We start from the raw sequence: 60,870 nt of genomic DNA, 5'->3' as shown, positions 1-60,870 counted from the left end.
AAGATGACATGTTCCATCCTACACGCCATAGATTTGGCCCATTTGTGGTGGGCATTATTAAATGACCTGTTCCAACCATCCTACATGCCACATGCATAACAGAGATATTGGTCAGCCACCAGTACCAGCTTGGATGGTTTGAGGAGTACCCTGCCCACTGAAAGAATTGTGAAAATAACTTCTACAAGAGATAGTACCAATCCAATTGTTTTATCTACATTCTTCCCTCACATGGCTGATTATCATCTTATTTTATCAGAGTATTTTTCATCATTTTTCATTGGGTTTTCTGCATTTTTTTTTTTCCTGTTGCTTTATGTCCTCTTTGGATACTTCTAAAAAATCATTTGCACATAACCTCAGATGCAAATGGGTTATCATTATTTGCAAACAATGGTTACAACAGCATCATGAATTATACAGACAATGGCTTCTAAAGAAACCTTAATGCCCCATTTGCAAATAAGACTAAATATGTAATCTTAGGGCATGTTTGGCAACCATGAAAAAGGTAATATACGCAAAATTGTGTTCTATTTGGAAATGACATGTGAATGGCACAGTTATTTGATTTCATGTCTGTATGGAGTCGTACACTCCAAAAGACCAAAATGCCATCTACTTCTTCTTTATTTATTTTTTTGGTTTTCATTTCCTCCACTAACGACCATCGCTGCAACTCAAAAGATGAAGAAGAGGAAGAGGAAGAGTATGAAGAAGAGGAAGAGTATGAAGAAGAGGAAGAGGAAGAAAAGTGGAGGAAGAAGGGCAAAAAAGAATGGATGATAGGAAAAAAATGGAAGGCACCGAAAAAATAGAAAAGAACAGAAAGAAAGAAGAACGAAAAAAAAAAAATATTTGTCGCCGGAAAAATGGAAGATGAAAGAAAAAATGGAAGGCACCGGAAAAATGCATGAGGAGAAGGAGAACTTGGGGTCTAGGGTCAACTTGATAAGAGTTGGGATCACTCGGAAAAATTGCAGTCGTCTTGGAAAAAAGTTGCCCCCCCCCCCCCCCCCCACACACACACAAATCCACCGTCCGAACTACACACCCAAACCCAATTGATGTTGAAGAATTGAACATAATTTCACTTTGCTTTAGTTTGTGTTTCTCAATGTCTCTTCTCTTGTTTTGTCTGTATTCGGGAAAAATACGGGCTACTCATTGGGGTCAACGCCAGAAAAATGGAAGACAAAGGAAAAATGTAAGGCGCCAGAAAAATGGAAAAGGAGAACAACTTGGGGTTTGAGGTCAACTCGGTAAGAGTTGGGTCACTCGGAAAAATTGCGGTCGACTCGGGAAAAGTTAGGGCCGACTCGGAAAAGTTGGGGATGTTGACACATGAAAAGTTGGCGTCAACCCCTACCCTACCCACAAAAACACTCACCACCCATGCCTCTACACACACAAACCTATTTTATGTTGAAGAACATAATTTCACTTCACTCTGCTTCAGTTTGTCCCTCTCTGTCTCTTGTTCTGTCTGAATCTGTACTTTTAATGCTGAGATTTTGGACTTTTTTTTTTTTTTTTTTTAACCCGGAAAGGAATGCGACCCCGGGGCGGGCCTCTGCATATTATTTATTGAAGGCACAATACAAGAGGAGGGCAAACAACCAGCCCTCTAGACCGCGACAAACAAAGGGGTACCAAAGACCCTACACAACACCACCTGCTTCGATCATTTGCTTGGGCGAATATTTGGAAAACCATTAGTGTCGCATCTTGCAGCCCCCCGGGCTATGCGAGGCATTTCTGACCATCCATGAAAAATTTGATGAGATCTAGATTTGCAAGCTTCATTTGCAAGAGCATCTGCCACTGAGATTTTGCACTTCCATTGCTGATTGCTGCATAAAAGCTCAGAATGGTGAGCCATTGTCTGAGACCCTGAGTTTGATATCTTCAGTTCACATTTGTTACATGGACTTGCATAGATTAAAAATTTTGTTTTGGTTCTTTACAAACACATGTCTAGCAAAACTTGTTTATTGATAAGAGCTCAAGGTGCATTTGTTCAACAACACGGTTGTCTATGTCAATCTGCATGGGATGAGGTTATCGGAACAAGGTGGATTTGGGGAAATTTAATTAAGGGAGATTTGTTGCAACAGTACTTATTATTAAAGAAGAACATCCCTCACATGCTCATAAATTATTCAAAATACTGCTCCCATCTGTAATATCAAAGCACTCCTGATAAAATGAGAATGCTTTTTCTTAACCATTGCTTCTCTTTATGAAAAGCAAAAGGATCTATCATGAATTTTGGCTTCCTGCTTGTGATTTTACTTCAACAATCATTTCCAAGCCCACATTGATGAAACCTTGTACTAAATCACTTCACAAGGAAATAAATAAATAAAAAAACCAATGTTGCTGCCTCTCATAAATATTATCCAAACAGCGATGGATAGCACAATACAAAGTTATAACTATCAAGACCCACTTGCATTCCTTTATTATTATTATTATTTTTTGAATAGTCACTTGTATTCCTTTATTACAATGGTAAAATCCCAATCAGGGAAGAAGAATACAACATGAAATTATAAAATAACCAAAATCTATCTGTTGTTTAATACAATGAGTTCCTGCTATGAAATGAAAAATGGTCCTGCAATTTAGCTATCTTTCACATATAGCAAGCAGGTAAATAAATAATCATTAGTTGGATTCGTGTTGCCATCTTAGATAACTTATCACAGTCAGCTTTGATAACTTATCACAGTCTTGGATGGGGCCTTTGCTTTCAACATCATCTCCTCATACTCATCTTCTGGGCTCGATAACGCAACAATTGCCCCTCCAGCTCCTATTGAAGCTTCTCCATTGTGTATAACAATGGTTCTAATCACTATATTCAAATCAAATGTCTGATTGTATGAGAAAAACCCGATCGAGCCCGAGTAGACTCCCCGAGAACAGTTTTCAAGAGAATCAAGCAGTTCCATTGATCGCAACTTTGGAGCACCAGTCATTGAACCTCCGGGGAATGCAGCTTTGATGCAATCAATAGAGCTCAAATTCGATCTTTTCTTTCCTTGGATTGTACTAACCAAAGTGTGAACAGTTGCATACGATTCTACCTTCATTAGACCAGGTACATGCACTGAACCAGGTTCACAAACGCGGCCGAGGTCATTCCTCAGGAGATCGACAATCATTAGGTTTTCTGCTTGGTCCTTTTCACTGGAAAGAAAGGATCAAACAATGTCCAAAGAAAGCAAATGAACGAAGTAAGTATAAGTAGAGTTATCTAAATAATAAATAGAGGCAAGATTAAGCATTGGTTCAGTTTAGAATTAATCATTTCTTTGTTATGTGGACTAAAAACCTTGGATGCTAGACAAAAAATGAATAATCAAAATTCTTTAATTTATACTAGATGAAATACAAAACAAATGTCACCTTTGTAGTAGCTAGAAGCATGAGTTTCACTAAAAAGGAGGTATGAGCATCAGACACTTCAAGAAGAAATTTTTTGACAAATCTGCCCCCTTTTTTTTGGTAAAACAAATGATTATCTTGATGATCTCAAAAAAAAAAAAATTTGATTATTTCGATCATCCTCTACTGAAAAGTTAAAAAAGAAAAGTTACGATGAATCCTCCCTTTTTTTAATGAAACAAATGAAATGCACGGATATCTACTACACGCACCTCGTCTAGAATTTCTTCGTTGGCTCTCATAATCTTTGATGATTCATGTGAGCCTGAATTATTCAATTAAAGGGGCGTATGATACCAAAACAAGAGGGTATGAATATCAGTTTCTTCTGGTAAAACTAAAATGCCATTCCGGCAGCATTGAAAAACAGAGGTATTGAATTTGACCAATTTTGCATAGTAGACCATTCAAAAGTATTGATATTGGGTCACCTTGGGAAACAAGGGTATTTCCATCATTTTTAAAAAATCCAGAGCCAGTTCATTTCTGTTAACAAAACTAGCAATTTTCATTTTACCTGTGCTGAAGTTGCAATCTAAGCCGTTCATCTTCCTCCTGTGTTGTACCACGAGCAATGGTACCCTTAATGGGCTTTGCTTCCAATACGCCATTGCGATCTAATCGGAGGAATCTTTCAGGGGAAGAACAGCAGATGGATAAATTTTCGTTGGAAAAATTAAGCCACGCAGCATATGGGGCTGGATTTTTGCCCCTTAAATTTAGGTAAAGTCCCATAGGATCCATATCCTCAATTATCTTTCTCATCTGTGTCGTCAGACACAATTCATAGCTCTCTCCATCTTTGATGAACTTAAGGCACTTCTCAACATCTTTCATGTATTGCTCTCTTGATTTCTCAACAACAAATCCTGACTTGCATGGGGTTGACGTCACTGGAGATAGGTTATGCTCCTTTAACTTTTTAGAAGCTGCCGCTTTTAATTGAAGAAGCTTTTTCTCGGTTTCATCCAACCATGACTTCACATTCAAGTTTTCGTGTAGTCCCACTTCAGTATTTCCACATCGATGGATATCATGTATTGATAGAATATACACATCATTGTTACTATGATCAACCACTACAAGATTATCAGCAAAGAAGAAACAAGCATCCGGCGCCTTTGATTTGTGGCGGTTAGAAGCCGCACCACATTCAACTTTAAGGTTATACCTGCTTGATGGGAAGATCAGAATTAGCAGCTGTCCAATATAACCTCAGGTCTGTTAAAAGTAAGGTATGAAAATGAATAACCTTAGGTCCGTTAAGAGTAAGATATGGATAACCTCAGGTCCGTTAAGAGTAAGATATGAAAATGGAAAGAGTCTACCAGAAAAAGATGGCCTGCCAGAAAAAATATTTGTACAAGTTTTTTATCCTACCAAATGTTGTTTTCGTAGCCTTTGATGTTTGCTATTATGTAGCACATGGCAGATTAAAACAACAGGACTTAAAGCATTTTGAAGTAACTGTGCAGCATAGTTGATTCCTTTTCTTCCTTTCACTAATGAAGCTCACTTATCATGAACAAAAGAATCATCCAAAAATTTCGAACCAAAAGAGTGACACTACAGAAGCTCACGTTTATACAATGTCTCTTAACCAGGAAAGAATGGTTCAAGTGAACATACTCTCAGAAAAGGAAGACACCATAAACTCCAAAGTTATAGGAGGTACAGAGAGTCACAGACTGATGGGGATCAGCCTTCACAGAAAAGGGGCTAAATCTGATAGTGGGACCCCTTAGGAGTGCCATAGGATTTTATTTTATTTGTAAGGGTATAGTTGATCTTTATTTTCATAGGGGTACAATTGTCGTATTGGTGTTTTTAATTTTACTGTAGTTTGATGAGTTAGTACTTTGTTTTTCTGAGGGTTTCACCATTCAAGTCACTATTCATATCACTATTCATGTCAATATTCACAAACATGAAGTCGGAGGTTCTTTGACCTTGAGGTCCAAGGTTCAATCCCAGCTTACCTACCAAAAATAAATAAAATTCACAAACATGTTAGTGTTTTGCTATTAGCTTTTTATTGTTGTGAGTTTTAAGTATGAAGCTTCTAGAAGTTCAGGTTTCGCTAGTCTAAGTTAAAGAGAGTCTACATGTTGGGGCTTTTAAGTTGTCTAGGAGTCTTCTATAAGTTGTGGGCAAGTTCCATATAAAGAAAGGCTTCATGGTCATTGACTATTATGAAGGAATTGATAAATAAAATTTTGAGAGTTTCTTTTGAAGCCCTTCTTCCACTGTGTGAATTCATGGTGTTGATCAATGGTGGATTTCGTTGATAAAGGAGCAGACCCTCTAGGTGGATTCCTATGGATCGGAGGTGGATTCCTTTGATATCAGTTTGTTCTTCTCTAGGTGGATTCTTAGAGGGCCAAAAGTGGATTCTTTTGGTAAGCCTAACCCTTTATTCTCTTAATATTCTGGTCGTTTTATGTTCTTTCAGTTACTACAGGTTTCCCTTCCCAATCTCCATTCTACATCTTGTTTTAATCCTTTTATCATTACTTTTCATCTGTTATCAGTTTTGTCCATTTAATTTATTTTCAAGCCTGTTTTGTCTTTCTCTTTTGCTGCTTGAATATGGAGTACTGTTTATGGATTTAATTATTATCAGAAGTTTTAACTCATAGGCCTGTTATAAAACTCAATTAAAAAAGAACTTTATTATGTAATTGTAGAATTAGTACCCCTGAATTAAGATTTTTCTCAATTCCTTGAAGCTTTTAACTTCTATTCCATTCTCTAATTTTTTTTATTCTTATTTCCTGATCTTTCTCACAAATTTAGCCTGAATCTTGTTTCTCTTCCTATATTACTCAGTAACTTGTTTTTTTTTTTTTTTGAAAAGAAAAATATAAACAAGCAGGGAAAGGGTTCTGTAACTTGTTTTTATTAACCGGAAATTGTTTATTAATCCAATTCCTCTTTTCCTTCCTTGGTATTCTCAATTTTCTATTGTCTGACAAACAACCCCACTGATTGATGGCTTACACAGAACATGGAATTCATTTTTATAGGAAAGAGTAATTTGGATGCTCTCCATATTCTTGAACAGCTTAATTGATTGGCTAATACATAGACAGTTTTAGTTTCATACAGTTTTACGTGCAAAGCTACATCCACGTTACAAATTGAGACAAATCAACATCCAAATCGATGAAGTTCAATTACATTGCTTAACAATTGGAGCATATCTGTTACTACAGAATGGAAATCATGTACAAGAAAACATACATTAGTTGAGAGGTTGCCAATTGGAGCATATTTGTCACTACATAATGGAAATCATGTACAAGAAAATACACATTAGTTAAAAGGTTGCGGTGGCTTTTTTATCATTTACTTACAATTAGTTCTAGAGTGTAGCACATAAATCCTTGTATAATTCGAAGGAATCAACTTGTGAATGGATGTGCCAAAAAAAAACATTAAATGAACAAGGTAAGATACTAGAGTTCTCTAAGAGAAACTTGAATTACAAAAGTAACTATTTGAGATAATATTATTTGAGAAATGCATATAGAAGCAAACTGAACAACATACCCAATGAAACCAATATATCCTCCATGGAAGTCAAATGGCAACCCTTCATAATCTTCTTTTTCATAACGAAATGACTGAAGTTCCTGATACAAAATCACATAATAAGATATGTTGAATAAAACATGACCATCAACTCTCACATAACCTCATTGGAAATATTCACTTTATGACACTGTAAAAAAATAACATAAATAATTTTATATACATAGAAGATCTCCCTCAGACCCACACATATCAGGTGCGGAAGTGCCCATGAACAGATGTGTGCATGGCATATTATATGATCCTGAGGAGAAGTAATGAATTGTTGAAGTCAAAATTTCATGACTTAGGTAGGCCCACATTATACTCTTCTCATGAATGAATGGAAAAGGGAATTGGGTTGAGTTGTACCCAATTTAAACCTTTTGTGCAACCAAATATAGGAAGCAGTTGGGTTGATTGGCATTCGAATTTTGAAGCCATTGTGTGTGTGTGTGTGTGTGGGGGGGGGGGGGGGGGGGGGGGTTGCTTATTTTAACCTCGCTTAAAGAATGTCTTTCAACATATTAAGATAAGAGAATTAGTGGGCTCTCGGCTCACTGACAACCAACTATCAAAGTTGAGAAAGTATAGAGCTAAAATTTAGCCCCATTCCACATAACTAAATTAAAATTCCCACTCTAGTCCTCTCTTAAAAACCGATGGGAAATAAGTATGGGACAGAAGCAGACACCTAGACTCTCACCCAATTCAAATCCCATCATGGGATTCCACAAAGTAGTTTGAAGGAAAGCCTTTCATAGATGGAACACACCCATAAGGGGAGAAAAGTGATAGTTCTCGTATCAACCCAATAGCTTCATATAAAAGCTAAGGATGGAATTCCACAAGAGATGTACATGTACACAGCCTTGGAAAATGAATTACACAAAAAAAAAAGGAAAAAGAAAAAAAAACCAGCTCAATGAAAATTTGAAGAAGACTACGAGTTACTTGGACTAGAGAAGTTGCAAAAGAATAATACAAGGTAAAAGGGTCTTCTCATTACATTTTTTCTTCTTCTTGAGATCAAGAACATGACTTATCCTCCACAAGAAGAAGAAGATCTTCCCTCTGCGAGAAGAAGAAGAAATCTCCTTCGAGACAAGATCTCTCCTCAAGGACAAGTCCTCTTGTAGAAGTCTTCTCCAGATGAACAAGATCTTCCCTCTAGGAGGAAGAGAGGAAGAAGACATCTCCTATGAGAAAAGATCTCTCCTCTAGGAAAAGAGGAAGAAGACATCTTCAAAAAAAAAAAAAAGATCTCTCCTCTAGGAAAAGAAGATGTACCCTCTGAGAGAAGAAGAAGAAGAAGAAGAGCTCTCCTCTAAGAGAAACAATAATGAACATTTTGTAGAGAAATTATATGGCGGCCGACCGTGTGGAAACAATGGTGGAGAGAGAGAAAACTCTCCACCCTTGATTTTCGATCCAGCAAAAAGTAAAAAAGGGAGGTTGGATCAGAAATCAAGGTTGGGGGGGGGGGGGGTGTTCTCTCTCTCTCTCCGCCCTTGTTTCCACACGGTCGGGCACCATATAAAATCTCCCTTTTGTAATAGGGGTATATACTGTAATTCATAAGGAATTGTCTACATATATACCTTAATTGTATATAATGTAACATGAGTTTACCTTGATAGCCCTCATCTCTTACACATTGTAACAGAGGTAAATTGTCATGTATTTGGCTTATCATTTATAACATACAAGAGATAAGTCACGAGACTTGAATCTCTCATTTTCTCAAATTTGTGCGGTTCCACACATCTAGATTTGTCACCTTTTCTCTTTAAAATCCTAGATCTAAAACCTCTCCTCCATCCCAACCCTAGATCTAGACCTTAGCACCTTCGGATCCCTTGATCTACCCAACCCTATACATTCGACATCCTAGATCTCCTAAGGCACGTTTGGAGGCTCAAGGTTATAAGCAAGAATATGGGTCTGATTATGAAAAAAACCTTTGCTCTAGTAGCAAAACTTGCTAGAGTAGCAAAAATGACACTTTGGCGATCTTCAACTTTCTTCCTCCCTAAGAGATTACATTTGTGGATGTTCGTTGTCTCTCTTCTTTGATATTATGTCGTTCTTTTGCTAGTTATATATTTGTAATTGTTAAAGTATAAAAGATAAATAACGCCTTTCTCCAACAGCTTAAGCTTTTGGAGAAGTTGGTAAGTTAACATGGTATCAGAGCCAAAGGTCTCGAGTTCAAACCTCCTGGATAGCAAAAATCCACATGCGATGGTCGGCCCAAAGTGGGACCACATGTGCTACGTGTTTGCCAAGTGAGCCACACGTGCAGGGAGAGTGTTAAAGTATAAAAGATATATAACACCTTTCTCCAACAGCTTAAGCTTTTGAAGAAGTTGGTAATTTAACAGTAATGGCCATCTCGGTCGCGTTTTTTGCTTTAATGAATCGATCTATCATTTAAAAAAATGACGGCAATTTGAACCTTGATTGCTATTCCTTCTAAAACACAATGGCCTCTCAATCAAATGGGTGTTAATGATACCTTCTTACATGGCGATCTTCCCCCCCCCCCCCCCCCCGCTTCTCGTGGGCTATTGGTCCCTATATCTCTTCTTATTTGTAAACAAATGGAATCTCTATATGTTCTCAAAGAAGCACCACCTGCATGGTTTGGAAATTTTCACACAACAGTAGTTACCCATGGCATTGAGCAGAGTGCCCCAGATTATTCCTTATTTATACGTCATAGACTCATAGCAAATCGGGGATTCCTATACTTCTCATCTATATTGATAATATCATTATTTCTAGCGATGATCAGTATGGCATCACTTGGCAGAAATAATTTTTGCAGTCGTCTTTTTGAATGAACGATTAGGGGCTTCACATACTTGCTACACATAGAAGTACATCACTTTGAATGAGATATTCTTGTCATTCAAACCAAATATACCAAGTATTTACTTCATCTCCAAGGTCATTGAAACTCCACTTGATCTTAATGTCAAGTATCGTGAAGGGTGAGGCTAATGATGTACTTCTTGGTGATCCGACACCATATGTCCGACTTGTGGGAGTTCAACTACTTGACGATGACCAGGCCAGATATTGCGTGCATTGTTCAGATAGTGAGTCAGTTTGTTTCTGCTCCTAGTGATCCCCATCACACTGTTGTTCATCGGATCATAAGACACATGCATGGAACTGAAGGCCAAAATCTCCCTCTTTCCGTCCTCATCCTCCCTGGAGTTAACTGCCTATTAGGATGGATGTCCAGACACACGTTCTCCAACTGATTGGTTTTTTTTTTTTTTTTTTTGAAAATTAACTTTTATTAATTGAGAATCACCATACTGCCAGAGGCGGGGGACAAGATGTCCCCAAATGAAAAGATAAAGAAAAAACAGCCAAAAAAAGCCCCAAGGGGCCCGACTCAATCTGAGTGATGAATCGAATCTAAGGTAAGTTAACCCCCTCTTTAGCCAGATGATCTACTTCAGGGTTCGATGATCTCCGTCGATGCTGAATCATAGGGTGGAGTTCCCGCACAAGGTCCCTAATCTCATCAACTGGTTGGTTTATGTTCCAAGAAGATTCTTTGATTTCATGGAAATGTAAGAAACATAATGTTGTTTCTAAATCTTTGGATATCAATCCATGTCATGTTCATCTAGCGTGGTGGTATGGCTTCGTGCTATTATCTCGGACGTTAGCATTACATTCCCTCCAAATCCTCGTTATGCCGACAATAAATATGATATTCAGATTGCCGACAATAAATATGATATTCAGATTGTCGTGAATTGTCATTATATCCAACAGTGCTATTCAATAGGATGGATCGCGTTATCATATGTGCCTTTAGCACATTAACTTCTAGACTTATTCACAAATGAAATGACATGCGCCGGATATGAATTTCTGATTCGCAAATTGATGCTTCATGACCATGTGCATATTGATTTATATAATATATATCTATTAGGGAACTGTCTCTCTCTCTCTCTCTCTCTCTCTATATATATATATATATATATATATATATATATCTTAAGAATATAATATAACACAAGCTTACTTTAATTCCCCTCATTTCTTATACATTGTAAATGTGTGATAGAGGTACACTTTTAATAGTCATGCATTTGACTTTATCATTTTCTATATATATATTATATAATAGATAAGTTGTGAGGATTGAATTTCTCATTTTCTCCAATTCATGTGGTTTGCTTCTATTCCTTATAAAAAAAGTGTTGAACTTATCACCTTTTAGTGATATCAAACAATCTCTGAATAATCCCACCTATCAGACTCTAGATTTTGAAGCCCATTAGTCTCCGGAAATTCTTTCCAAGATGTGGACAATGAGGAGTCTTATTTTTATGAGAACTCTTTCCAAAAGTCCTACAATCATAAAGCCCTCTTCTGAGAGGAAGCTACCCCAAAATTCTATAATAAGAAGGATCCTATTCCAAGAATGTCTTTGCAATAAAAAAACCTTCATTCTAGGCTATACTTCATTAAGATTCTAAAAGGATCTTATTCAGAACAACTTCTTCCAAAAATTACGCAACCAACTAGTCCTATTTCAAAAGGTCTCTCAGCGAAGATAAAAATCGGGAGTCTTCGGATCCTATTCCAAGAATGTCTTTGCAATAAAAAAAACATTCATTCTAGGCTATACTTCATTAAGATTCTAAAAGGATCTTATTCAGAACAACTTCTTCCAAAAATTACGCAACCAACTAGTCCTATTTCAGAAGGTCTCTTAGCGAAGATAAAAATCGGGAGTCTTCCTCTCAAGAGAAGAAAAGTGAAGTTCTGAAAGGATTGAAGGGAAGTCTTCTGAAAGGATTGGAAACCTAGGTGGAGACAACAAGGACTACGCAACAAAGATTCATTTTCTAAAAGAATGCTTCATAGAAGATCCTTTTGATATTTTCTTTGCAGACTGATTAATGCATAGATAGTTGAGAACCTATAGGTGGATATTCAAGAGTCTTTCTTTTCTTTCTTTTGTTCTATTTTCTTTTTTCGTTGAAAGATGTAATTAATGGAAAAAGCTAGAAGTGCCAGGTGCTACCAATTAAAAATTACCTCTCTTTAACAAAAGGGAAATTTGATTCCAACAACCTTGTGTGTTTTATTCACGCATAAATTTGTGGTAACAATGATTGTCTTATCAAGTATGGAATATATACCTTATTCAAAAAATCAAGGATACCATCTTCTAAAAAACTGCTTTTTATGGAACCTTCTGCATCTTCAATTGCCAAGTAACCCCCACCTTTAGCAGTCATATTACTGAAAAAGTGATCACAAAATCTATATCAGTTTCTATCACCCAGATGAAAACTTATGTGAAGACAAAAACACACTGTCCAATTAAGACAGAAATGCATTAATTGTAATGTTTGACATGAGAAATATTTCTTCAAACCTTTGATCTGATATCCGATATGTGATCTGTTTCCATAGAGATCCACCCTTACCTCCCATGAATGAAAAGCGTGCCCTCCTCTGTATATGGATAGTTGGATACAAAGGATGTTAGAAGATGAATCCCCTACAGTTATCGTCATTGATAAAAGAAAACAAGGACTTCATTAAAGCCGTGCTTATCGCAATAGATGAGTGCGTTAGAGGTACAAGTTAACACTGATAAACTGTTTCAAATACTGCAGTCAGCTTCTTAGTTATTTATATCACATTGTTATGTGGTAGGAAGTTGGGTGCTTACACCAAAATGGTCTATTACATTCGTGGGGCATAATTCTATTTTACATAGCATGCCATGGTCGGAATAATTTTTTGCTTCAGTTGGGAAATTTCTGCGAGTTAACCTACTTATTCACAAAAAAAAATCTCAATTACGCTCCTCCAAGGGTTATTATTATTTTTTACTTTGAAAATAATGAGGCAAAGTGGAAAGTCACAATATGACTCTAAATCAGTGGCTTGCATTTTGATTTATCTCTGATTGTTCCCTTAACAAGAAAGACTTCGTTAAGAGGAAAAGAGGTTAAAAAAGATAAATCAAAATTAATCAGACCATGGTAAATATATAAAGAGAACTGTTGTAAAACCTGTCTATAGAGATAGCATGGGACCAACCATTTGCTATCACTATAGACAGGTTACATTGTTACAACCATCCCTGGGGGGCTAACACTAGACTCCATGAAGTATGTAGTTCTTACCCTTTCTTTTTCTTCACCCTTTTTCATTTCTTTGTCTTATCGATTGAGAGGTGTACAAATCCCACCTTTCTTCTCCGAATTTGCCCTGTCCACTATTTTAGGGTTTTCAATATCTCATTGAGTGATTGTCACTCAGACAATGAGAGAAGTACGGGCAATAACAATGAGGAAAATGATGAAGAGAGGATAGCAGTATAGCATAGAGTTGGCGATTCCTAATGCATAAGACCGTTTTGGTGGGCTAATCCCAGTTTAGCAGTTTTAGGTATTGTCTTTCTGAGTGTAGTCTTTTTAATTTTTTAATGAATAAAATCCATTTATCAGAAAGTTCCAATGGAAAATGTATCTGCATGCTTCAAACGCTGGAGGGATTTGGTTGCTCCAAAAAAAAGATCATACAAAGGGCATAGGTGTGATAGAAACAATAAGGGATATTACACATAGAATTATGTTCCACTGCTTCGACATCATAGGAGTTCTTTTCACAGATGGCTGAAGTTTGAATCTTTAATTTCTCCTATTTTAATATCACTTCATTCCCTATAGACATTAGATTTACTATGTAGGTATACTCAGTAGATATGAGACCAATAGGGAATTCGGTTATACCACAATAAAGTAGTCGTCACAATTGAAAATAAGTCCTGATTCGAGACAAAAATTTCACCGTAATAAAGGGGTCATCACACTAAATGGGGTCAGTGTAGGCATGTTTGACTGTATATTATTATTAACATTAATAACCAAGAGAAAGATATGATAAAACTTTACCTGATCTACTGAGGAACTGTCTAACCAAAAAGTGTCATTGCCCTTCTGATGTCCAAACAAATGACAAAATATATTTTCCGACCCACCAACTTTATTAGCCAAGCTTTCAAATTTCTTCCACTGCAACTTTAGAAACATAGCTTCCATGTCTTTACATGCACTTGCTACTTTTTCACGTGTATTTAAATGGTGCCCCATTGCTGCATTAGCAACTAATGACCTACTCCCAGGAAGTTTTCTTAATAGTCCACTCAATTCAGACGCCTGTATCATACTAAGAAAAGTTATTTCACACAAAGAGGTGGAGGAAATAACAGGCTATGCCATAAATTTGCATAATGAGATGCTGGAATTTCCTCGCTTGATATTTAACCAAACATATATGCAGTGGAAAAAGTCAGAGCAAGCAGACATAAACTAGCACTAAGGTAGGGGTGCAACTCAGGTCGGGTTCAACCTAAAAAAAGTCAGGTCTGGTTGGGTTGAGTTCGGGTTGGGTTGGGTTGGGTTTGGGTTTGGGTTCGGGTTGAGTTTGGGTCAGGTTCGGGTTGAGGGCTTGGGCAACCCGGCCCGAGTGAAACTCGACATTTTTTATCATTTTTTTTGTAAGCTTAAAAACTCGGGTTGGGTTGGGCTGACTCGGATCGGGTCTGGTTCAGATTGGAAAAAAATGTTCCTCAGGTTGGGTTGGCCTCAACCATCCGACCCGAGTTGCACCCCTACACAAAGGCAAAGAATCAAGGTTTCATCCTACACGCTCAACGAGAGTATATATGACATTCACTAAAACCAAGTACAGTTTACCACCACTGTGAACCTTTCTGTCATGAAATTGGGATGATCTCAACCAATAGTCTGCTGTCATCTTTCTGAAATTTTCGAGTATTTGCCTCCCATGATGAGTAGCAACACTCTCAGGATGAAACTGATGGTCAAGGAAATAGTCAGTCATGTAATGCAACAACAAACCCAGATGAAGAAAATAATAGAACAAATATAAAACATACCTGAACACCGTAATGAGGTCTAGTAGAATGCATGATTCCCATGAGAACTTTTGCACTCTCCATGTCTTGACAATTCTTAGGGCTTTGAAAATTTGCATTTTTTATATTAGATGCAAAATAACCAACAGGCTGGTGTTGATTAGTTAGACTCCCCAAAACACCAGGGATCACATCAGATTCTAGAATACAAGAAAAAGGAAGGGTATGCATAGAAGAGGCCCACGCAATAGGAATGAGTTCATCTGGAAGTGAATTCGCATCTATTACAAGTGAATGATACCGAACAACCTGCAAGTCATAATTAACAGCAGTTTAAATGAAGATGAGACATATATTCACCAATATGTTTACATGCTGGTTGAAGCTCATAATCACAGGTTGAAACTCATAATCGCAGATAAACTAGCTTAGTTGGAAATGCAATGACTAGAAAACATGGATGGGAAAATGAATTTCCAAAAAAAGGTAATGTGGGTTCATGGTTTACTCTAACACATCTTTGTTTGAATAGAACTCTAATTTGTTTCCAAAACAATTACTTGACCACTAATATGTTAGCTCACTTATGAGTTTCCAAATTCCACGAGGATTCCACCAAATAGGAAACTTACTCCAAGTCAAAGTCTCTCTTCCTTTTTCCAATTTCCACCAATAGGAAATTAGAGATTTTCAACCAGTAGGATTCCACTTAACTCCCAACCAATAGGAATTAAGCATCTAATTAGCAGGTGTCAATTAACACATGTACACACCATATTATGGTGTATCTCCTCTTCTAACCAAAGTGTACACATCCTATGTGTGGTGGGTCTCCTCCCCGGTATCACATACAGTGGATCCAATCCATACCACACGTATGATTAAATCCGGAACCCGGATTATAAAATGTGCTTTATATTCATTAGTTTTATGTAGTAGTACAATAGGGCCCACATATTTTTTGGTAGAGTGTTGGTAACTTAAGTGATGCCAATTACTGACTGGGGCCCATCTACATTTTTTTGGGTTTCTCCCACTCATATATTGATATAATGCGTAGGTAGGGTTCCAAGCTACCACACTAAGACTTTTCTCTTTCTCTGTTCTCCTTTCTTCTCTCCTCTTATCTTCCTCCTTTTCTGGTTTTTCTTTCCTTCATTCCAGCCTTGTGTTCTCTTTGAATTATCTGCCTTCACTTCAACAGTGGGAAGACATGAGAGTAATGTGGAAGGGAAAATGATTATCTAAAACATATCGAAGAATTTACTATAAATTTTCACCTGCACAGCCTCAGTATAAAAAATTTGAACATTTTCATGAATCTAAAATCTGACTCACTTTGAATCCTGAGTTCCTGCCAGAAGGAATATCACGGAACAGGTTGCATCCAGTGTGTTCAATTTCACTGAAGATAAAATTCATAAGTTAGACACTATATATCTAACCTTCTGAAAAAAATAAGGTTTCAGTATTAGCAAAGTGTAACCAAGTCCTATATCATGAACTGATTGATGCAGAACATGATAAGATCTAAAAGAGTAGAAAATTGCCCAACTAGTTTACTTGTAAACATCTGTGCACGATTTTCTGTGGAAATACATTAGGACTCTATAGATACAAGGCTTCTTACACATGTTCTGATAAAAAGGCACCGACTAACCATCGGGTGAGATTTTTGCTATACCTTAAACGTCCATGAACTGGTGACGGTGCATGGATAATTCGAGCACCATGCACATATCCTAATGCCTGTTACAATTGAAAAATTCAGCAGAACAAATCTCAAAAAATAGATAATAAATTATGGCTATAAAATCAGTCGATCCTTGTAGTCATGCATCAGTCCATAATAGAGCTAAAGTTCCCCTCAATTTTAATTTTATAAGAGAGTTCCTATTATCAGTAGAATATACTATATTCTTATTCTAGCAAGGCCTATTATGGAAAAGTTACGTATGATAGAATCAAAGACATCGTAAGGAGCATTTACTGGAAAATGATGAGTTAGGATACAAAACATAAAAGAAGAGCTGAATAACAACCAAAAGCCTAATCATTGCACAAATACATTCAGAGGTGAGGGGAATATGTTTCCTTTTGGAGTAGGGAGCCTTAAGATACATTTTGAATCAATGCTTCTACTTGCTTCTGATTTGGTCATCAAATATTTGAGGCTTTAACTGGGTTCCAATTTTGGATGCAAGGGACACTTCTAGGACATCCACATTTAGTGAGTAATTTGCATGTTGAATTTGGGATTTTTTTATTTTTTTTGAAAATGATAGCAAATTTTATTGATAAACGACCGAGGTGGTCAAGAAACAGAGAGAAGAACAAAGAGAGAAATAAGATACATAAGTATCAAAACAAGACTAAGGTGGGAGAGAATCAAAGAGAGCTAGCACATCCTTTGAAACTCCTCTCGCCAAACGATCGGCCACTTGGTTAGCAGAACGGCGAACATGAGAAAAGGACCACGAAAACGATCCAATCATACATTTCACCAAAGAGAGGATCAAACCGCCAAGGTGGAGTACAGGATTTCTTAAGCCACCTTATGACATTCATTGAGTCTCCTTCTACTATCACATTTTCCACCCTGTCTCTGGCTAACAATTTCATGTGCATATAAACCTTGAATTTGGGACTTGTTATTGATAGAAGTATTGTTTCTCGTGTTTATTCTTCTTCTCATTGTGATATTTGTTCACTCAACAAAAGTACTCAGTAATCCTTTCCCATAAGCACCACCGCACCACCTAGACATCGTTTGAATTAGTAGTTCAGTTGATGTAGGACAGAGAAGAGAAATAGAAGAAAGGGGAGAAAAGAGAAGAAGAAGAGATGAGATGAGAAAAGAAGAGAATAAGAGAAGATGAAGAGACGAAATTAGGGAGAAGAAGAAGAAGAAGAATTCTGTAGGGAGAGAATCTCAATAATCAATAATCATCAAAGTTAACAAGAGCTGTAAATTGGCCTATAAATAGGCTTTTAAGAATCCCTAAACGACTAAACTTCCTAATTCTAAATAAAATGGAAAATAAAATCCCAGAAACTAATAACATGGAAATAAAAATCCTAAATAACATGGAAATAAAAATCCTAAATAACATGGAAATAAATATCCTAAATAACATGGAAATAAAGTCCTAATGGGCAAATATGCCTCTTATTGGGCCTATTATCTGCATCATCAGTACATAGTGATGTCTAGTAACCCGCAACAATGTCACCACTCCAAGGGTATCATTATTTTGTTATGTTTATCAATGATCATACAAGGTTTATGTGCACATACCTACTATGAAAGAAATCAAACGTCATATATGCATTATGCATATTAGTAAAAATGATAAAAAATGGAATTTCAATCGGCATAAAGATTCTATGGTCAGATTCAGGGGGATAATATCTTTCTCATGGCTTTCAACAATTATTACAAGACAAGGGCATCCTCTCTCACAAAAGTTTTCCTCATACACCTTAACAGAATAGAGTTCCTAAAGGAAGAAAGCTAGAAACAACATCTTAATCTTATCTCCACCATCCATTCTCTTCTCATTGAATCTCAAGGTCCACATTAGATTGGGATGAGGCAGCTCTTACTGTTACACACCTGATAAATTGCACATATATTATGTCCTGGCCAACAAATCGCCTTGCTACTATCTCTATGGGAGACCCCTAAACTACTCTTTACTCTATGTTTTTTGTTATGCTTTTTTTTTTGGTTCATGTACCTCCTCATGAGAGAGAAAAACTCTCCTCTTGTTTCCAAGTGTTTTTTTTTCGGATGCAAAAATAGTCAAAAGTGTATTCATTGTCATGACCCTTTCTAGCATCATATGTGTGTCTCACATCATGCAGTTTCCTTGGATGTGTTTGCTTTTATCACCTTCGCAGGAACCATTTCCATCCATTATCTCACAATTACCTTCCTTTGTCGATGAAGATACCTTATTTGGTTCTGATGCTGATGGGAACCATCCTAGTGCCCATATTCTAATTTTTTATGTGTTCTTTATGTGTCTTTTAGGTCTCTTAAGGTAAAGGAGGGGTACCATGGTATTTTCCTACCAATATCACTTGGTTACTTTAAGTTGTAGGTGCTTAAAATGGGATTCACATTTTTATTACGAAAATCTTAAGTGATGGGGGCATTTAAGTCATTTGTAATTAATCATGTAATTTGTTAAGTGACCACAAGGGCCCACATTGCAACACAAGAGTCCTTATATACATACATACATACATATATGCGTGTGTGTGTGTGCGCGCGCGCGCCCATATTGAAAGAGTCTCGTTTTAAACATCATGTTTTGCTTATTTTCCACAAAGAATAAGGAATATTTATGTTCCTTTCAGAATAAGGTATGCTTGTAGTGATCATAAAACTGATTTAGTTTTAACAACAAGAAACTAGCCAATATGCTAGTCATAGAACTTGAACATCCAACCAAAAGAAAAATGAAAGATAAATAGAAGATTGCAAGAGCATACATTAATACCTGGTGCCCAAGACAAACACCTAGAATTGGAATATCTTTGCACTCAAGTAGTACTCGCAAACAAATTCCTGTAAAATCGGAGGAAACTTCCATCCAATCAGAACAAACTTAAACCAACTCCATGATTCCATCTACAGTTGAAAGAAAGGAATGATCCTCTACATTTATGTCGATGAGTTTTACATCACTGAAAGCAACAATAATCAAAAGAATAATTAAAAAAAGGGCGATGATTTTTCAACCCCCCTGTAGGATTATGCGCCCCCCTTATCACGTGATTTGACGTCAAAAAGCTTTAAAGTCTGCCACATTCACGTGACAAGAGGGGCGCATAATCCGCAGGGGGGGAATCATCTCCATTAAAAAAATCAGATAGTAAAATCATTTAAAACTTAGTTGGCTAACCTATGTCTGAAGGACATGTCGGAGATCCAGGCCCAGGTGATATGACAATATTATCAAAAGCCTTTTCTTCATACAAGCAATGGTGAATGTACTCCCATGTCCATTCATCATTGTGCACCACCACAGGAGGCACTGTAGGTAGATTCACAATAAACAGAATAGGATGTTAGCACGTCATGTCAAGCAACAAATAATTTATCTACTTGAGAAAATATTTGTACATGTTTTAAATATAAGAAAGGAAAAGGTAGAAACATGGATTTTGGAGAAGATGATGGCTAAACCACTTTGGCAACGCATTAGAGCATGATGATCAAAGATTCAAGAAAGAAGATTAACCTTTAATTTTCGTCTTCTTCTATCTTGCCATCTCTGCTATCGGAGTCGTGCACAAAGGATCTTACCTTCTCCACTTACAAAGTAATTGGGACCTTAACTCCACATCCTAACCCTCTGGAAATCCTAACTCTACATATTACCCCATTTGAAACCTTAGTCCCACATCAGACACAATTCAACACCCTAACCCCTTTCTTTTCTTCTTTAAAACACTAATCCCCCACATCCTACACCATTTCCAACCATAACCACTTCCTTTATACCCTAATTCTTTCACCCTACCCATTCAAAATCATAAAACCCTTCATCCCTCCCAAGCCCACTTCCCATCTCATGGCAACCTAAGACCCTAACCTCATCATTTGAGAAACCTAAAACTCCAAACCCCAAGTTCGAAAACCCACAACGCCAAACCCCACCTTAGCACACCCTAATTTCTAAATTACACCTACGAAAACCATAAACCTCAGTTTTCTCCAATTTGAACACAATCTTCACCAATATGTAGCCCTAATCCTCGCCATTAATATCTCGAAACCCCAATATTCCTTCCCCATTTCAAACCCTAATCCTCGCCAGGGTCAAGCATAAATTTCTAATTGAAAATGGACCTGCAACAACTGATCCAAATTTTGAGCATTGGATACAAGAGGACTATCAGCTAATGACTAAGGTTTGGATCTGGATCACCACATACCAGTGCCAAAGTTATATTCCTGGATACTACCAAGGAGATTTGGGATACTATACGAGAAATATATTCTTCTGATGCAAATATCTCACAAGTCTATAAGATATTTTGAGAACATTGTCTCGTTCCAACAGGGAATGAAAAGCTTGAAAGATTACTATAATACCCACCATAGTATGTGGGAGGAGTTGAATGTTTATCAACACCTCATATCTGATCTGGAAGCCCTAAACAGACAACGGGAGGAGTTCAACGTGGCAAAGTTTCTCTTTGGACTTGAACCATAGTACAGTTCTGTCCGTGGACAAATATTAGCCAGTAAAGAACTTCCCATCTTAAATAGCGTGCAACACACGCCTCCAAGATATTAGTCTTTCTTCCTCTGCGCCTTCCCAACCAAGTATTGATATGAAGATTGTCTTGACATCTTCCACTGGTCGAGGGTGATTGTGACAAGGGCCATGGTGGTTTTGGCCGCAGTTGTGGTCATGAGTCAGGACCCAGGAGGAGGATGCAGAAGTGGTCGCAGTTGTGGTCATTGCAAATGCATTCATTCTGGGTGATCTAATAACAAACTCTAACAAGCATTGGGATAAGTTTTGTAAACCATCATAGGCAAATCAGGCCAATCACCCACTTGTCCATATTCCTCCTCTGTTACTTTAGCTCATACAAGTAATTAGGGTGCATCTGACCACATGACAAAAGTTGAGTCATCAGTTTTCACAATCTTTGACAACTCGTTTGTTAATTTTAAAAGTTACTATGGTTGATGGATCCATCGCACCTGTGGTAATTGGACTGTGTGGCCCATAAAGTCTATTTCCTTATTCTCAGTCTTAGATGGCCCCAAATTTCTGTTGAATTTGTTATATGTAAGGAAACTTACTAAGCATCTTTGTTTTTAGTAACATTATATCCTTCATGTGTTTCAAGATCTAAAGACCACGAAGACGACTGGTGGAAGGGTTGAGACTAGTTGACTCCACTATTTGGATCGTAGGCTTGTTAGTGTTTTGTGAACACTATTGCCTCACCTCAGCTCTGGTACCATCAGCTTGTCCATCCATCAATTCGCAATTTACAATTAGGACTTCCTATTATTGAGTATGGCACTAGTTTTCACAATGAAGTTTGTCATTTTGGTAAACATATTAGAGTTCCATTTTCTTACACATGAGAAAAGGCAGTTAGTTCCTTTTCCCCAGAATTCATTCTGATATTTGGGGTCCAGCAAGAGCCCCTATTGCTTGTGATCAAAGTTATCTTTATAGATGATCATTCACGCTGATATTTGATGATTATTTGTGATGTGGCTCACATAGCTTGTGAGTTAATTTGGCCAAAGACATTATGGAAGAGTTAGGTTTTGATTATTGCAAACCAATGAAGATGTTCGATGATAATCAAGCAGCTACTCACATTGTCAATAATCTGGAGTTTCAAGATAGGACTGAGCATATTGAAATAGATTGCCACTTCATTCGTGAAAAGCGTGTTGACATCTACTCCATGTGCGAAGGCCAAAGATCATATAGCAGATATATTTACGAAGGCACTTTCATGCAGACAGGTTAGAAGCATTTGTTCAAAGCTAAGGATGGATGGTATCTAAGGATCAGTTTGAGGGGAAGTGTTTAAGAGTTTACACACACACACACACACATTGTTTTGTGTGTGTGTGGTGGTGGTGGTGGTGTGTGTGTGTGTGTGTGTGTGTGTGTGGTGGTGGTGGTGGTGGTGGGTGCGTGGGTGGGGGGGGGGGGGGGTTGTAAGTTCTGTTTAAGTAGAGTACTCATTGAATAACATAAGGCCCATCATGGATGGCCCTAAAGGCAAATCTTCTAATTATTCATAGGTGGTATTATATAAAGGCATCAATTTGTGGGGTTGTGGATTCAACCCACACACACACACACAAAATATTCTTCTCTCTTCTTTCTTTGCAATTTCTTTACCTACTTCCGTATTGATCTATTTCTCTTACATGTAGGAGATGATGATGACTTACTGACTTTGATCTCTCAAGGATTCTAAGTTTTGTTTCCTAGTCATTCCAAGCATAAGAACTCAATCCTTAGCAACAAGCAGTGGAAAAAAATGCATCAAGGAGGGCTAGGAGAGGCGTTCAGAACTGTTTATGACCCAAGTGTCACAATGAAGTTATTTGGATTTCCTACCAAAAAGGAACAAAAAGGGTGCTCTCTTGTTGTGGATCATCGCCATTTCAACTGCGACCATAAAGTTGCCTAAGAAAATGCCATGATCACGAGTGGCAGCTCACAAGCAAATAATGTGAATAATGGCACATAAAATGGCAAATAGTGGAATGTGCAACAACTACAATCACACTGGAGTCAAGAAATTCATGTGAAAGTATCAAATGATCTTAAAATTTTTATTACTCTATGGTACCATGATCGTCATTAACCAATGTCATTTAAATTCGTCAAGACTTTGATTACAGTCCCGAGTTAGAGGAATTGGACGCATGTGTGATTTAGTACAAAATAATATCAGAGGTTTTGGAGCTCAACATGTTAGTTGTTGCTACTGTTCTGCATTATCTTCCCTGCTTCTTAAGCAAATTAGGGGTACCATAGTGATTGATCACATCAATGTGGAATATCTGATTCTTATGCAAAATAATGTTGGGAAGCTTCAACATGTTTGCAAGCATATGTCAATAAGATTGAGATAAGAGAGCTCCAAGGCTCTAGCACTTCCTGGGCAGGGATGTGGTAAAGTGTCTGAAAGGTCTCTTTATGTACCAAAAGGAACATATCATATATTTATTGACACAATTTGGTGCATGACGACAAGGACAATGAAACAAAGATGGATTTTGATGGGTGATCAGGTTGGGAAAACTACAGAGTGCAAATTTGTTCTGACAAAGATTGAGTGTAGAAGTACTGATAGTTTATTAGGTCAAATTGTGTAGCAAAAAATTGCAAGTTATTTATGCAGATTCCGGTAAAGGTTCAATAGGGTTCAAAGCGGCAGATACTGCAACATATAAAGGGTATATGGGAAGAAGAGGCCTTGTAAGAAAAATGTGTTCCTTTTGTAAGACTTTGGGTGCCCTTATATATAAACACACAGAAAAGGTGCTAGTTCCAATTCACTTCTCACCGAGCGTTGACCTCCTTGACATGTGGAGAGCTTAGGATGAGATTCTTAGATGAATAGTCACCATCTTATGTGTGTGACTAGAATGGGATCTCACCTGGATTTACCTTGATCTTTGGTGAAACCTGAATTAATTGTAGTCTCATGCCTGCCAGTCAGGGAAATAAGTGATGATCCACTTAGTAATTTGGGGTGACTAAGGATCATTTGCATGATGTGGAAGATCTAACGAAGTTCCTAGGTTGTAGTGTTTACTAGATCCCTCTTGAAACCACAGTGTTTGATCCATAACTTATGTGCTCCAGACCATATTTACCTATTAGCATATTTGGTCCAGGTATGATCCCAATTCCAGTTCAGGAGAGAGACTGATGTATCTTTACATTGTATCAGAGCAGCCCAGATGTGATGTAAAGAATAATGAAGGATGCACTACATTAATCTTGTTATAAGACCAATGTGAATTTAGTGATGCATTGTCTATCACATTGTTTTATGTGTGTGTGTGTGTGTGTGAAGCTACACACTCGTGTAGCTAACTTAGCTACACTGACTGCTTAAAATACAGTGGGCCCACTTTGTTTGGGTGATCCAAACCATTCATTTGATAGGCCCTCACATTGATAGGGTGTGCCCAAAAAATAAGCTCCATAGGATCATCCCAACCCTTCAAACTGTGGAGGCAGAAATGGACAGATTTGTGAAGGTTTTTACACATCCATTTTTGCCTCCACAAATCGTAGGGTTGGGATGATCCTATGGAGGTGATTTTTTGGGCACAGCCTATCTATGTGAGGGCCCCTCAAATGAATGGTTTGCATCACCCAAACAATGTGGGGCCCACTGTATTTTAAGCCGTCGGTGTAGCTAAGTTAGCTACACGAGTGTGTAGCTACACCTCTCTCTCTCTCTCTCTCTCTCTCTCTCTCTATATATATATATATATATATATATATAGAAATTATATGACGCCCGACCGTCAAAATGTAAAGGGCGGAAGGAGACAAAAACTGCTGCCTTGGTTTTTTAACCAAGGAAAAGTAAAAAACGCTGCTTTCCCTTGGATTAAAAATCAAGGGAGAGAGATTTTGTCTCTCACTGCCCTTTATTTTGACGGTCGGGCATCATATAATTTCTCATATATATATATATATATATATATATATATATATATATATATATATATATATATATATAGAGAGAGAGAGAGAGAGAGAGAGAGAGAGTAGAGTTCCTGAGGGTATCCGAAGCATTCATTTGAAAGGCCCCATCATATAATTTCTACTCGGTCCCCTAGATAAGCTTATCTACTCCTCCCTTTAAAAAAATACAGTGGGCCCACGCTGTTTGGATGATCCAAAGCATTCATTTGATAGGTCTTAACATAGATAGGGTGTGCCCAAAAAATCAGCACCAAAGGGTCATCCTAGCCCTTCGTTTTGTTGGGCACACCGTGTCCAAAATGGACGCATATAAACGTGGACGTTTATATGTGTCCATTCTGGGCACCACAAGGCACTACAAAACGAAGGGCTAGGATGACCCTTTGGTGCTGATTTTTTGGGCACACCCTATCTATGTTAAGACCTATCAAATGAATGCTTTGGATCATCCAAACAGCGTGGGCCCACTGTATTTTTTTAAAGGAAGGAGTAGATAAGCTTATCTAGGGGACCGAGTAGAAACACTTTCCTCATATATATATATATATATATATATATATATATAGAAATTATATGACGCCCGACCGTCAAAATGTAAAGGGCGGAAGGAGACAAAAACTGCTGCCTTGGTTTTTTAACCAAGGAAAAGTAAAAAACGGTGCTTTCCCTTGGATTAAAAATCAAGGGAGAGAGATTTTGTCTCTCACTGCCCTTTATTTTGACGGTCGGGCATCATATAATTTCTCATATATATATATATATATATATATATATATATATATATATATATATATAGAGAGAGAGAGAGAGAGAGAGAGAGAGAGTAGAGTTCCTGAGGGTATCCGAAGCATTCATTTGAAAGGCCCCATCATAGATAGGGTGTGTACAAAAAATCAGCTCCATTGGATCATCCTAACCCCTCCAAAAGTGGGGGCAAAAATGGATACACGTTTTGTCCACAAATCTGCCCATTTTTGCCCCCACTTTTGGAGGAGTTAGGATGATCCAATGGAGCTGATTTTTTGTACACAACCTATCTATGATGGGGCCTTTCAAATGAATGCTTCGGATCATCCTAACAATGTGAGCCCATTATGTTTTGTGAGAGCCACCTCATATAAGCTTATACGAGGGCAACCTCAGGAACTCTATTCTCACATATATATATATATATATATATATATGAGGAAAAGGATTGTACGCTCGACTGTACCTAAGGTTAGGTATGGTAGAGTGCCAAATCACATGGGTCCCACATTTTTTTTGGTCATCTAAACCATTCATTTGCAAGGCCCCATCATAGATAGGATGCATCCCAAAAATCAACTCCATAGGATCATCCTAACCCATCCATTTGTGGAGGTCAAAATGAACAGACACTGTTTGTCCACAAATCTGCCCATTTGCCCTCCAGTTTTGGAGAGGTTAGGATGATTCAATGGTGCTGATTTTTTGTACACACCCTATCTATGATGGGGCCTTGCAAATGAATGGTTTAGATGACCAAAAAAATGTGGGACCCATGTGATTTGGCACTCTACCGTACCTAACCTTAGGTACGGTCGAGCGTACAATCCTTTTCCTCTATATATATATATATATATATATATATATATATATATATATATATATATATATATATATAACCTTATGTCACACTCATCAACCTAGAGTTCAAGCTTGATCATGATAACTTTTAAGGTAGAAACTTTTGAACATGCAGTACTTCCAAGTTCCAAAATAAAAAAATGGATAGTATAGTCAACTTTCTAGTTGCTCGTGTGTATCTTAAGGTATTGAACCAATTCACTTTGATGCGAAACTATGCTTTCTACAATATCAAACTACATTTCTGCATAATCTTATTCTGAGCGTTAAAAATCAGAGACACTGGAATAACTTATCAATAAAATAAATAACCACCCTTGTAACATGGATAAACAGAAAAACGCGTAAGTAATGATGAAAGAATTAACATAAATAACAGTAAATGGTTCCATGGAGATAACAAAGGAAGATAGAACTCACCCCCATTAATAGTAGACAATTCTTGATAAATATTGTAGGTGTAACTATCATAATTGTCAATCAACAATGTCCGCACAAATTTGAATCTTGAAGTTGCTTCTCGTTCTTTAGGTTTCTCCTCCGTGTATGATTCTTGGACACGTCCAGGCATCAAAGACCGAGAAACGCTCGCCTTTCCAGCATCATAATTCAGTACACGATGAAGATCTTGCTTATCCAATCCACCAAACCTAATAGAAGGTCTTGATATGAATGGTTTCTCACTTAAATATAGTGAACTCCAAGAATGACAACATGGGATTTCATATGCCGATGAGACCAGACCAGAGATCATTTGCATCTCAATAGAAAGTACAGATTAGTAACAGAAACCACTACTGCCTGTATGATATCTGCAAATGCCAATAAATGCACAAAGGTTAGAGCATAACATTCTAACTACGAGCCAGATAACCAGTGCATCATTTGTGCATAATTAAGAACAATTCCAATAAACTATTCTAACTTCCTCCATGAGTTTCACTAATAATTCTCCATTGAAGATGCACTTTTTTCAACAACAAAACAAAAAAGATGAAAGTCCACCAGCATGTAAGAGCCTAAAACTGGGTCATCTAGAAGAAAACATATAACATGAATCACGAATAATTGTCTAGTAATGTTAATAAACATATCATAAAGTAAATATGGGTAAGCCATTAGAATCTAATACTCCAATTGGGTTTTCTGAAACATCGTTTTATAGTGGTCTTTTCCCAGCTGGGAATTTCTTTAGAGATATTTTAACAAGCAATTAGTAGGCAGATAAAAGAAATCTAATCGCCGAAAATCTCAAAAAAAAAAAAAAAGATCTAAAATACAACGAGCAACGCATAAAAAATTCACTTCTATACAATGAGAGACCAAGATAAATATCTCAAAGAAATTGCAAAAAAGAGAGAGAAAAAAACAAAGAAAAAAAATAAGAAACACCTCATTAGAGGAAGTGTGAATTTATAATTGTTGAAATATTGCATATTTTATAATTGGGTAGTAAGATTACACATCAAACCATAGTATTTCTGGCAAAAAAAGTACTTTCCTCAACAACCCAGATAGAAAAACATAAGTTTCGATCGATGGTGGGTTTAAAAACATAAGAAAAATCAAATAACAGATAGAAGAAAGCAGGTAAAAAGCTCACCGTGTAACAAAAGGGACCAAACGAGTGGTTTCTTCGTTTTTCTCTATGTAGGGATCTTGCTATTTGGGAGAGACAAGAGGCGGTTTGGCTCCTTTGAGGGTTTTGTTTTTTTTTAGAATGTTTCAGAATAGATTCATAGCACGGATTTTGCAGGTACTTTTAGATTCTGATTCAGTTTATATGTTAGAAACGGTAAAATAGAATAACAATATCTTAGTTAGAAAAGCAATGTTGTGGACACTTTTTCTTTGAGGCACGTTTAGTTGATTGGTCGCCCAAGTGACAACCGTACGATTTAATAAGCGGTCATGATTAAAAGGCTATGAAACGATTCAATTGATGAAGAAGAGAAAATTGATGGGTGGAGTGGGTTTTTTTCGAGAAGAAAATTCGATGGAGTTTTTTACCGCATAATGAATATTATTCGATTTGAAAGCTCTGTTCACTTGCGTTCTCGGGAAATCAAATCCCGGGAAAACACCTCTTTTTTTCCGATAAGCTAAAATAGCGGTGTTCACTTGTTTTCCCTAGAAATTAATAGGATTAGGTGGAAAATGTCAAAAATGACATGGAAAATCCCACAAATGATATGGAAAAGAGTCTTTTCTCCTAAGTGTGAGAAACCATTTCCCACCATTTTGATGAGATTTGCTTTCTCGGGAAAACAAGTGAAAAAAGATGGGCAAGCAGTTTCTCGAGAAACCTTTTCCTGCACAGTTCTTGCGCCTGTGAATAGGCACGGGAAACTTTATCCTGTACAGTTTCTCAGGATTTCTTTTTCTTTTGCCATATCAGTTTCTCGGGAAACTTTTTCTTTTCCTTTCTCGGGAAAACAAGTGAACAGAACCGAAAAGAAGTGGTGGGATCTTTTCCTTTTCTTTTTTATTGTTAAATATCACTTGCTGAACCTGTTGATTAGGGCAAAGCCAATCAAAATATGGCTGGTTTAGAGAAAAGCATAAAAGAATGTGTCTCTGGATTGAAATTTAGAGAAAATATCAAAATAACAAGGAATGGTCTATTTGCAATTGGGAAAAATACAGTTACACCCCCTTCAACTTCCTATCACATTCAACGATAACATGTAGTTTCAAACTCATCAACTACACCCCTTGACTTTTCGATATGTATAAGCTAGACCCCCCTCTTTTGAAACACCATCAATGCTAATTAAGATCTCATCTCTAGCCGGTCGACTAGAGAACGTTCTCTAGTCCGACCAAAAACATAGTGGCCCACATTATTTGGATAGTCCAAAGCATTCATTTTATGGACATAGATAGGGTGTGCCCAAAAAATCAGCTTTATAGGATCATCCTAATCTTTTGATTTGTGGATGGACCGTCAGCTGAGGGGGTCTACCTTATACCAAGGTTTTAAATTTCGGTCCGAAATTTTGGGTTTCAGGCTAGAGCGAAACCAAAATCCTAGAAAAGTTACATTATTTCGACTGAAAATTCGGGCGAATTTTAAGGGATTTCATCCAAATATATAGATTTTTTTATTTGTTTATTGCTTTCTCGAAATTACTTAAATTTCGTAATAAAATATCCTTTTATCTTGTTTCAAGGATCTCGGCCTGAAAATTTCGGTCTAGTTGAGGACCGAAATGCTCTCCGAAACCGAAATTTAAAACCTTGCCCTATACACATTGAAAACTGTCGAGTGTAGTTGATGAGTTTGAAACTATAGGGTTATCGTTGAAGGAGTGTAAGAGTCTTTTTCCCTAAAATTTAAAATTGAAATTTAAAAGGGTCTCTCTCTGCCCAAAAGGAAAAAAACTAGAGAAGAAAAAGAAAAGCTACAAATGGAATGATTCTTATTTCTCAGCTAGATCATCATTCAAATTTTTATTTGATCGACCCTCACAATTTCTATCAATCCCAGAAAAAATTTCTCGATTTCTTGCAAATGCCGGTTGATCTCTCCTTTTCTACCACCCCTATTTTTTCGATTTTCATCGCCTGAGCAATCTTCTTGATCAGAATGTGGAAGGAGACGAGGAAGAGGTAACCCAGCACACGTATTCAAGATCAGGACCGTTCATTCTGTGGGCCCCATTTTAGATTGTTCATATATCAAAAGTAACATTGATTTTGATGATCCAGATTACGGATAATATTAGTCTTTGACCAAAGATTGCAGCTTAACTTTTCTTAACTTTCCATTGGATAGTTGAGATCATCAATTGGTTTAATTTCTCGTGTATGGACTATCCAAAACTGGGCCCACTTGATGCAACATGTAGATCTCATACACTTCCCAAATTTTGGTCTACATGGAAAATTTTGCATGGTTAACTTGGTTAACTTATTTTTCATAGAATTTTTCCCTTATACCAAGGTTTTAAATTTCTAATACTTGGTTAACTTATTTTTCATAGAATTTTTCCCCAAATAAAAAACCCCCGTAGGAAAATGGCATATAACCCTGGAATTAAATCTATGGAAAATTTTCCATCGGAGAATTTTGGGTGATGGACAATGGTGGGCAAGTTGGTATCAAGTTTGAAATGTCAGGTGGCAAGGAGTCTGTGCCAACAAGGGGTATTTTGGTCTGATGAAAAATCAAGGGTCATTTAGTCATTTCATTAAGGGTCAAATTTCCAGCTTACCAATAATTAAAAAAAAGATATGTTGTCCCCTATAGTGTGTTAGGGGCTGTTGTTCTTTGCTCTTTCATTGTTGTATCTTTCTTTTTATCAATATATCTGGTCAAAGTCTGCCTAACCCCAGCTTACCAATCTCAAAAAAAAAAAAAAAGGGTCAAATTTCCGTTCAAGGGTCTCTTAGCCATTTCAGTAAAAGTTCGTAGCACAAGGAGGATGAAAGAATCTGGATTCCATCTTCTGATGGGGATTTCACCGTTAAGTCTTTCTTTAATTTGTTAAATGACAGCCCTATCTCTCCGATGAGGCGGATTTGAAAATCACTGGTGCCACTAAGAGTGGTGGCGTTTGGATGGACCAAAACTGGGCCCACTTGATGCAACATGTAGACCTCATACACTTCCCAAATTTGGATGCAGGGGAAAGGAAACTTTTGGAAAATGATAAATTTCATGAAAAAAATATTCTATGGGAAATAAAATTCCAGGGTTTAGGAGGTCCACAGACCCTACTATGAAGCAAATGTTTCTCCAAGTGGTGAAGAAAAATGATGATAGCCACAAATGTTTCTCAAAGTGGTGAAGCAAAACAGTAAGAGCATGGATAGCCACAATTTTTTTTATGGAGCCTAGTGTGAGAGTTAATAGCTGGCTTTTGGATGATTGAGCAAATGTTGTGTTACGAAATAAACCAAAGAATATCAATGTTATAATTAAGTTGTCAAGATGAAGTTAAAGACAAGGAGGGAGCAACGAAATGGGCTTATTCAAGGTTCATCAGGGTGAAAGATTCTAATGAGGCAGAGGTAAGAGTGGTTCTTGAAGGCACTAGAAATTCTAATAATAGTGCCTTTGGCAGGCTAATTGTGGAGGGAGATTCTTAAACATTATTAGATGGATGGACAATAGCCGGTGTCACCCGTGAAGATTCACGGAGTTGTTTGATGAGATCCGAGACTCTGTGGAGGAGTATATGGTCCATTTTCAACACATTCATCACTCGGCTAATAGCAAGGCGGTCAGGCTTGCCAAACTCGGATGAAACGAGCGAGCTTGGAATTTTTTTATTATCTGCCAACTTGAGCTTCTCTACTTCTTTATCTTTGTATTTTTCGTATATTCTTTGTTTCTTTTGAACTTCTTATTATTATAGTTTGCACTTTGCACCATTTCAAAAAGGAAAAGAAAAAAGGAATGAAGTTCTCTCATAAACATTTATCCCTTGTGAAGGTAAGTGTGTGAATCTATATGATCAGATCGCAAATTTCGTATTTGGATTGCAATTGTTCAAGGTTTCCTTCCGTTATGCTATGTTTGTAATCTACAAAACTGATCAGACTTCTTTGATGGTCAACTGAGAAGATCAAAGCCTTTCATGGTGTGGTGTTCCATCGGTGTGTTTCGACATGATTCCTGTGCGGTCCATAGCGGTTTCAATCCCCTCACTAATCTAGTAAAATTGACAAGTTTACCTCCATTCTTGGGCTTGGTAGGCGCTCTAATTGTGTCATGATATTCTTTGTGTAACCATCTTCGCTTGTGGGGATGGATATGAGCAATTGATATCCATTAAAATGGCACAAAGTGAAGAGCCAGGAATGTTTGATGGGTGAGGATTTGAGTTATGTTACATCCGTAACAAGGACCAATTCATTGATGATTTCATCAAACAGGTGGGGAGCCCACTCTTATTTTTGCTTGTGAAATTCATTCATTTTTTTGTTAGGTAAGCTGGGATCGAACCCTCCAACCTCCAGGTTTAAGAACAAAGCCATGATTTCATCGAACAGGTGAGGAGCCCACTCTTATTTTTACTTGTGAAATTCATTCATTTTTTGTTAGGTAAGCTGGGATCGAACCCTCCAACCTCCAGGTTTAAGAACAAAGCCATGATTTCATCAAACAGGTGGGGAGCCCACTCTTATATTTTACTTGTGAAATTCATTCTTTTTTTTTGTTAGGTAAGCTGGGATCGAACCTTCCAACCTCCAGGTTTAAGAGCAAAGCCATGACCATTGAGCTAGAGGCTCAATCCCTTGTGAAATTCGTTCATAGTCACCCAACAACTCCATCATATGTCGAGGGTCGTGGTTACGGATGCACATGTCCCCATGTGAGTCCCAAAAATTGATCATTAGGATTTATCTTAACAGTGACTAGCTTAATCGGACTCTTAGGCACTGTCTGTTCATCAACCAATTGTGAGTCCAAAAATTATAATTGGACTCAAAATTAAGTTTATGGCATGTTTGGCAACCAAGAAATTTTTTTCATGCACTCTCTGTAGTGTGAGAAAGGGGCACAGTGTGCCTGTGGGGGCGTGTGAGAGAGAGGGGTCCCAACAAGCATTTTATTATCATACTATTCTATTATGCAAAAAGCAAGCAATGATTTAGTCACACTCTTGTTTTTGGTAGGTAAGATGGGATTGAACCCCCGGTCTCTAGGTCAAAGGATGAACACCTACAACTCTATTACCAAAAGGAATCCCAGCTAACATGTAAGCCTTCATTGAGAAATAGAATAACAGAAGAGAGAGAGAGAGGATTAGGCAAAATTTAAATTGGGTTGTGGCTTCATTGTTTTCTTCGATAAATTGGTATCAGATACCGATTCCGGCGATCCAAACGCACCCTATATTTTTAGATGCTTCATGGCACCTCCATCTATAGTCTATACTACAAAAAATGGAAGAGAACAAAAAGTGATGGCAAAGCTGAAAAAAGGTGGGTCTCAACAACAAGCCATCATCTTTTCATTCCTCACCAATCTTTCCAAGAAGTGATGGCCTTCTAAAAAATCTGCCCTGCAACATATAGGAAGAAAACAAAAAAAAATCAACAACTTGTGATTAAAAAATCAACAGTTACTATTATGATGCAAGTTAAGGGGAAACTATCAAATTTTGAAATAATATAAGGGCCTGTTTGGATGCCGAGAAGATTTTGATTTGGTATTCTCACATTTGCAGCCCTTTTTGCTTTGACATTTGGATTCAGATCAAATCCTTGAATTTCAAATTCAGCCACTGACAGTGAAAAAAATCAGATTTCCAAATAAGCTGTGGAAATAAGTAATTGGAAATCCACAGATCTGGCAGTTTCCTTCACCCTTTTGGCTCCTCAACCTCCCCCAGTAGGAAGTACTCCCTTCCCTCCCTTTCCCTCAACATGAGTTGGCAGATCTATTCATTCTCAATTCCAAATCCAAATACAAAATATGGGGTATCCAAACGGGCCCTAAAGCTTACTTTGAAATCAAGCATCTTTGTAAAAAATGGGAGATAAAAAGAGATGTTAATAGCATTCGCCGGCGCTGCTCAATATCCCAATGTCCATATCTATGCTATAAATGTAAAGTTTCATCTAACGATTAAGAACCTTATAAATGTTGAAGAAATTGAGCGTACTGTTGTTGATAGAAAACAGAAACTTGTTGCTTCAAGGCGTGATATCACTTTCCTTAAGACAAGATTCGCCCCCACTAGTAGTGTGCAAAGGGGATCCGCGAATTGCCTCCAAGATACAATGAAGCCTAGTAGGGAAGCCCTACTAATGTTTGATGACGCGTAGCACTAGCGGAATCAAACCCGAAATGCCCTTCCGAAATTTCAAGCCTTAGAGAAATCTCTAGATTCTGTTTCTGCAGAAAAACAGTATCTAGAACAGTAAACAAAAGAAAAACAGTATGTAGAAATACTTGGGGATTTTTGCAGGAGTGTAGAAGAGAGTGTAAAGTCTGTCAGAATTGCCAATTCGTTTTTCTATATTGAAATGACTGAATTCTGCACATTTTGTAGACCACCTGGTGTCTTTTTAGTGTGAAAAACACCTCTACAGGGACGTTGCGTACGTGCGAAGTGCGCCTAAAAAAGCGCCACTATGCGCTCTATAGCCCATAGCCCACGCCGCGCGCTTGTGCGAACGGTGCGTTGCACCGTCCCGCGGGTCCAACCATGGGTTCAACCCAATGTGCAATCAAACAAGTAATAAAAAAGTGTAGTGCTTTATAAGCCCTTCTCTTTCTTTTCTCTCATCCGGTACGGGACTATCTTTTCAACTACACTTCTACATCATTTTGTAAAAGCAAATCTTTCCAAGAAAACATTTTCTTTTTCCCAAACGCTTTTTATAAAACATTTTCCAAAACACTATTATACATGATTTTGAAAATCCAAAATCACTGACAATAAATGTGTGGGTTAATTTCTCTACAGCTATTAAATATCTTATAAGTGGAATGCTCAACTTCTTAATATTGAAAATCCATGGGGAACCCAAAAAAGAGGGCCACATGCTTAAATTAGATTTATTCCACAATTTTGATACAGCAAGCCAACCCACATCAGATTCCAGGCTTTTCTCAGTTCTTTCTGCTCTGATTTTTTCTTTTCAATTTTTGCAACCGGAGATTGGAACGTACATAATCCGGCGAATCTATCGTCGGAATTTCATCAATATACAGAGATCCGCGGTCGGACCACGCATTCAAGACCTCTTCATAATTCAATTTCAAGCACAAACTTGACATGGGATTCTTTTCATAGGAACCAAATTGCTTCAATTCATCTCCTTCCACTTTCTTCTTCTTCTTCTTTTTCTTCTCAGAAGTTGAATTTTTGAATTTGGGAAAGATATCCATAACCTCAACGGTCGGAAATCTCCACCAATCCCCATCATCCCTATGTCTCAATGCTCTCACATTTGCACCCAATCTAAACCCAAATTCAAAATTCTCGCCAAAACCCATTCCCATTGGATTCCCATAACAAGCATTGGTTTGGCCATTATAAGAATCATTGTTCACGCTTAGATTCCCCATAATGCTATCAATACCATGTTCAATCTCTCCGTCTAAGATTGATTCCACATCAAAATCGTCCTCCTCATACCAATTACATTGGCTGGGAGGCTGGAATTCTTTGCCAGCAAAACTCAGGTAAGTTTTGTCTTTGTAATTTGAGAGCTTGGGCTCGATTCGGAAAGTGGGCTTTTCGGGGATAGGTTGATGGAGTAGGAATCCAGTATTGTCAAACGCTGGAAAGGTCGGTAGCAATTCGGGTGATTCGGAGAAGGAATTGTGGGATTTGGTGTGTTTGCAGAGTTTTCTGAGGTTTTTGGGTGAGAATATGTTTGGGTATATTGTAGAGAGAAGAGCGGCGGCTTCGGTGTAGGTTTGGTTTGGCCTCTTTCGTGGGGTTCGTGGTTTTCGGGTTGAAATTGCGAGTGCGGAATTGCTTGATTCAGAGAGGGTAGAGGAAGGAGAAGAGGAATGGAAAGAACGGGACGAGGACGATGGGGATTTAATGATCTCAAGATCGAACCCGTAAGTCCGTCCGCCAGTTAAACAGGAAGACATTTACAGTTGTAGAAAGTTTCGAAACCTAAATACAGGATAAAATAAATGGATAGATGCTTGAGAGAACCTTAAAAAACACAAAACCCAAATAGAATTCAGGTCTAGCAATCTCGGAAACCCGTCAAATTCACTGTGGAAACCCTGAATTCAGGTTGGATCTAGCAATCACGGAAACCCGTCAAATTCACTGTGGAAACCCTGAATTCAGGTTGGATTTCTATCTGTTGGAAGAAAAAATTAGTGGAATCTGTATTTGCCATAGAAAATTATGAACTGTTTCAAGCATACAAAAAAGAGACACAAGAAGACTTGCTAGGACACTGAAAACCCAAATCCAGCTCAAATCGTAAAAACTTAAAAACCCTAGTCTAGTTCCAGTTCTACAAGTTGCAGAAATTATTCCCAACCCATCTTAAATTTCATTCAAGTGAAAGGAGAGACAGAAAGGATGAAAGAAGCTTGAGAACCCAAATAAACTCTAAAGACCCAACTCAAATTCAATGAGATAAGCAAGAAGGTACTAAAACCTAAAGGACTAATTACTCAATTTCACCTACATGGAGTAAGCTTAGTAGTTTTACAAACTTCTTATCAGAATTAAAAAGCAAAAACGAAGGAAAAACCCATAAACAGGGGAAATTGCTAAAACCCTAAACCCCAAAATACCAAACTAAAAAACTCTAAATTACTCAATTCCATCACAATGGAGTAAGCTTGTAAGTTTTACAAACTTCTTATTAGCATTCAAAAAAAGGAAAAACAGAGGAAAAAAACCCATCAAACAGGGGAAATTGCTAATACCCTAAACCCCAAAATACAAAACTCTAAAACTCTAAACCCAGAAAACCCAAGTCAGAAACTCCAAAGCCAAAAAACCCAACTCAAAAATTCGACACTCCAAAAATCTGAAAAACCCTAAATACCCACTTCGAATTCAATCAAGGATTCAACCAAACGTATGCAGAAAAACGTGTAATGATTCAAATCCAGAATAGATAGAACTGGGTTTTGCTTCAAAGGAATGTAAAAGGGATTTGAAATGGAAGGATTGCCAAATTGGGAATGAAATAGGCAGGGCTCTGTATCAAAGAAAAAGAAATTGGAAGAAGAAGAGGAGGAATAAGTGATCACGAGATGGCATTGGATACAGAATTTTCGTTGAATTTTGTAGAAAGAGGCTCAAAAAGAGTAGAGCTTTGAAGAAGAGAACAGAGGAAGAGACAGCGCCCGGCTTCATCAGCTTAGCTCTGGACCACTGACCTGTTTTGTTCCTCTTTCCCTGGTCCAATGACTAAAATACCCTTAACTTCAATTAACTAAAATACCCCTTGCCCTAACAGCAACTCAGCAAGAATGACCAAATACCCTTCATGGATTTGTAATGTAGCTCAAAATATGGATTTGTATGATTATGTTATAGTATTAAACAGTATGACTGGATATTGTAAGGTAGCTCAAAATATGGATTTGTATGATTGTGTTATAAACTAAGTAAGAGAATAAGGGAAGTGTGAATTTTTTTATGCTTCATCAATAGTATTAAACAGTATGACTGGATATTGTAATGTAGCTCAAAATATGGATTTGTATGATTGTGTTATAAACTAAGTAAGAAAATAAGGGAAGTGTGAATTTTTTTTATGTGGTTGTGCTAAAAACAAGTCCAAAAAAATGCTTAACACACAATAGGCCCTCTTTTGCAAGATTTTTCTGGAAACAAAAACTTTTCTAAAATTACCAGTTGTCTGATTATTTGATTACAAATGGAAAAAAGTAACCTAAACTGCCAGAACTCAAGTTCCATTTAGGGATTTTTGCTGATTAGTCCCTACATGGCAAAATAATTGCTTATTAGTCCCTAAGAAACGCATATTATCTTAGCAGTCCTACTTTTAAAAAATATTTGCTAAAAGGTCTTTAAAACTCACCAACGTTAATTTTCTCCGTTAAAAATTTTAAAATGGTAAATTTACCCCCAACTCATTTAATCCATTTTAGCGTTTTTAGATTTCCCTTCCAATATTTTGGAAATAACTAAGAAATAAGTAAAAATATTATCTCTTCCAATATTCTCATCAAAAATCCTTCAACAAAAAAAAAAAAAACCATTTTAAATAATTTGAAAATCCCTCTAAAATAAATTAATAGGGTCAATTTGAGTTATCTTTTCTTCATGGATAAATAAAGTAAGAAATTTTAGGAATATTTTTCATTTCAAACTTTTCCAAGAAATTTCTGGATTGCAAGAAAATATCTCTAATGGAAAATTATTTCTATGGAATTTTTTTTCAATGATTTAAGAGGGGAATTATTTCTATTAATTTAGAGGGAGAATGTCAAAGGGAAAGTCAAAATGGGATAAAACGTTAACAACTTTGAAGGATTTTAAAAGATTTTTGAAGAGAATATTGGAAAAGATACAACTTTTTCTTATTTCCTAAATTATCTCCTGAAATATTTGAACGGAAATCAAAATACGCCAAAACGGATTAAAGGGGTTAAGGGAGTAAATTTGCCATTTTAGAATTTTTAACGGAGAAAATTGACATAGGTAAGTTTTAGGGACTTTTTAGCAAATATTTTCTAAAAGTACGACTGCTAAGATAATATGCTTTTCTTAGGGACTAATAAGCAATTATTTTGCCATGTAGGGACTAATCAGCAAAACTCCCTTTTATTTATTAGGTTCCTCAATCTAGAACGATAACCCTCTAAGGCCCTATTTGTTTAAGATTATGGCTACTGATTGTGAATCCAAAACCAATTATTATACTCAAAATTAGTGGGCCTAAATAAGCAATAATCATATCATTTCCTTCTAAATCGTGGAGCGGAAAAATTTTATAGAAAAAAAAAATTCCATATGAAATGTTACGACATGTGTTATCTTTTGTAAAATCCAGACAAGACCATAGGAACAACAATTTTCTTGGGCCTCTAGCTCAATGTTTAAAGCTTTGTTCTTCAAGGTCGGAAGTTCAATCCCAACTTACCTACTGAAAAAAGGAACAACAAATTTTATTTTTTTTCAATTTGAGAAAGAAGTGTGAACTATCACCACTGACTTTACTTATTAGATAGAGTTTTTCTCATTTAGGACTTCTTTTAGATAAGTTAGAAGACTTTGTAGTTAGCATGATAAGTATGATTGATTTTATCGATATCTTTGTTGCTGTTACCAAGTCAAACAATCTACTTGATGTATCTATATTAGTGGATCGTGTTAAATAAGAAAAGAGTGCTTTCACGTTATTCTTAGGGGCATCTACGGTTTTGGCAATTTTGTGTTTTTTTGCAGAGCAACTAGTTAGCATGCAGATCCCAACTAGTTTGGGACAAAGGCTTTTTTTAAGTTGTTGAGTATTTTGCAAAGCAACTTCTTATCTCTCTTGTTAGTTCCAATTTCATCTTTCTTCCAAATACATCAAAGTTCACAAGAAGTACTATGATGTGTGACCCTCATGGACGTTCTCTGTGTTGCACCCCTCATTTTCTCTATTTTTTTTTATGTCTTGGCAATGAATTACCTGCACTACCAAATACCAATTGCTCCAAAAGCTTAAGTAGTTGGAGATGGCGTTATTTAATCTTTTATGCTTTAAAACTCCCCCTCACCTGTGGCCCATCTTTTTAGAGTTGGCCCACACGTGACACATTTGACCCCTCTTTTGGGTTGGCAATTACATGTGGATTTTTAATATCAAGTAGTTTTGGGCCCTCGCAACACTTTTTCATGCTGTACGCTTCATTTTTTTTCATTTTTTTTCTCTCATCATTAGAAAAAAGGACAGCAACAACCAAGAATCGGTGGCAAAAAGTATGAGTTATATAAGTATGATTAGGTAAAATAATCAGTTAAAAAATCAGTTGTAAATAGACATACAAGAGCGAACAGATATTACAAGGGTATTGGGTGACAGCCTTACTAAATAGGGGGGTTGGAGGGGTATTGGGCGTTGGAATTGGAGTTGGGGTTATCGGGTATTCAAAGCATTTTTTTTATGGGTAAATATTTAAAGGGATTTGCTAGCGATCGCCATCGCAGAAGGCATTTCGAGGACCAGCTGTTGCTTTAGGGAGCAGCCACATTGGCTCAGATTTTGTCCTTTTCATTTAATTCATCCGAGGTGGCTGCTCTCTCATGCAACAGCCTGTCTGCGAAATGCCTTCTTCGATGGTCCTTAGCAAATTCCATATTTAAAACTTTAGCAAACATTGATTTAGACAATCCAACAAAATTTTTAGGGAGATGATTTTTTCGCCCCCTGTAGGATAATACACCCCCCTTTTAACGTGAATTGTGGCCAGATAAATCGTACCCCCATCTGCACAAATGATGATGCCAGTCACACGGCTCGTAGCTCATCAGATCTGATCTTCCTGTCGAGATCTGTGTAAATCTACGACAGTATTCTCATAATGTGTGTGGGAAGTTGTAGTCCCACATGGATGAACATAGCAACTTTAATGCACCTTGGAATTTCCTAGCAACGGTTGTTTAAGAACATAGATATCCCTACTCTTAGTTGAGCAACAGTTCAGAGACAGTAATCACCTTCCTCATGCATAGAGCCGCCCAAGGGGTTAGGATCATTCAATCAAGGTGGAGTCCGCAACAAGGGCCAGCCTTGAGATTGCCAATGGATCAGCGGACGTTATTATGGAGCAAGGGATTTGCTGGCGTCCATCGCAGAAGGCATTTCGTGGATGGGCTGTTGCAATGAATAAAGACAAAATCTGTTGAAAAGTGAGCCAGTGTGGCTGCTCTCACATGCAACAGCCCATCCGTGAAATGCCTTTTGCGTTGGACGCTAGCAAATCCCATGGAACAATGAATTCCCATTTTTTAATACATGCCTATGGGTAATTTTGTCACTTACAAATAAAAAACCATCACAACGTTCAGTGGCATTTTAGTAGTTTATTACGACCCCCCCCCCCCCCCCCCCCCCCCCGCCCAGCTCATTTTAGCAATAGATGCAGCTTGATCTCATCTAATTTCCTGGGCTAGTTATCTGATGACGTGGAGGTCTTTTATTGGCTCTCCTCCATTTTTAGTCCTACGTGGCATGGCCTTTATCGGTTGGGGGATTTTCACGTGGTTTTAGAAAAGAAAAGGGATCTCTCGAATGGGAGCAATGATTTGAATTGTTTGGTCGTTTTTGCCCTTTGTGTGTGGGGCAGTTGAGTCACACCTTGGGTATTTTGGCTTCAATAGCTTGGATGACCAAAGAGTTTATCAGGGTTTTCTCCAGTTTTTTAGTGCCATGTCAGCAATTTTCTTTGCTTGGTTGCCATTTTTAAAGAAAACCCCTGAGGATTTTCCAAGGATGCCGGGAATAAGAAGTCAACAAGGAGGAGAAAAGCATTGGAGTTGCCTGGATTTGCCTCGGCGCATAGTGGTAAGCAGTGTTTTGTTGCATGGCATACAGTCGGAGGGTAGGGGAATAAGTGGGGGTGCCATTACCAATATATAGAGAGAGGGGGAAGATAGAAAGAGACAAAAAGCAGCATTCTCAAGATTTTTCAAGCAAAACTCTACCATATCGGCGAATTTGGTTTGAAAGGTGTAAGGAGAGGACAAAAATTCCACATTAACAAATATGAAATAATTACTTCCAAGACATGCCAAGGAGTCTTTGGCGAGTTCAATGCAATATAGGCAACCAAATGAGGAATGGCATACCAATTTCAAACAAAATTCCTACAACTGCTGTGATTTTGAGCAACCAAACAGAGGGACCATTTGGAAGCAAGGAAAAAAAAAATTCATGTAAAACGAGTTGTCCTGTTTGGTTAACTCATTTACATAATTTTTTTCCTTATCATCAAGGAAAATTGCGAACCTCCTAGACCGTGAAATTTCGTTTCCACTGAAATTTTATTTTCCATAATTTTCTTTTCACTAGATCCAAGCACCCCTTCAATCTTTTCTGGTAAAAAACTAAACCACAAGTATGTTATCATATATCAAAGAAATGGGTCTCTAGGTTGAGAAAATTTTCCTCAGAATTCTATTTTCATGGAAATTGAGTTTCCAAATGTTTGGCTAACTCATTTTTCATGGAAATTTATTTATAAAATAAAAAAAGGTTAACTATACTAGACCACAGGATTATTTTCCATGGATCCAAATTCCAAACGCCCCCTTAGGCTCTGTTCACTTGTTTTCTAGCTGCAGGAAAAGAAAAGAAAGGAAAAGAATCTGACGTGGAACACTGGAAAATAAAGGAAAAGAAACTGTGAGAAAATTCCTTTTGTGAGAAAATTTCGTTGTTCACTAGGCCGAGAAAGAAAAAGAAAGTATGGAGGCAAAGTGGCTTTCTCAGGAAAGTGATTTTCCCATCCTTTTGGTGAAAAAAATTTAGAGGGAAAGTGTAAGAAAGTTGGTTTTCCACGTTATTATTTATATTTTCCACCTGTGTAATTCCGCTTTCCCGAGAAAACAAGTGAACAGCTAAAATGTCAAATCATGTCCAATCACGAAAAATCTAGCTTACTTTCTTCTCCTTTCCTTTCTCAAGAAGGCAAGTGAACAGAGCCCTAGCATAGCATAACATGCTCTAAGATCTATGTAAAAAAATCAGATATGGCCAAATCAGTCACATTCGTTAATTGGGGAAATGTCAATTTATAGCATATTATTGTGGTTGTATGACTGTATGTGTTAGTGCTTTACATACACGTCATAGAACGTCCAAATCATTCACACAATTGAACGTACAAGTCACAACACCATTCCACTTCAATGAATTCTACAGTCTAAGTAACAATTTTGCTTGGGAAATATAATCACCCCATTCTTCCCCGGGCCACCCCCTTGTAGTGTAATAAGTGTAGTCATGAATACACTAGAGGAGGTTTGCCCGAGGAAAAGAACGGGCTAATATATGACTTACCTTTTTCATATACTTTTCAAATGAGGACTACATTCAATCATTCATCACATTATGCAAGAATCAAATGACCAAATTATAAAAAATGTAGGAGTTATTAAATTGAAAGGAAACAATATTTGCACGCCTTTTTCTTAATCTTCATTTTTTCACTTTTCAATTACTTGTTTAAGGGTTTTAAAACTCACACGAACCGATCTAAAGCGATCAAATTGGTTGATAAAATGAGCAGTGCCATTATCAAAACAAGGGAGTATGCTCATCATTTCCTTTGCAAATTTGTAATATGTATAACACTAATACTTATGAATCTCTGTCTCTCTCTCAATACTTCTTTTGGTATGTAAGCTGAGATTGAACCTCGGACCTCGTGGTTGAAGAACAAAGCCTTGACCACTATACTAGTGGCTCAATCCCAAAAGAATCTCTCTCTCTCTCTCTCTCTCACAACACTTGCTTACTTAAGATACATATTCTCATAAGCTATCAAGAACAACTGAATCTTGTGGTGTGATTTTGACTTGAACAGCAGCCAATCACTAAAAAAACGCATATTGCCAAGTTTTGTAGCTGTAATTTTCATGTACTAGCTGTTGTGTTTACACATGAAATCAACGATCCCACATTGGAAAAGAGCAACTGATGTGGAGGGCCTATAAAGACTTGGGCGCCCTCTTCTTAAAGGCTACCATTTAAGGGTGAGTTCTAACTGGGTCCCAAAAAATGGCATCATAGTAGGGCATGGCAATTCTGATCTACCCTCAAGGACATAGAAAATCCCTCGTGGAAGATCTCTCAGATCCCATGTTTCTCCTGTGTGGAGGAAAAGACTGTTGGGGTTCTACACGAAAGCAATGATCCCACATCGGAAAAGAGCAACTGATGTGGAGGGTTTTTTAAGGGTGAGTTCTACCTGGGTAAAAAAATTACCAAGTTTAGTTTACATAATCAAGGTTAGTCTAATCAACTTCATAAGAGACTAACAAGCGACAGATAATCAGTGTCAAGATCAATGCAAAGTAACAATTTTTGGGTTTGACAAGGACAACATGTACAATGGTCTTGTAGACCGTCATGACTCATGAGGCGACCCACCGGGTCCCATGCCGACCGGACATCCCACCCATAAGATAAACGATTGCAAGAATCAACAGTACACCTTTTTATTAGCAAAACCCTAAAACAAGGCATGAAAGATTGAGGGCCTAAGATCATCGGATCAAGGTAAGGTTAACTACAATGGGCTGTTGTTTAAGTATAAATGATTAAATGACGCTAACTTTAATAGCTTAAGCTTTCGGAGTAATTGGTTGTTTAACATGGTATCAGAGCTATTGCCTCGTAGCGGGCCGGGGCCCAAGAAGTGGCTGTTTGGTTCTGCCTTTTCATTTCCGGAACATATGAAGAGATCAGATGTTTTGAAAAAAATGGAAGTGTAAACCATAAGATTGGCCAAGCCTTATCCTTTTTAAGTGAGTGACTTGGAAGTTCTTTGACCATTTGATTTGGATAAACACAACCCAAAAGACCCAAAACAACTTGTACCTCACATGTGACTCCTTCGTGTTCTCTCTCTTTTAATCTTTAGTCAAGGAGATTCACTACTGGGGACTGATATTTCCACCTTTTTTTAAGCATCTCCCAAGTCCCAATAATTTTGTTTGTCTTTCCTGAAAATGGCTACATTTCCTCCTTTCTGTTTGTCTTTTTCCTAGAAGTGAAGTCAGTTTCAAGAAATGACAAACAAAAAAGAGTGGAGCTGCTGAAAGGGGGTGGAAATATCATTTCCCTTTACCATGCTTCATGTCTCCTTTCTCTGTGCTCAGGCTAGGGCAATCTGGAGAGATACCCCTCCTACTGAAATTTGGAACTCTTGTATTTATCAAGAATGAGACATCCATACCATAGAAATGCTAGGAATCTGAAGTGCCAAAAAATGACCCATTCCTCTCTAATATGGGTGTCTGTAACACCAAAATCACCCATTCCTCTCAAATATGGGTTTGTATGTAAAATCAAAATGCCCCATTCCTTTCATAGATGGGGAGTCTGGAAGATTTATCCACGTCACCCAGTTCCATCTCCAGCCTCCAGTTGTCCAAGTGTTGCAAGATCAGCCCTTTGTTTGATTAGTAGGATTTTGGGGCAATGCGAAACTCAAGATGGATGGTTTAGATTAACGGAAGGTGGGCCCATGTATGCAATACAGGTGTGTTACAATCATAATATGTTTTACAAGTGTGTTAAAATCAATTGTTTGAAAAACAAAATAGAGGGCAGATCTTGGCCTTTGGATCAAATATAAAGCAAGATGCCGCGTGTTGAGTCAGCAAATTGTACAAGTAGGGCTCATTACATGGACATTTCATCTAGTGGGCCCACCATACATCAATGGAAAATTGGAAACATTTCCCATATCAGATTATTCTAGGCATCTAATGGAGCACCTGCCAATGGACGGTTATGAAAGAATCCACCCGATGAAAATAAGTCCATCAATCGAATGGCTAGGATTATCTAGCAGCGTAGTGCCTTATTGGGTCATTGGATGGTGGGGCCCACTATAAATGAGTGATATAGATAAATCTAAGAAACCGCCACATTCAACGAAAAAATGAACTTTATTAGAAATTATGATTGAATAATTCATGTACTTTTTCATCTATAAGATACAAAAAGGAAGATCTACAAAATAGATGGTTCAGATGATTCAAGGGTAGTACCCATTATATTACAGTGAGGTCGTGCCCTCTCAAGACTCACCTAAGATAGATGAGAGTGTGAACATGCACAATGGCTAGAGCAGTGGCATCCATGACACAAACCATCAGAGTTATATGATGTAGAAGTACAAGGGGGCCTACTTGTTCAATGATCCAACACGTAGGATTCTACTGCGTGTATCTTCCATAAAAAAGGCCTAGCTGATGAACGGTTTAGATCATTGAATGGTCCCCAATTGTATTTCTACCTACTCACAGATTTTTACCCACAAAAATATGTGCATGCAATGCAACCTCAACATAGTAACATGATATTTTCTTCTTTCTTTTTTGCAAAGAGTCCTTATAAGGCAATCATTTTCATATCAATTATTTAAAGTTTTAGGACATGTTTGGAAGCCATGAAAGTTTTTTCCAATGAATATTAGTTTATCAAGTTGTGGGAGAGAGACAGGCAGGTTGCGAGAGGGAGAGAATTAAGAGGGCATGAGTGAGGAGAATAAGAAAGGGCGAGAAAACAGGGAAAAGAAAAACTCCATTTGAATAGAGATATTTTTACCTTATTTTTTCAGCCACTTCGCACCATGTCCTCAGTACTCTCTCAATTCACTCCCTCTCCCACTCTCCATACCCCTCTCTCAAGTCTCAACACATGGTATGCTAATATTCCATGAAAAACAAAAAGAGGAGTGATAAATCGACCCCCAAATATCTTGAATCGACTCCCCATGTGTCTTATCACTGCCCAAACAAAAATTATGGCCTTAAGTTCAAATGGGTTGCGTGTGGAAGTGAGACTCTCGACCCTTGGCATATATAATAAGGGATTTACTAGGCAATTTTGAGTAAAGCCATTTTGCAGCTCACCTTTGCACAATAGAACAGCCACACAAGTTGACTTTTCAGCACATTTTGTCTTATTCATTTAATTCATCAGAGGCTGTTCTATCCTGCAAAAGTGAGAGCCTTTACGCGATATGGCCTAGCAAATCCCATATAATAATAGTTCCAATATGCTTAGCATAGCTGGCCTATCAAAACAAAACTTTTTGCCTAACTAGTTGTCTTCACATATGTTTATTGCCATGACATCTCACACCATTCTAGATGTCAACCTCGTAACTCAAGGTTAAAAAAATGAACCTCTCTCTCTCTCTCTCTCTCTCTCTCTATATATATATATATATATATATATATATATATATATATATATATATATGAGGAAAAGGATTGTACGCTCGAGTGTACCTAACCTTAGGTACGCTCGAGTGGCAAATCACATGGGTCCCACATTTTTTTGGTCATATAAACCATTCATTTGCAAGGCCCCATCATAGATAGGGTGCATACCAAAAATCAGCTCCATAGGATCATCCTAATCCATCCATTTGTGGAGGTCAAAATGGACAGACACTGTTTGTCCACAAATCTGCCCATTTTGCACTCCAGTTTTGGAGGGGTTAGGATGATTCAATGGTGCTGATTTTTGGTACACACCCTATCTATGATGGGGCCTTGCAAATGAATGGTTTAGATGACCAAAAAAAATGTGGGACCTATGTGATTTGGCACTCGAGCGTACCTAAGGTTAGGTACACTCGAGCGTACAATCCTTTTCCTCATATATATATATATATATATATATATATATATGAGGAAAATGATTGTACGCTCGACCGTACCTAGAGTTAGGTACGGTAGAGTGCCAAATCACATGAGTCCCCCATTTTTGGTGGGCATCTAAACCATTCATTTGCAAGGCCCCATCATAGATAGGGTGCATACCAAAAATTAGCTCCATAGGATCATCCTAACCCATCCATTTGTGGAGGCCAAAATGGACAGACAGTGTTTGTCCACAAATCTGCCCGTTTTGGCCTCCAGTTTTAGAGGGGTTAGGATGATTCAATGGTGCTGATTTTTGGTATGCACCCTATCTATGATGGGGCCTTGCAAATGAATGGTTTAGATGCCCACCAAAAATGAGGGACCCATGTGATTTGGCACTCTACCGTACCTAACTCTAGGTACGGTCGAGCGTACAATCCTTTTCCTCTCTCTCTCTCTCTCTCTCTCTCTCTACATATATATATATATATATATATATATATATATATATATATATATATATATATGAGAAAAGTGTCTCTAGTCGGCCGACTAGAGAACCTTCTCTAGTCCGCCGACCCAAAACACAGTGGGCCCACAATGTTTGGATGATCCAAAGCATTCATTTGATAGGCCCTGACATAGATAGGGTGTGCCCAAAAAATCAGTTCCATAGGACCATCTTAACCCTTCGATTTGTGGAGCTAAAAATTGGGCAAATTAGTGAAGTTTTATACCCATCCATTTTAACCTCCACAAATCGTAGGGTTGGGATGATCCTATGGAGCTGATTTTTTGGGCACACCCTATCCATGTCAGGGCCTACTAAATGAATGCTTCGGATCACACAAAAACTGTGGGCCCGCGCTGATTTTTTGGCGGACGGACTAGAAAACTTTTCTAGTCGGCCGACTAGAAACATCAACCCCATATATATATATATATATATATATATATATATATATATATATATATATATATATATATATATAGCAATTTTGCATAAGGGTTTGGGATTGTCTAGGCAATTTTGCAAAAAGCCATTTTATGACTCACTTTTTCAGGAGAGAACAACCACATCGCAGCAAATTTTGTCTTATTCATCAATTCATCTGGCGTGGCAGTTATCTCCTGAAAAGTGATATGAGAATGGCTTCTTGCAAAATTGCCTAGACAATTTTATATATAGGACATGGGTGAAATGATTTTTCAGAAGGGTTTGAGCCTTGTTCCCAAGTGGTCATAAGCAAAATGTTACAACTTAGAATATTGTTGATCCCTTGTTCCTCTCGGACAAAGGAAAGGGAATCTTCAATGTATTTTTAATCTTTAAACATGGCTGCAACTTGATTTAGAAATCCAAGCATGCAGTTGTACTCACATAGATATATAAATATGTCACATTATAAAATCCTACATCAACCTTTAAAAATTAATTTGAAAAGTATAAATTAAATAGAGAAGTGGCATTATCAAATATGGAGGTGCACCGACCATGTCGATCCGTGTTTGGAGGAAAATGTATATAAAGAGCCTTTCTTCATTTCTTTTTTGGAGAAGAAACTCAAAAAATAATAAGCCGAGAAATGGTCTTTTATCTAATATAAAAAATATTGCACATATTTATATGAAATTGTTTGTATTTAACATAAATTAGAATTGTATAAATTTTTTTATCCTCGTTCAAGTTTGAAATATTAATGGATGGTTCTAATCACATTGGGGCGGTTTTCCATGGGTATAAAAGATCCCTGGATAAGCTTCTCCGGGGATTGGCTACCCTGCTTGGATAATTTTATCTTGAATAAACCCTTGGGATTAACTACTACTTCTATAGTAAACCTTGTTCATTGGGGCTGTTCTCCAAATGAACAGGGGATATCCAAGGATAAAATAACGGGCGTTGTCCAAATGAGCTATGGCCTTGAAACCATTGTCAGAGCAATTTGGGGGAAATACATGTAGGCCCAGCCCATTTTCAGCCCATGAGTGACCTTGGCCAGTAGGGTACCTTTATTATACCTCTTTTTTTTTTATGGGTACTTTTATTATACATCTTTACACTTATTAACTATAGATTATTAAGGGAATTGATATGGGCACTCCCATCTTTACTTTGCACTTCTCTAATTTACTTTTAAAGGTCCCTACAATTCTTTTATATGATGGGTGGCTGTGAAAACTCATGAAGTCTAAAAAAAGTAGGTACGGCCCACTTTTTTTGATGATCCAAACCGTTCATCTGTTTGGGAACAACGTAAATAGGTTGTGCCCCAAAAAATCATTTCCACAGGATGATTCTAACCCTCCGATCAGTAGAAGATTCCATAAATGATTTTTGGGGCACTACATATTCAGATCAGTTCAGATCAGAGGGCTAGAATCATCCTATGGAAATGATTTTTGGGGCACAACCTATTTACAAATTGCCCAAACAGTTGAACGGTTTGGATCATAAAAAAAAGTGGGCTGTACCTACTTTTTTAGACTTCACGTGTTTTCATGGCCACCCATCATATAAATTCTCCTCAAGATGTATCCAATAGCCAATCATGAATTTAGTTAATAAATGGTAGGGTGTGATCACCAAAACAGAGCACGTAGATTTATTTAGCTTCTTAACTTGCTAGACCCGAATGTGGGCCCATGCGTGCTTGCTTGCATTCATGTGTGTGAATGAGCGTTTGCCTTATGTCGGAATGAAGTTTGGACCCCTGATCTCAATGATGTACACATTAAGTCATCATTACAAAGGCATTTTCACTTACTTCACCCTTCTTCCTACCTTCTTGTCCTCATCAATTTACACTTTCCAATTAAGCTCTGCTTGGATTATAGGAATTTTTTGGAAAGATTGGAAAAGAAGAAGTTTTCCAAAAGTTTCATATATTTCCATTGTTTTAAGAGCAATGATAGATACAAGGGAGCTCCTGCATAAAGAGCGGCAAAAGGGCTCTTCATTGGATCCACGTCATTTTCAGTTACATTTTAAAATCGGTTGAAAAAGAAAAATCAGTTACATTTGATGACGTGATCCAATCATGAGCCCTTTTGCAGGGCTCCTTGTATCTATCATTCCTCTTGTTTTAAATACACATGAAAAAAAAGTAACTCTAACCACTACAGATCATGTTTTATTCAAAGGGATCTTCATTTTATGATGATATCCCTCTAAGTAATCCATAATTAAATCATTTCTCTTACCACGGGTACAGAAAAAATTCTTGGGAAAATATTTTACGCAACTTTTTTTTTTTTTTTCGGAATCCAAATAGGGCCTTAGTTATTGAGGAGGTTTAGTCACGTTGGACTTTGGGGAACTCTGAGGGACTTGAGGAGTAGCATCATAGTCCACTGGGGATTCAAAATCCCTCATGACTAAGCCCCCTATACAAATTTCCATCAATAGCTAACAGGAAAAGTGTTTGATAAAGTTAAGAGTCCCATTATTAAAACAAGTGTGTAGATATAATTTCCCTATATATATGAGGCAATTTATAGAAAACTCTCCATTAAGCAATGTGATGGAAAGATAGAAAGGACTCTGAATTCTTTTCACATGCAGATGCAACACTCTTCTTTTGGGGAGTACCCTACGAGGTGTTGTTTTGCCATTTCTAAAGGAATTTTAAACAATTTTTCTTAGAACAGGGGCGTCTTTATCAAATTTCCCGATAAATAAAAAGCTTTCTGAGTGTAGCAGTATAAGAATCTAAGTAGCCCAACTGGCCTTTTATTTTCAAAAAAAATTCCACTTTGATGGCTGTGCAAGATGTTTACTAAGTTTGTTCATTAAATGCAAATAGTCCTTCCTCATTAAATATGTTTCACTAATAAAGATCATAGTTTACAACTATGAGGTATTTTTAAGGGATTTGCTAGGGACTTCAGATTTTTTTATTATTACAGGTCAAGGTCAATGATACCTCATGTTTTTTTATTTTTTCTCCTAGTATTATCTATGCATGATCCATGCCACCACATTTAGGATGATCCAAACCGTTCATCTGATGGGCCACAGCATAAATAGGGTTGTCCATCATAAATCATCTCCATAGGATTTTCCGAACCCTCGATGTGTAGAGGGTGTAGTCAAATGAACGGTTTGGATCATCCTAAGAAGCGGGCCCCATTGTACTTTCTGAAAATAACTTCATGTGCGTGTGAGAGAGAAAAACAAAGTTTTTTATATGGTGTCCGCGTGAACTTTCATCGTATTCCTTTATAAAAATCTCAAATGGGGTCCAATCCATAGGGTGATCCATATCATTCATTTGTTGGGGCTTAGCTTAAATAGGGCCTCTACCACCGTTGGATGATCCTTACCCTGCTCTTATTTATCTTTGATATATTAGCAATATTTTCCATTTTTCCTCCGCTCGAGTAGGTAGATAGTCAACATCATGATCAATTTTTGACAATTGAATTGTGGGTTCTTTAAATATAAGTCAAGACCGTTGATATTACAAAGCATCATGATGCTCGTGGTCCCATGTCCAATGGGCCCCATCCAGGAGCTAAACAAGGCTTGACGGATCGAAGGGCTTAGATCGTCAGATCAAGGTGGGGTGAGTAGCATTGAATTAGGCATGTGGTTCTCGATCAGATCAACGGATGGATCACATCCACATGGCACATGTGAGTCCTAAGAAGTGACCCTTAGAAAAGAGCCTAGCAACCATAGTTTTTTAAGCAATTTTTTCTCCAGTTATTTTGTATTAACACTCATCTGGTGATTCTAGACCGTTGATCAATGGTGATGAATTAGGCATCTGGAAAATTTCTTTAAGTCTTTCATTGTTGTAAGCTTGCAAGTGAGATCTACCGTCAGCATCAGACCTGGGCCCACTGGATGGCCTTAGGAGAGGGCTGTTAGCACTACTATGACAATTATGGCTAAATAGTGCTTGAGAATTTCATATTTGCTGATTAGTGCCTGCTATACAAAATTATTGCTAAATAGTCCTTGGGAATTTCATATCTGCCAATTAGTCCCGGCTTTTGAAAATTAATTGCCATATCATCCCAAAAACAAAATTAACCTCAACCTTTGCTCTCACACCACCATTGCACAATCTCTCTCCACTCTTTTCTTAGGCTCTGTTCACTTCTTTTCCCCGGAAAGGAAAGGAAAGGAAAGGAAAGGATTTTATTTTCCTTTCCTTTCCAGGTGACATGGCAGAAGGGAAAGGAATGAAGAGGAAAAAAAGGCTTCGTTTTCCATGGAAAGCCTCTTTCCGATATATTTAATCGGAAAGCAAATCTCAAGCAACAGGGAAAAAGTCAATTTCCACATCATTTTTAGCCTTTAAATAAGAAATTCCACATCTGATAATAGTTGTCCCTGGAAAAGAAGTGAACACAGAAATTCTGTCTTGTCAGGGAAAAAAAAGGTTGTTTTCCATGGAAAACAGCACCAGGGAAAAGAAGTGAACAGAGCCTTAGGGAAATGATATTTCCCCCTCAGACGGAAAATCCCCTTTAACGTTTTTTGTTAAGTTTTAAAAGCAAAGAAAAATGTTAAAGGCGTGAATTTATCCTCGAGCAGTGAAAAATCCGCACAGGGAGATTTTATCAGTTTAGGAGGGGAATATCAGTTTCCTGTTTTTTTAACGTGATACATTCGACTCTTTTTCTTCGTCGGGCCACTACCCTCTCTATTGTGTTTATGAGTAATCTTTTTACATTAAAATAGAGTAGCGCATGAAAGAAAAGTGGTGAATATATCATTTTCCTTGTTTAGATCTTTTGAACAATGTAAGCCCATTGTATTCTTAAAAAAAAGTACGCCTATCAAATGATGTATATCTCATATCTCAAGAAAAAAAAAATCATCTCCATAGAGTGATCCTAACCTTTTACATAGGTAGAGAATTATATATGGTGTCATTAAGAGGGCCAGATTCATCCGACATATAGCCTATTTACATTGAGGCCAAACAAATGAATTGTTTAGATCTTCGAACAAGGATCACAAACACCACACAGTATCTCCTATTTTATGCGATATAATAGGTGGGTGCCACCTTCTTCGAAGGCCTTTCCACAACATAAAGAATGTGCACATTCACACATACATCATGTAAAGTGGGGTCCACCTTTTATATGTGCAACTAATTACGGACGCCGTATAGGACCCAAAACATTCACTTATTTGGCCTCAATGTAAACAGGTTGTGACCCAAAAATCATCTCCATAGGATGATCCCAAACCTCAGATTTATAGACGAACGATGCCGTATATAATTCTTTGCGGATCAAGCCAGATAGGAATTAGGATCATCCTATAGAGATGATTTTTGGGTAAGACCAATTTACGTCGGGGCTAGCAAATGAACGGTTTGGATCTATGAACAAAGTGAGCTCAAGTGATTTTTCAAAAAATATACATTATGTGTCCGTATTTTTTAAAATTATGATAGGCCTACCTTGATTAAAAATCCAAACTAAGGGAAATGTTATATTCGCTCCCTTTTCTCTCCTGGGCCACCCCCATTTCATGTAAAAAGAGTAGTCATAAACAAGGTTTTAAATTTCGACCGAAATCGAAAATTTCAGACCAAAATTTCGGGTTTCGGTCGACGGCTAAATCGAAATTGGGTAACCTCGAAACATTACTTTATTTCGACGAAATTAATTTTGGTTGAAATTTTGTTTTCCTGAAATTTCGGTCTTGAAGATCCCGTTAAAATGTATATCTTATTCATTATTTAATATTTCCCTAAACCGAAATTTCAGCTTGGATAAAATATTGCATTTTTTATTCTGTCAAATTTCTAACGAAATTTCGGCAAAAATTTCGGTTTCGGTGAGTAGCAAAACACATTCCGAAACTGAAAATTAAAACCTTGGTCATAAATACAATAGATGGAGTGGCCCGATGAAGAAAAGGGGGCCACTTAGGGTTTAGGTTTGAGGGCCACTTCAGTTGTTGGCCCCACCAAATGTTCACGTTAAAAGAGTGGAGAGGGTGTGTGTGCAATGCTCGTGTGAGAGAGAAGGTTGAGGTTAATTTTTTTTTTTTGATAGGTAAGCTGGGGTTAGCCAAGACCCCGACCAGATATATTAAAAGAAGGATAAGATATACATGAGATACGAAAAGCAACCCTTCCAGAACTTGGAAAGGAGAACAAACAACAAAGGAAGCACAGACACGCTAACAAAAGAGACCAAAACAGACTAACAACAAAATAAAAGCAAACCAAACAACAAAAAAAAAAGATAACTCTCTCAACTAGAAGGGCCGGTTTGCTTTTTTTCCTATGAACCCTTTGCCACGAGTCATGATCCAGGGTCTGGGCATTCCTTCCTGAACATCTTGATGACTACACTCCCCAATGGTGTAGGGATCAGAGACCATATGATCTAGAGTAGCAAATCGGTTAGCATGGATTGGGACAATAGGACTAGAGGTTTTGGGTTCTTTGCTTTTTCCAACCAAATTTATATTTTCCTCATCACCATGGACAGATTTAGAATTGCTATATCCATCAACTTGAACTTTTGGGACATCCTTTGCTATTTGCTTGGATTTCCAAACTTGTTTTAGAGGCAAATTAGAAGTTCTCGGAGATTCTGAAAAATAATTGCATTTGTCATATTTAAAAATTTAATGGAATAAAGAAGGGTCCTCTTTCTATGGGAATTATTTTTCAAAAGCAGGAACTAATTAGTAAAGGATTTGCTAGGGTCCATCCCAAAAGGCATTTCATAGCTAGTCTGTCATGTCAAACCAGCCACCTCATCAATGAGGACAACAGCTTTTGTCTCCATTCACGAGTTGGTTGGTCTGAGTCTTCTGACCTGCGACGAGCAATGGACACTAGCAATTTGCAATTAGCAAATATGAAATTCCTAAGATCGATTTAGCAATAATTTTGCATATTATGGGAACGAGAAAAAAATCTAAGGAATTCAAAAAAATTGAAAAATTGGATGCGAGTTTCTTTTTCTTTTTTTCCTCTTTTTTACTTTTTTGGGTTTTGAAGAAATAAAATATGTCATTGCCGGGTTCTCCGATTGAATCGGCGATTTATTGCAAGGTTGTTTTCCAACACCCCTGGTTAACACGTCGTTATCCAGTAGGGACATGGTAGCGGCGGTAGTGGTGCAAAAAAGAAGAGCTTGGTCAGTAAAATGTCCAAAACACCCCTGTGTATTGTCCGTACCATTTCAGAATCAACGCAACTGTTTCACTCCCTTCAAAATTACCAAATTACCACTCCTAAGGACATTACGAGACAGTTCTTTGTTTCCTTCTCGTGGGCTGATCAAGGAGATTGAAATTACTTAAATCTCCTTAACCTTTTCCAAAATCATAAATAAAATAGCCATTTGGTTTCCGAGTTGGCCTGAAACGTCTCATACTGACCAAAATACCCTTATTATAACTTATCCTAAAGGGTCTTTTCCTAAAAAGGACTTGAATTATAGGTGAATAACAACAAAAGGGAATGAAAATATTATTTCCTTTTGATCCAAACCGTCCATGTGATGGAACACAACGTAAATAGGTCGTTCCCCAAATACCATTCCTATGGGATGATCCTAACCCTCCAATCTATAGAGAATTTCATATTATGGAAACTCTATAGACCAGAGGTCTAGGATCATCCTGTGGAAATGATTTTTTGGGCACAACCTATTTACGTTCTAGCCCATCACATGGACGGTTTGGATCATCGTATAGTGTGGTCTATAAATTACTTTTTGAAAAATACTAGACCATAAGGGCTTATATATATATATATATATATATATATATATATAAAAGTTATCTACACACTAGCTTAAAATACAGTGGGGGCCATATTATTTGGGTCATCCAAACCATTCATTTTTAAGGCTCTCACATAGATGGGTGTCCACAAAAAATCAAATCCATAGGATCATCCTAACCATTCGAACTGTGGAGGCAAAAAATGGACTAATTTGTGAAGGTTTAAAGACATCAATTTTACCTCCGCAAATCGTAGGGTTGGGATGATCTTATGGATCTGATTTTTTGTAGACACTCTATCTATGTGAGGGCCTTTAAAATGGATGGCTTGGATCACCCAAACAATGTGGACCCCCACTGTATTTTAAGCTAGTGTGTAGAGAACTCTCTACACATATGTGTAGGAATCGTTCTCTCTCTCTCTCTCTCTCTCTATATATATATATATATATATATATATATATATATATATATATATAAGCTAACTTAGCTACACCGCCGGCTTAAAATACATTGGGCTCACATTGTTTTGGTGATCCAAACCATTCATTTGATAGGCCCTCACATTGATAGGGTGTGCCAAAAAAATCAGCTAGGTAGGATCATCCCAACCCTTCAAACTGTGGAGGCAAAAATGGACAGATTTGTGAAGGTTTTTACACGTTCATTTTTGCCTCCACAAATCGTAGGGTTGGGATGATCCTATGGAGCTGATTTTTGGGGCAGACCCTATTTATGTGAGGGCCCATTAAATGAATGGTTTGCATCACCCAAACAATGTGGGGCCCACTGTATTTTAAGGTCGACGGTGTAGCTAAGTTAGCTACATGAGTGTGTAGCTACACTTTTCTCATATATAGAATAAGAGTGTGCGGTCGAGGGCCTAAACACATGGGTCCCACACTTTTTGTAGTGATCAAAACCATTCATTTGCAAGGCCCTATCATAGATAGGATGTGTACAAAAAATCACCTCCATTGGATCATCCTTACCCCTCCAAAAGGGAGGGAAAAAATGGGCAGATTTGTGGTAAACGGTGTCTGTCCATTTTGCCCTCCACTTTTGGAAGGGTTAGGATGATCTTATGGAGCTGATTTTTTGTACACACCCTATCTATGATGGGGTCTTGCAAATGAATGCTTTGGGCCATCCTAACAATGTGGGCCCACATGAGTTTTTGGCCCTCGACCGCCTCGACCGCACCTAAGCTTAGGTGTGGTCGAGCGCACACTCTTATTCCTATACATATATATATATATATATATATAGAGAGAGAGAGAGAGAGAGAGAGAGAGAGCGAGAGAGAGAGAGAGAGAGAGAGAGAGAGAGAGCAAAAGGATTGTACGCTCGAGCGTACCAAGCTTATGGTATGCTCGACTGCCCAATCACATGGGTCCCACATTTTTTGTGGTGATCCAAAGCATTCATTTGCAAGGCCCTATCATAGATAGGGTGTGTACTAAAAATCAGCTCCATTGAATCATCCTAACTCCTCCAAAAGTGGAGGGCAAAATGTTGGAGATAAACTGTGTTGTGTACTTGAGAAGAAGATAGGAAGATGCTTCAAGGTGCGTAAACGCTCTCCTTAAGACGATATTCACCCCCACCAGTAGTGTGCAAAGGGGACCACAAACTCGCCTCCAAGATACAATGAAGCCTGGTTCCAAACCGATTGCTTGACGACGTTCTGTACTGAACGGAATCAAGCCCTGAATCACTTTTGAATTTTACAAGTATTTGAGACACAAGTGTTTATTTATGCAGAAAACAGAACACTTGAACAAAACTTCTAATAACAGTAAAACAGAACCTTTGTAGGGGATGAGAGAGAGAGAGGGAGAGAGAGAGAGAGAGAATTGTGCTAGAAATAGTAATTTAGGATATACCAAAGTAGAAAATCCGAATTCTGTATAGAATAAGTATTTTCTACTGTTTTTATAGAGCTTCTGGTGGCTTTTCCATTGGAAAACACTTTTTCTGGACATCCTTTTAGCGGGTTTGAATTCTGACCGTTAGATCGCGACTCTACGGTTCAGATCAATCCTGGAGTGACCGTTGACTTATTTAAAAACCCTTCCAACTCCGTAACTGCTAGATCTTCCATCCACGGTGCAGATTGAACCCTTTAGGAAGTTGACCGTTGTGTAGAAGAGACACAATCCAATGGTCATAATCCACTAGCTGTTACACCACGATCCGACGGTTCGGATTGCACCCGCTCACGCACTATCCATTGGAGCCTCTAGGCCTGCTGGGCCAACCTGACCGAACCATTCGGTCTAACCACTTGACCAATCCAAGTCGATTATGATCCAACGGTCCGGATCAAATCGGAAAAAATGAAAGGCTCTAATCGTTCCTTGCTACGATGCGGCGTGCGAAGTGGAAAGTGCACCAAAAAGCACCAATAAAGTGCCACTATGCGTCATATAGCCCATTGTCCACGCCGCGTGCGCGCGTGTGAACGGTGCGCTGCACCTTCCCGCGGTTCAACCCAAGGCTAAGATCATTGTGCACCATAATAAAGAAGAGAAAAAGGTAAAGCTTCATAAGCCCAATTTTTCTTTTCTTATGAGTTGGTACGGAACTATCTTTTCACACTACTTTTGCACTATTCTCTTTCTCTTGCAGAAAGCAAATCTTTCTAAAGAATTTTTTTTTTCCAAAACACACTTAGAAAACATTTTCCAAACACTATTTTTTGACCAAAATTAAGATTTTAAAAATCAAAATCTAACAAAAAAATGGGCAGATTTGCCGACAGACGGTGTCTGTCCATTTTGACTTCCACAAATGGATGGGTTAGGATGATCCTATGTAGCTGATTTTTGGTACATACCCCATATATGTAAGGGCCTTTCAAATGAATGCTTTGGATCATCCTAACAAAATGGGCCACATGTGATTGGGCACTCGAGCGTACCATAAGCTTGGTACGCTCGAGCGTACAATCCTTTTCCTTATATATATATATATAGAGAGAACATTTCCTACACACTTGTGTAGGTAAGTTACCTACACACTACCTTAAAATACAGTGGGGGCCCACATTGTTTGGGTGATCCAAACCATTCATTTGAATGGTCCTCACATAGATAGGGTGTCCACAAAAAATCAGATCCATAGGATCATCCTAACCATTCAAACTATGGAGGCAAAAAATGGACTAATTTGTGAAGGTTTATACACGTCCATTTTACCTCCACAAATCGTAGGGTTGGGATGATCCTATGGATCTGATTTTTTGTGGACACCCTATCTATGTGAGGACCATTTAAATGAATTGTTTGGATCACCCAAACAATGTGGGCCCCCACTGTATTTTAAGGTAGTGTGTAGGTAAGTTACCTACACAAGTGTGTAGGAAATGTTCTCTCATATATATATATATGCTTGTTTGATGGAATGGAAATGATAGGAAGAGAAAGACATAATGGATGAATCTTATTAGTGTTCCAACTTCCAACTCGTTCGGATGGCATTGTCATGGGGTCCTTACTTGCCTCGCCTTTCTATGATAAGTACTTTTATACTATCTATTGAGTTTTACCCTAATAGAAACAACAAATAACATTTTATCCTTTTGTTCTCCCTTTTGATGACACCTCCCTACTCTATCTCACTTCTTTCCTTTTCTCTCCCTCAAAACCTAAGATACAACTAGGTGCAATATAATTAGAACCTAGGACACTCTTATGGATGGTCCGATTCGAAATGGATCATGACTGATTTTGGCTTTTGGGCATAGAAAAACGTGGGCCCTAATATGAATGAATGATTGATTGTGGGAGAACCAAACTACCGATGGGTGCTACTTTTCGATCAATAAACTTTTGTCAATTGAATGTGTGGGACATCTAATTCAAAACATGGTTGTGAAGATAAAATATTAGAAAATAAATAAGGTAACATATTATGTTAGGGAAGGTAAATGCAGAGTAAAGAAAAACCTTGTTTTAATAATAACATATTTCCTTCATTTGTACGCTTCTAAAGGTTGTTACAATTCCCATCTAGCTATCAACTACCAACAAAAGCAATAGTGTTTAATACAGCGAGGTGTGTCATTATAAAAATAAGGAAGTGCAACTATCATTTTAAAAAATCGAGACAAGGTCTTCGATGTACAATTTTGGGGAAATGACGAATGCACCCCTTTTCATCACCAGGGACACTCAACTGCAGTATACGTGCAGTACATCAGCCCCTCTGCAGTCATTGATACACTGCTGCTGAGTGTCCTGGTGATGAAAAATGGCGTATTTATCACTTTCTCAATTTTAGGAATATGGTGTGATCCCGTAGTCCACTCTTTTTCAAAATGTACTATATGGATCACACCATAGGATGTCCAAACCATCCATTTGATGGGCCACAATGTAAATAGGTTGCGCCCCAAAATAATTTTCATAGGATTATCCTAAGCTCTGACCTATTGAGGTTTCTATAATATACGCAGTTCTTCTTCTTCTATAGATCGGAGGGCTAGGATTATCCTACGGAAATGATTTCTGGGCACAACATATTTAAGTTGTGGCCCATCAAGTG

The 60,870-nt window shown here is 37.7% G+C and overlaps 2 protein-coding genes across 2 annotated transcripts; both read right to left on the bottom strand.

The window, feature by feature from the left end:
* Window positions 1-2,432: 2,432 nt before the first annotated feature.
* EMB1997 (para-aminobenzoate (PABA) synthase family protein) lies at window positions 2,433-28,599 on the bottom strand. Its single transcript, XM_077382361.1, has 14 exons — window positions 28,412-28,599; window positions 27,229-27,620; window positions 19,876-20,007; window positions 19,471-19,538; window positions 16,647-16,711; window positions 16,301-16,367; window positions 14,984-15,271; window positions 14,794-14,901; window positions 13,977-14,240; window positions 12,446-12,525; window positions 12,207-12,309; window positions 7,006-7,088; window positions 3,971-4,624; window positions 2,433-3,195 (listed from the first exon to the last, which is right to left on the bottom strand). The coding sequence occupies exons 2-14, from the start codon at window positions 27,566-27,568 to the stop codon at window positions 2,712-2,714; spliced, it is 2,736 nt and encodes a 911-aa protein (XP_077238476.1). The 5' UTR covers window positions 27,569-27,620; window positions 28,412-28,599; the 3' UTR covers window positions 2,433-2,711.
* A 6,647-nt stretch (window positions 28,600-35,246) lies between these two features.
* On the bottom strand, window positions 35,247-37,615 carry LOC143878402 (protein CHLOROPLAST IMPORT APPARATUS 2-like). The gene has a single exon (XM_077380690.1). The coding sequence runs from the start codon at window positions 36,374-36,376 to the stop codon at window positions 35,381-35,383; it is 996 nt and encodes a 331-aa protein (XP_077236805.1). The 5' UTR covers window positions 36,377-37,615; the 3' UTR covers window positions 35,247-35,380.
* Between the last annotated feature and the right edge of the window lie 23,255 nt (window positions 37,616-60,870).

Source organism: Tasmannia lanceolata, unplaced genomic scaffold (assembly GCF_043159265.1).
Source record: "Tasmannia lanceolata isolate RefF3 unplaced genomic scaffold, GAP_Taslan_0.1 ptg000006l, whole genome shotgun sequence".
In the NCBI taxonomy this organism is placed as follows: domain Eukaryota; kingdom Viridiplantae; phylum Streptophyta; class Magnoliopsida; order Canellales; family Winteraceae; genus Tasmannia; species Tasmannia lanceolata.
This window is presented reverse-complemented; position numbering and strand designations above follow the sequence as displayed.

Bases quoted from the DNA above. Each gene is read 5' to 3' on its own strand.
- EMB1997 (XM_077382361.1), bottom strand. From the start codon at position 27,568: ATGCAAATGATCTCTGGTCTGGTCTCATCGGCATATGAAATCCCATGT. The intron at 12,526-13,976 runs GTAAAGTTTTAT...ATCCATATACAG, and splicing joins ACAGTTCCTCAGTAGATCAG to AGGAGGGCACGCTTTTCATT. The intron at 7,089-12,206 runs GTATATATTCCA...ATTTTGTATCAG, and splicing joins TCCTTGATTTTTTGAATAAG to GAACTTCAGTCATTTCGTTA.
- LOC143878402 (XM_077380690.1), bottom strand. From the start codon at position 36,376: ATGTCTTCCTGTTTAACTGGCGGACGGACTTACGGGTTCGATCTTGAG.